A 72089-nucleotide genomic window follows, 5' to 3' on the forward strand; every position below is an offset into this window, starting at 1 on the left:
CTTTTTAAAAAAAAATAATTACTATATCATGATATATATCATTATCGTGATATAAAATTACTCATATCGTGATATAAGATTTTGGTCATATCGCCCACCCCTAAGATCCAGTAGCACTAATAAAGAGATACAACCACAATCAGATGATAAGAGCAGGCCATTTGTAACTCTAATGAGAGCAGACTCAGTACTATGATACAGTCTAAATCCTGACTGGAAATCCTCACAGATACCATGAACTGAACTGAGCTGGACAATGACATCACTGAATCAATGATGAACTGACTTTAACTGAAAATTTTATTGTTTGCTATTGTCCTTTTGTATTATCAACACTATTTTCCTATTTAATATTGTAAAGCTACTTTGACAATCTGTATTGTTAAAAGTGCTAGATAAAGGTGTCTTGACATCTATTAAGTGAACAGAGTTATTATTAAAGCAGCAAAATTAAATCTAGTTAATTGTGTTGTCTGATAAGAGTTTAGCTAAAACCATTTTGATGAGGTTTTTTAAAAAGTTTTTGACTCTTTAGTTTGACATTAAGACAGCAATACCTTAATGGCATCAAATTTTGAGAGCGAGAGGTCTTCTGGGTAATGCAGCACTATGCTGGTGTTGAAGGAGTCGTCGCCTGGGTTTGCCAGCGATACGAGGATGCTGAAATGAGCTTGATTCACCACCACTAACGTCCCAGTCAATATGTGAGATCACGAGATGATCACAGTGACATCACACCATTCTCATACGGTGATCCTCACAGTGTGAGTAATATGTGAGCTCATTGTGAACTCAAAATGTTGAGCAGGTTGAGAGGAGGCAGTTCAAATATCAGTCACCGGGGGGCATTCTACTTCCTGTTTCTCAACACTATCACAGAGATATCACAGTGCTCTCACATGATGAGCTCATGAGTGCACACCCAGCTAACAGATTTCTGTTATAAGAGCCTTCTCCAAACATACAACTGACTTCCAGACACAGCCTTCGATGAAATCAACTGAAATAAACGAATCACCACATTCACTCATTATTAACCAGACTGACTTTATTTCTGTCAGACATCTACAAAAGCGCTTATTGAGAATTAACAGAGATTTAGATGATGTTTTATTTAACGTTACCATCGTGGCGAGTAGTGTTTGCTTTAGTTGGGCTCTTGAACCTTGACTTCATAACATTATATTTTTTGGGGCTGCTGTAACTGTGTTTGTAAAGCACATTGGTTATGGCAAGGAAAACCGAAAAGATACTGCAACCAGGTGATATTGGTGTGTTGTTGATGATAACAACACAGTCATCACCTAGACTCAATATGTAGTCTTGGTGAGGTTTTATTAATCTAAAGTTTCTAAATATAAAAGCTCTGTGATTATACAGCATAGGATCCAGCATCATAATCAGTCATGAAGGATTATAAAAGCATAAGACACAAACATTATTAACTACCCTGTCATTCAAACACAAAGAGAGACATCAAGAATCAGTGTATGAATCTCAACAATGGTGACAATCAAAAGGTTCATGCTGCAATGCATGCTGGGCACATAGTCTCTGTACAGTGAGTGCACTTTGACCTCATATTAGTATGAGCACACAGTGAGGGCGCTGTGAGGTTACACTTTTAGCTCACGGTGACCTCACATTGTGACCTCATCACGAGTATCCTGTGAGATCATGGTGAGATCACTGTGAGATCGAATTGTTGACTGAGGTGTCGTTCCTGCAGAACAAACCCTAATTTCAATAGAAAAACAAAACCTGGTGAAGGTTGGCAGTATTCAGAAGCATTTACAATCATATTTCACATTAACATCATGTCTAATTTATTCATCAGTTGTTTCTCAGTTGTTGTTCAGCTTCAGATCGGCCACACAGCTGATGTTTGAATTAGTTCCTTTGAAATGGCACCTAGTTGTAAACAAAATAAAAACTTTTACTGAGCTTTTGAATGTCGCAGAAACTTTGTACAGTAAAGCTGAAGAATCTTAAGAGTTGACTGACACTGAATATCAGAGTAAAATCTTATATTTGTAGACTCACCTCGACATACTCCTCCGTCCTGCTGTGAACATCAAGAACAGCCGTAGAGTTTCCAGACAACATCTCAGTTTGTGAGAAATTCATTCGTATCTTCAGAGGAGAGACTGTGTCTGCAACACAGCGCTGAAAAAACACAACATTCCCTGTTAGAACGAAGCTCTGTGATTGGCTGGAGCTGTGATAGATGACACGTACCATCATGAAGATAGAGAAGTTAAAACAGGAGGACCCAGAATCCAGCAGAACAGACTGCTGCAGAGTCCTGGATGACGAATCCATCGGATCGAAGAATCCTCGACTCATTCGTCGTACCACGTCCACGTTCAGATTCAGAGAAACATTCAGCTTCTTCTCCAGAGATCCTGAGAGACACGAGAGGGTAAGACATGGAGGCCAGATTCTTCATGTGACAGAGAAACTTTATTTAAAGATTTATTTTCGGCATTTTCTCCTTTTATTACGATAGGACAGATCAGAACTGACAGGAAGCAAAGTGGGAGAGAGATAGGGGGATGCGATCAGGAAAGGTCCTTGAGTCAGGATTCAAACTCAGGATGCCCGTAGCACAACAGTGCTGTATGTCGGCACGCTGCCCACAAGGCTGTTGGCACCGACAGACTCTCTGAAAGTTTATTGACGTTACCTGTGCTGCTGGTGCGCTCGTTCACTGTGAAACATGACGTGAGATCAAATGCGCTAAATGTGTTGTCACTCGGACATTCAAAGTAGTTCAAGCTGATTTCCTTTGGACTGAAACTGAGCTGCGCAGATACAGACATCACAGGCCGAGCCCTGAGAAGAGAGAAAAGAGTCAATAGCTCACGATACCACACTGTAAACAATTCAATTAACAAATTATTGGAAGGGCAAAAATATCTAAGTTAAACTAATTTTCTCACTTGGGCTTAGTTGAGAAGACATATTATATTAAGTCTGCATAAAATATATTTTAAAAACACTGAATTAAGGGTTATTTTCAAATCCAGTCAACATTTAGAATGTTAATGTCAGACTTTGTCTCTGTGTCTTGTGTTTCTCCTCCTCTCGTGCCCTTATTTGGTTTTCCTGTTCTTGTCCTTGTTTGGTGTCATCATTAGTTTATTAGTCCCCAGCCTTGTGTCATTAATTATCTAGTTTCACCCAGTGTTTATAAGCCCTGTGTTTCCCTGCCTCAGGGTCCGGTCTTAATCGCCATTCTGTTTGTCTACCCATCGAGGTCCATGTTTCTGGTGTTGCCTTCAATAAAAGGATTATTGAATATTCTCCTCACTCCTTGCTCCAGCTGAACTGTGACAGTTAATGTTGACTAAACTAATAAAAACAAATCCAGCCAATGCTGAGATCATTCCACACGTGCACGAGCCTGAGAGATTTCACTGCGGGAGAAACGGCGCGCCATCTTGTCAAGTTCACGCATCAGGTAACTGCTACTAAATAAAGGTCTTTTTTTAGACTAAATTTATTGACAAAAAACGTACAGCATATCAGATGTTTTTGAGTGGATATTTAGAAGTGTTTTGTAAGTTATGTGTCAGAAGAAAAGTAAATATTTAAGTGAAGTGCATGTCACATTCACACGTCAGGTAAGTGGCACTGAATAGATATTTATATTTAACTTGGACTGAATTTATCAAAACGTATATATTAAAAAGGTGTAAATAAAACGTACAACATATATAAAACATCAAATAAGCGATGTATGAATAATAAATGTCTGAGGAAAATGAGCTGTTTAAGTTAAAGGAACGTGGTCTTCTTGTTTAGTCCATAAAACATTTAAATGTCAAAAGCTGTGTTACTATAATGAATTTTAGATATCATTTTGGAATGTTGCTCTTTTTCAAATGGGGCAGATTCTAAACGGTGTTTCTGGTCTTGTGAATGGCAAATTTATCAAATTTAATAACTAGTTCCACAGCAATTTCTTATGATGCCCAAACAATAAATCTTAGTTGAGGTAACACATAAAACACATGGAGTAAATAGTAACATTTTAACATTGGACTTGGACTTGTAACCCAAAGGTCGCGGGTTCTAGTCTCAGGTCCGGCAGGGATTGTAAGCGGGGGAAGTGAATGACCAGCGCTCTCTCCACCTTCAATTATGGGAAGCCAAACAACCCAAAAGTGGGAGGAAATAGCGCGGTATTAAACAACATTACCTTGGACGTTCCCTGGTCCTTAGAGACAAAAAAATCCCATATATGTGATCCCGGACCACAAAAAGCACAGGTATGTTTGCAGCAATAGCCAACAATACATTGTGTGGGTCAAAATTATCCACTTTTCACATTAGCACAAAACATGGTGAATGATGAAAACATTGACAGCCAATCGGAATCATTTCTGCTTTTAGTGACAGATGACACAACTGCATTGTATACTTACAATACACTAATATATAATATAGTTACAATTTCACATGTATTTTGTGTATTTTCAAAATACAAAATACTGTATTTGTATTTAAATACATTTTTCCACACAGTATTTTGTATTTTTATTTTAAATACATTTTGATGTATTTGTGCCCATCTCTGGCCACACGTCACTTCACTTTTTTTAATTGACATAACTTGCTGTAGTTTGCTGTGTTTGACCAATTAAAACATTGTAGCTGAATGGATTATAAAACTAGTTAAGTAAAGGTTGAGCCAACTAAAAAACTAATTCAGATAACACTTTGAAGAGAGAAATTGACTAAACATTATATTTCTGTGGAACTAGTTACTAAATAATAATTAGTTAAAGCAGCTTGAAATGTTTTACAGTGAGACTAATCGACTGGATCACTGACGTGGTAATGAGGTTGTTTGTTTGTTAATGTGATATTCTCCAAACTAAACCTGAGCAGCACGATCCCTCCTTGTGCTCCGATCACGATATCTGTCAGATTATCATCGTTCATGTCCATCTGACCGGACAGAGACACTCCGAACTGCTGCAGACCGGGCAGAACCGACCGCGCTGGGATCCGCTAAACACACACAAACAGATCTACTGTCACAGCGGCTCAGCATTGTGTCTGTCTGTTTATCTGGGAACATATTCTGGGTTAAATGTGGCCACAAACACAGCGTTTGGGTTTGAGGGAAGCACAGCAAACTCTCACCTGAGGAGCGTGTTCAGGGTTTATGCCATGCCTCCTGTGGCCCAGATAGATGTAGACGACTCCTCCATTCTCCAGCGGCGCCCCGACCGCCACATCTGACAGACTGTCTCCATTCAGGTCCTTTAGTGGAGCCACAGACGCAGCAAATCTGCCTGTGGTGGATTCACTCACATTGAGCGTCTTCTGAAAATACTACGAGAGAGAAAGTGAACAGAACATGACCAGCATCAGTGCAATTTCCACGACTTTCACATCATAGAAACCAATTACAGCAGCAATCCCAATGGAGTTACACAATGGTGATGACTAGCAGTCTTCCAGTTCCAGTTACCCAGAAGCTCGTTCATGAAGAACGCCATAATAACAGTGTTGAATCTGTGCGTACCTGCTCTGATAAAGCGTAGATGTACAGCCTCCCTTCAGCCCTCGGCTGAGACTGGTAAAATAATGGAGCTCCGACCAGAAGGAAATCTGAGTCTCCATCAGAGTCCACATCCAACAGACTCAGAGACGCTCCGAAATATGAGCCAATCTGAGGACAGAAATCAATCAAAAGAAGTGGAACTGCATTGTAACATATGCTTTTATAGCCTGATGTTCACAGATGAAATATGAAAACAACACGTTCTGCTTCACAAATTCAATGTCACACAACACTGGCTAGAAATCAATGAGGTTTTTGTAGACTTATTTTGCTCCTTTTCTCTGCTGGATATGTTATTGCAGAATCTATATTCTAAGTGGAATGCTTGGTTGTTTGTTTTTGGTGAAATACTGAATCTCATGAGAGTGTGTGTGTGGTTTGAAGGGTCTGCTGATCTTCTCAGTGGACTGCAGGTTTGGGAGCCCCTGGTCTCACTGATGAAGAGGGTTACTGACTTGTTCTCCGCTGATGTTCCTCGTCACTGTCCATGTGTTTTGGTTCTTGGTGAAGAGGGTCACCAGACCCGTGTGTTCGGCCCGCGGCGCTCCAGAGAACAGAAGAGAGACGCCGTTTCTCATTCCCAGCACAGTAGAGTAACCTGAACATCATCAGCCTCATTAAAACACACAAACTCTTCACATCACACAAGGAACAAACAAACTCTCCAACATACCCATGTACGAGTCTTTATTTACAGCTGGATTGATGATCTCTGTCTCTCTGAACTCAGATCCTGATCCCGTCACTTCATACAGAGCTCCACGCCAGTCATTCGATCCGACCGAACCCACGATCACAGAGTCCTGGAGCAAACACAGCAGCTTCAGTTTCACAGAGAACAGCCGTAGAGCATCAACCATCCATCTGCATTTTACAGTCTTTATTTAGCAGTCTTCTGAAAACAGCTGTTATAATATAATGGGCTGCTTTAATCAATTTCCAGGAGTCAGTGTGCGCATATTTACATTGATTCAGCTGTTTTTATGCGATACTGGTCTCTACAATGAGCACTGCTGAGAAAGAATCAGTCCCTGGATCTTGCAACATTTGAGTTTGGATTGTGATGTTTAGCAGCAAATAAACCACATCAGCTCTCGAATTGTTTTACTTCAGTATCAGATTTTACATCAAGTGGAGACCCAATATTGATTATTTTGGTTTCCCAACATTTCATACATGGATTCATGCTCCACAGTCAATAATTCACATTCGTTATTTTTGTTGTCTTTGCAACCAAAAAGTATTCTCGTAGCTTTGTAAAATTAATGTTGAACCCCTGATGTCACAAGAACTATTTTACCGATGAGCTTACTGCCTTTCTGGGCCTGAGAAAAGTTCAGTTGCATTGCTGTCTATGGAGGTTCAGAGAGCTCCCAGATTTCATCAAAAATATCTCAGTTTGTGTTCTGAAAATGAACTAAGGTCTTACGGGTTTGGAACGACATGAGGGTGAGTAATTAATGACAGAATTTTCAGTTTTGGGTGAACTATCCCTTTAAATTATTCACCCAAGAGATCACGTATAGTAAGGGAGGGAAGCACTGATGCATCGCAAGTGAGTGTTTAATTTCACCTTATAGGAGTTCCTGTGTGGCATGAATTATCCTCTATAGACTCAAGAGTGTTCAACACAAACACCATCCATCCATACCGTGAGTGTAACTGATCTTCAGAGCTTCAGTGGAGACCAGGACACCTACAGTGGGTACGGAAAGTATTCAGACCCCCTTAAATTTTTCACTCTTTGTTATATTGCAGCCATTTGCTAAAATCATTTAAGTTCATTTTTTTCCCTCATTAATGTACACACAGCACCCCATATTGACAGAAAAACACAGAATTGTTGACATTTTTGCAGATTTATTAAAAAAGAAAAACTGAAATATCACATGGTCCTAAGTATTCAGACCCTTTTCTGTGACACTCATATATTTAACTCAGGTGCTGTCCATTTCTTCTGATCATCCTTGAGATGGTTCTACACCTTCATTTGAGTCCAGCTGTGTTTGATTATACTGTTTGTACTTGATTAGGAAAGCCACACACCTGTCTATATAAGACCTTACAGCTCACAGTGCATGTCAGAGCAAATGAGAATCATGAGGTCAAAGGAACTGCCTGAAGAGCTCAGAGACAGAATTGTGGCAAGGCACAGATCTGGCCAAGGTTACAAAAAATTCTGCTGCACTTAAGGTTCCTAAAAGCACAGTGGCCTCCATAATCCTTAAATGGATGACGTTTGGGACGACCAGAACCCTTCCTAGAGCTGGCCGTCTGGCCAAACTGAGCTATCGGGGGAGAAGAGCCTTGGTGAGAGAGGTAAATAAGAACCCAAAGATCACTGTGGCTTTCCATTACTGCAGCCCTCCACCAGTTGGGGCTTTATGGCAGAGTGGCCTGACGGAAGCCTCTTCTCAGTGCAAGACACATGAAAGCCCGATTGGAGTTTGCTAAAAAACACCTGAAGGACTCCAAGATGGTGAGAAATAAGATTCTCCGGTCTGATGAGACCAAGATAGAACTTTTTGGCCTTAATTCTAAGCGGTATGTGTGGAGAAAACCAGGCACTGCTCATCACCTGTCCAATACAGTCCCAACAGTGAAGCATGGTGGTGGCAGCATCATGCTGTGGGGGTGTTTTTCAGCTGCAGGGACAGGACGACTGGTTGCAATCGAGGGAAAGATGAATGCGGCCAAGTACAGGGATATCCTGAACGAAAACCTTCTCCAGAGTGCTCAGGACCTCAGACTGGGCCGAAGGTTTACCTTCCAACAAGACAATGACCCTAAGCACACAGCTAAAATAACGAAGGAGTGGCTTCACAACAACTCCGTGACTGTTCTTGAATGGCCCAGCCAGAGCCCTGACTTAAACCCAATTGAGCATCTCTGGAGAGACCTAAAAATGGCTGTCCACCAACGTTTACCATCCAACCTGACAGAACTGGAGAAGATCTGCAACGAGGAATGGCAGAGGATCCCCAAATCCAGGTGTGAAAAACTTGCATCTTTCCCAAAAAGACTCATGGCTGTATTAGATCAAAAGGGTGCTTCTACTAAATACTGAGCAAAGGGTCTGAATACTTAGGACCATGTGATATTTCAGTTTTTCTTTTTTAATAAATCTGCAAAAATGTCAACAATTCTGTGTTTTTCTGTCAATATGGGGTGCTGTGTGTACATTAATGAGGGAAAAAAATGAACTTAAATGATTTTAGCAAATGGCTGCAATATAACAAAGAGTGAAAAATTTAAGGGGGTCTGAATACTTTCCGTACCCACTGTAGATGAGTCCCAGAGACAGATCCCCAGTGAAGACCTTGTCACCTATGGCACTTTTCCACTGCGTGGTAGTGATGGAAATTTTAATTCTTTCCAGGGATTTGTTCATTTTCAGTTCGTTCACCAAAATGATTCGTTCAGATTCGTTCACTGATTTGTTCAGTAACCATTTCTTCAAATTACATATGTATAATCACTATGTATAATCACTTTCTATTCTTAAATGTTTTAAATTATTTTTAAATCAATTTTTAAATCACTTTGTTTTTATTGTTGTGATTATTATTATTTTTAATTTCTTGTTATTATTATTATTATTTTTAATGACCATTTCACTTCCTTTTATGTAAAGCACTTTGAAGTACCACTGTGTATGAAATGTGCTATATAAATAAACTTGCCTTGCCTTACATACGCCAGCAGGGGGCGAAAAAGAGTGTCTTATGTGTCATGTCTAAAGTCAATGATTGTACTGCATTACTACTTGTCGCAAAAAACTGATTTGACTTTATTAAAATGTGTAATCTACTCATTAAATAAATCAAATGGGTTCAGATGACCAAAACATAAGGTTTTCTTGCATAATTAATTTTTTAATTGTTTGGTCGGACTTTTACACATTCATAAATCGTGGAGTTATGTTCTGTAGCCTATGTTAAATATGAATATATATAAACAAGCTTATGTGCACATTACCACAGTACCTGCTGCGCTTTGCATCCACTTTCTGCTGATTGCTGAACGAGACTGTCTTACATGCTAAAATGACCGACCTACCCGGTACACATTCATTCACGAACGACATGTCATGACTCATGTACCAGTTCGTTCAATTCGTTCATGAACGACATGCACCAGTTCATTCAACTCATTCACGAACGAGATCTCTCTCTCGTTCAGACTCAAAACAGCGACTCGGTCAGTAATGGGCGTATTCGTTCACTACATTCAACAAATCACATGCTCCGTCACATCTCATACTCAAAGGCTATTGGCTCGAGGTTTAGTCATTCTTTGACAGGGTTAAACAGTCCACCAGAGGTGGGTAGTAACGAGTTACATTTACTTCGTTACATTTACTTGAGTAAATGTTTTGGGTAACTAGTACTTTTACAGTATATTTAAAAATGGGTACTTTTACTCTTACTCAAGTACATTTTTAGTGAAAAAACGGTACTTTTACTTCGTTACTGTGGGCGACGCTCCTCTCGTTACTTTATCTTAATGCAGTACAAGTTAAAAATCCTTCAATTTATTCCAAGCGCGCCATCTACTTTTTTTTTCTGGGCAATGAGCGATGCCCGTTCGCGAATGATTCATTCTTTTGAGTCAATTCTGTTCGAAGGCTTGATCAAACCAGTTGGCAGACCAATGAATCGGTTCGTGAATCTGTTTGAATGATTCGTTCAGTTCCCTGCCGCACGCGCTGAGTCGTCTGAAGCGGCTCTCACTCAGAGTTGTAACATGGCTCTGGATCAACAGTCAGTTGAAAGTAGGGGTGTGCGATACTGCAAATTTTGGTATCGATCTGATACCAAGTAAATACAGGGCAAGTATCGCCGATACTGATACCGATACCGATACTTTTTCCTTTTTAATAACATGCATTTAAATGACCAATTACACTTTGAAAATTAACAATAACTTATGTTGATATGACTAAAATATTATATTCACCTTAAAGCTATGTGGATATTTGCCTTTCTGAAAGGAGTTTGCAAGCAGAGGAGCCCAGAATATGAAAGCAATGCGTAAAGTTTCCTGTTAAGCATTTTCCTCCCATAAAAAAAGAGTTATAAAGAAAAAAAAAAACTTAACATGGACTAATGCATTAAGAAAGTAATATTGAAAGGCCAACTCAGTATACTGATGATGCAAACTATATGCAGGCAAGCAGCCCAGCATATGAACGCAAAGTGCATGCATGTTAAGTGTTTTCCTCTGATAGAAAACTTTTATAAAGAAAAAAACAACAACGTGGCTTAATGGTTGAAGACTGTATAAAAGGCCAAATTCGGTAAATTTAATGGGTCTGGCTTCCAGTCTCATCCGCTTCCAGCGATTTTTAACTGTACAAAAGCTTGGTATTGCAAACTATTTTTGGTTTATTTTTCTCATGATTTCCCTACCGTGCCTAAGGAAGTGGAAGTCTTGTACATACAGTCTATGAAAAAAGCTTACTTTCACGTTGAAAAAGGTGAATAAATTTGGTGCTGTTGCCACAGTAGCGAATTTCTACCGTTCCATTCTCGCTGTAGCATAATATCCGCTTGCGCATGGAGCCCTGAGTCACGTAATGGCATAACAAAACACTAAAGCAGGGAGGAGCAGTAAGGTTTGCATACGAGACGTGAAAAGAGCGGTATATAAACACACAGATATGTCTATTCTTTGTTGAATGTATTAAGCAATATGTTAAGTGTAGAGGAGAGGAAATTAACCTAAAGTATCGATCTAATCAGGCTAGTATCGATCCGATACCAATACCAACGTTGGTATCGATACTATCGATATTAAGATCGATCCGCCCACCCCTAGTTGAAAGCAAATCTGCAAAGGCTATGGTTTACTAGATATGAAGATCTTTATTAGATGAACACCGCGTGTGCTGTCGGTTCCACATGTATAGATTTGATTACAGTACACGATACCACTATGACATTACCAGTTTGTTGTACATGTACCTTACACATTAAATACATTGTATAATTTATTCATTAAATAAGCCGTCACAGAGTATGAAATAAACACCCGCCAAACCCGCGTTAGTTCCAGGAGGAATGCCTTGCCTAGACACAATTAATATTGATATTTTCACAATATTTACGCTTGCAGAAATAAAGGCTACATTTGTTTACATTTTGCAGAACAGACGGAAGAAGATCCGTCAATGTGCATTTGTTTCGATATGTTCAGATGTTCTGTAGCAGTCATGCGAGGAGTTTTCACTCTTCTCCGTGTCAGAGGTTATATACATTTATAATACATAATTAAACTTTAAAATATAATTTAATTTAACTCAGTGATGCAAATCAGAATTTGTATCAGCTGTTACTCCAGTTGTCGGTGTAATATGATCCTTCAGAAATCATTCAAATATATTGTTTTATTACCAGTGTTGTTGAAAAAAAAAAAAAACAGCATATGCTGGTTAGGTATGTTTTGAAGCTGGGATGCTGGTTTGTGCTGGTCATGTGCTGGTCTTGAGCTGGTCGGACCAGCTTAGGACAAGCAAAGGACCAGCTTAAATCAGTTCAAACCAGCATCCCATGCTTCAAAACATACCATACCAGCATATGCTGTTTTTTTCAACAGGGAACAGTTTTGCTGCTTAATATTTTTTGGAACCTGTGACAGTTTGTTCAGGATTCTTTTATGAATAGAAAACTAAAAAAAGAACAGCACTGATAATAAATCAGGCTGATAAAAATTCTGATTTGCATCACTGAAATAAATTACATTAAAAAAAAATTAAAGGTATTTTGAAAAAATTTTCACAAACAGCAGAGGAGGCATCAACACAGGATGTTTGCGGGACATGTAGAACTGAATCAATAGTCTTAAACAAAATACGAGGCTTGTTACAGTTTGACAAAATTTCAGAGATATAATTTCTTTTAGCATCTTTCACAGTTTTCTGATAATGACGCCAGCAATCCCTTAGTATATGAAACGACACATACAATTTGTCCTTTTTCCATTTGCGCTCAGCCCTACGGCACTCACGTCTGACAGCACGAACCGTGTCATTCATCCATGGCTCAAATTTAGGTTTTGGCTGCCTGATTTTCAAAGGAGCCACAGTATTCATAAAAGTTTGCCAGGTAGAGTGCAACCATGAGCTAAGCGCCTCTGAACCATTGCACGTAGACTCCGGTATAGCATAGTTCTGACTGACAACTAATGCCAACTGAACAGCAGTGGAAGGGTTAATGATGCGACAGGGGCGAACAGCAGCGCGAGGTTCAACTGTATTACAGGCAAGAGCAATATCAAACAGTACAGGCATATGGTCAGAAAACACTGCGTCACATATCTCAAGGTTACGAACAGGCAAACCAAAAGATAAAACAAGATCGAGTGTGTGTCCGCGTTCATGTGTGGGGCCAGACACAGACTGCACCAAATTAAAAGAGTCAATGAGATATAAAAAATCCTTTGCCATTGGGTTTTCAGGACAACACACATGGACATTAAAATCCCCAACAATAAGGACATGATCGTATTTAGGCATAATATCAGCCAGAAAAGCAGAAAAGTCATTTATAAAGTCCTTATTGTATCTGGGAGGCCGATAGACCACTGCACACAGCATTTTGAAGGAACGACCCAGCTCAAATAAACTCAGTTCAAAGCTGCTAAACGAGGATGGTAGCAATAGTTGTTTACATTTGTAGGCATCCTTATAAACGATTGCTATTCCTCCTCCTCGCTCTGATGTCATGCTGACGTGTGCCAAAAAACTCTGGCGACGGCGAGGCGGCTGTGTCGGATTGAGCAGTCGCGCGCAGTTGCTCTCCACCGACTGCGCTGACCAAAAGCATGATGGGAAACGACTGACTGACGACACAGCTTAATGCTCATTGGTTCAGACAACCGTGATGCTGCGTTCTCTTCTAAAATGTTTTATTTTTTAAATCTGATTTCATGCCATTATGTATCTAAATTATGCCTGAAGTTTTCCAAACACTATGACAGTGCGATCTCTGTGTAAGATATGTGATTGTTGCCATATTTCAATAAAAATCTAAAATACATGTTTGTATTAAAGTAGAAATGGATGACAAATACTTCGTATGGAATTAAATAGCAAGCACTTTGAGTGTCTTGTTCATCATATTTATTTTCATATAAAAGCAACAGAACTGAAATGATATCATGTTTATCAGCAGCACAACACGAGTGAGAATAACGCGATATCTGCCTTTGATCTCGTTGGTATCTGTTCTACTTCGAGAGCTCAGAACTGTCCGTCTTGACTGCGCTTATTTCACTCCTCCCCTCACTGCAGCCGCCTACTCTCACCTACATTTCAGGTGAGGCGAGGAGCATCTCAAACAAGCCTATTGCTTTCTCCGGTTTACATTTGCAGGAACAATACACCTAGGCGGTTTTGAACTCCTTTTTATGTCGATATAAAGTGGTTGCTTGCTGTTAAAACTAATTGTGATATTGATATATTTGTTGGACTGTCGACTCTATAGATCAGTGGTAAGGGAAAGCAACTAAAATGCAGCGCGTTGCGTTCTTCTGACCTCATTTGCTTGCCTGTTACGCCCCATTCACACGTTGGCGTCAACGCCTCTCGTTTACTTTGAATGGAGTGATGTCAAGCGTTGCCGAACTGAATTGTGGGTCCGTCGCGTTGAGAGCAGTGAGGGATTTCCTCTGTCTTTTGTTGTTTGATTAACATTAATGACAGACGGCATAGCTTTATTAGGCTGCTGTCACAAGGCCTATTTCACGGATCCAATACTTAAACACATGTGTTTTCTTTCGCAACTGTTTACATTAACTTAAGACAAAACCAACAGTGTTTATGAGGATACTTGCCAGGACGACCATTTTGACGTCATTTTGTGTGTATTTGGCCACTTAAGTGCAACAAGATTTGCTTGTTTTGCAAACTCATTTTGGTAGCCTACTCGCAGCGCATGCTTTGGATGTGATGCACGAGTACCGAATGGCTTAGACACGAAAATAATGCATTTTTGTGATGATGCAACAATGACCGATTAGGCAATTGACAATTCTGTCAACTGTACCGAAACGCGAGCTAAAGTCTTGTATCGCAGCATGCAGCTCTAGATCTGCTTTGAGAAGGTCAAAGAGAGAGGACGCAGTACAGCTGAATCACTCGCACTGTTTTCAAATGAGTGATTTGATCTGATGGTTTGTGTGGATTTATTTACTCATCTAACCTATACGTTATATTGAATAAATGTTTTGCAGTAATTTCCCTTATTCCATCTGAAGGTTGAAAGCTGCGGGAATGAGCAATGCGATATATGTGCAATCCCGCACCCAAATTCAGGACCTAATTAAACATAATTCTATTAGACAGAGAATTGTGAAATGCATTTCCATGACCTTTCCAAAACTTTCTGGGTTTATTTATTTTTCATGACCATATGAACCCTGAATCTGACTATCGGGTGTGGTTATCTAAATCAGACAAAAATATAGGTGTGGGCAGTTGGCGGGTGGATAATTTATTTGAAGCTGCGGATTCGGGTGAAGTTTTAGCTCATCCGCGCATCACTATTGCCTGTATATAGTTTGCATAACCATCAGTAAAGTGTATTCTGAGATCTGAGGTCTTATATCACTGTATTTAGTTCACTGAGGCGCGTTGGGGAATCCTGGAGTGTGACGTATGAGGGGAACCCCAGTATTACAGAACAGCGTCATACAAGCCATGATACAAAGTAAAGGAAACTAAGCAACCAAAAGCAATATATGTCTTCCTCAGATGTAATGTTAGTTCTGTACTTCAGCGTTGGGTAAAAGAGCATTATAATCTCCTTTGTGGTAGAGAAAGCTGCTTACATGTAGGCTACGGGAAACAGCGAAGATGTTGAATTAAACATACACACAATCAGCGTTTCCACATGTTTATACTGGCCCCGATAATCAAAACTTGTAGTTAGCGCCTGCTCCATTTCTGCAAATCAGTTTTTGTGAATGAATGACTTGATGCACATATGGCCTTCATCAACAGCCACTTGCGCCACCTGCTGGTGAGCGGCTGACATCAGCTGGAGATCATGCATCGGTGCTCTACTGCTATTCTTGCGGTTCCCGGATGTGCAACGCTGAATTTTCTGCCAAATTTTAACCACTGAATTTGTGGCAGCGAATTTGGAAAGTGAAATAAAATGACTGAAATTTGCCTGTCAAATATTATACATTGTATTTTTAAACAGATTTAATATTTTGGAAGTGAATTCTGGAAGGTGTATATGAATTATTGAATTTTTTATTATGAAAATGTGTGTGAAATATTTTGAACTGAAATATTCACAGCTTAAATAAACAACTATGTTAAATTTCAGGACCTAAAAATGCAAGCCCTGGAAATACAAGGCATTAAAATGTAAGCACTGTTAATTGCAATGCATCTTTTTTTTTTTTTTCGATTTGTGGAATTCAGCATTCTTTATGTTTCAAAAACTATTGTCATTATTCTGCTTCCATACATTTTTCTTTGTTTTCCAGGTTAGTTGGCTGCACTGCATCCAGCCGAATGACTAAGCCTAGTGCTTCGGCCGTTTCACCACTCAGCACGTTTTCTTGTGAGATATCCACAATCTCAAACTCTGCTATTACAGTAGCACTCTTTTATTCTAAGATCAACTGCTGCTACTGGTTTCAGCTTCTGGTTAGAGTATGACTGCAGAACTCTATGTGAACGTTTAAAGGGTTAGTTCACCCAAAAATGAAAATTGTCATTAATTACTCACCCCCATGTCGTTCCAAACCTGTAAGACCTTCGTTCATCTTCAGAACACAAATTAAGATATTTTTGATGAAATCGGAGAGCTATCTGACCCTCCATAGACAGCAACGCAACTGAAATGTTCCCAGGTCCAGAAACATAGTAAATACACCTGTAAAACAGTCCATGTGACATCAGTGGCTCAACTTCAGTTTTGCGATGCTACGAGAATACTTTTTTTTTTTTTTTTTGTGCAAAGAAAACAAAAATAACAATTTACTCAACCATTCTTCTCCCCCGAATTACGTCTTCCACAATTTTGGAGATTACCCAAGAAGTATTTGATGCAATCAGCGTTGTTTACCTTCGGGGGGAAAGCGCGTGCATGAACGAAAGCTGCTTAATAAGTGTTGTTTACACTTAGGCGAAAGCGTGTGTATGCATTGTGATACTCTCTAAAGTGGCTGCTACTTACATCCTTTGTCTGTGTCAAATTAATGTTGAAAATTTCCTCCTCTGTCCTTTCTGATTCCTCCTCAACGCTTACTGTGTTGACGGATCTTTTATGACTTGGTTTGGCTTGTGACAGTAGGAACAGACAGAGCCTTTTGCTGGACATTTTCCTTGATTCCATTTATGCTGTGGGTCTTTGCCACAACTTGCACACTTTTTGGGCCGGTTTACATGCATTTCTTTCTTAACATATTTTGTTTGATTCTTTTGATAGGCTTTTTTGTTCACCACTTGATATTTTGTTTTCACATGTACTGCTCGCACTTGAGACTCTTCTTCCCTGACGATTTGAATCTGCTTCTGTGAATGTTCAAATTGCTGAGCGAAGTCTTCTCCTATGTCTAACAGTCTTTTTTGTACGCCCTTCTCTCTGACACCCGCGATTATTGCATCAATCAACATGTCATCTGGATCGGCATACTCGCAATCCATTAATATATGTCTCAAGTCCTTCACAAAGTGGTCAAAATTCTCAGCAGTCCCTTGCTTTCTTTGTTTAAAACGGTGTCTGGCTATCCTCTTATTCTTTCTCGGCCTTTCTCGGTGAGATTGCTTCCGGCTTCGCTACTGTTCGGCTGTTCTTGCTTACTGCTCTGCGCTTTGCTCCCTGTTTATGTACTTTTCTCAGATTTTTCTAGACTTTAACTTCAGCAGATCAGCACAGTGCTCAAATTACACAGTTTTGGCACAAACACCAAACTAAAGACTTTTTGGGACTGGAATACTCTTTACCTCCCACTGCCAGAAGCTTACATTCCAGAGACGAGAAAACACAGCTGCCGACATTTTAACATACGGGAAAGAAAATGCCTCTTGTGGAATCCACTTGCTGCATGAACTGCCACAGACTTCTACAAAGGATTGTGGTTCTTGAAACAAAGTTACTTGCTGGACATTCAAAACAGGCAGAAAACACACAAGATCGTCATCACGGACTCCCTCAGCATATAGTTGGTGAGTCCCCTGAATCTAGTGAATCTCAACAGTTTATACCAAGTGTAGAGGAACAAGTGGAAACTGATCGACAGACTAATCGATGGCACAAACAGGGAGCGAGACCCAAAGGCACTCAAGACATCAGATTGTCACGAGTATCTCGTATTGCTGCTGTAGCATCCTCTACCCCAGATACGGCTATGACAAGGCTTGCAAACACTGGTATTCTACCACCCCTATACATCTTGGAAACACATTTGAAGCATTAATGAATGTGGGTGAGGAATCCCCAAATGTGATTGAACATAGATCGTATCAGCCAGCAGCTAACATCGCTACTAACAGGCGCTCGAGGTCAAGCAGACAGCGGCATTCAGCTCAGAGCGCAGCCGAGCCCAGGACTCTGATAGTGGGCGACTCTATTATCAGAAACATCAGTAGCAGGACTACAACTACATGCTGCTTTCCTCAAGCAACCGTCTCTGATGTGAACAAGCAACTTCGGAACATTCTGATGAAGCACAAGACTGCAAATCGAATCATCATCCATGGGGAAGAACGATATTCAGAAAGAGCAGTCAGAACTAGCCTGGTAATACCAAACTCTGCTACTTCGCTTTGCTTCGTAGACAGAGTCTGGAAGGGCATAATTGACAAGCGTTTACTTTCTCGTGGGCTGGCGCTTGTCTGAAGTTTAAAATCATTGGTGTCCCCGTAAGCCAATCACATAACCTTTGGTTATGATGTATGTTATGTGCCTGCTCAGCCGCCTCGAACTTTCGCTGTAAACACAAGTATGCGGCGAAAACAAAACCATCGAGCGAAATACCGGCATGAAGATGGCAGTGAACGACTTTTGCAGATTATGTGAAGTAAATCTACGCATCCACAATTATCACCTTGCCGGACTTTGGCCTCCCCAGTTTCTCGCTGACTATCGGTAACAGCTGATAAATTAAACTTTTCCCAAAACCTGTCGGGAGTAGGGCCACAACATCACCTCCATTCAAAATGTGAACCAAACACTCTTCTTGTTCGGGCTTCAGTTGGCAAATGCCAGGAATATTCTCTACAACAGAACGAATAGCATCCCATGTCTCCATGTCCGCTGTCGTTTTAGATTTCCCTCACCTAAACCTAAACTACAATCTTAAATTCGCCGCATAGCGTCTACGTCACGGCTCTCAGCCCGCCCTCTGTTCGTTGGTTGGCCCGGCTGCTGTGGAGCCGGAGATAATCTGGGAGATGGTTTGCTATATCAGACTGAGTACAGAAGCGAACTGAAATTGAGCGGAAGTACAAAGTCTGACATAGTCAGGCTAAGTCAGAACTCCTTAAGAAGGATTTCGGTGAACTCTTTGAAACACTTCAAAGACTTGAAGTTCAGTCGTTCATCAGTGGACCACTCCCAGCAAGAGGAACTAACATGTTTTCACGGCTGCTTGGGCTGAATACATGGCTACAAAGAACCCGCAGTACAAAAGGAGTCAACTTCATCGACAACTTCAATCTTGTCTGGGGCCATAGACAACTGTTTAAACTGGATGGCCTCCACTCAAACAAACTTGGTGCAAGAGTGCTAAAGGACAATATCTATTTCTCCCCAAGTCATCCTTCAGTAGTGTGTGCCAATCCACTCGGCCTGGATGGCACACACACACCTGGACAGAGTATAAGTGGCCACAGGATTTCATATCATCGTCTGAGTTATCATGTGGTTGAAGAATCCCACGAGGACACTGAAAGCGCCACACAGCCACAACTTGCACTTCTCATGGAAACTATCCCGGCTGAGCCCTGCCCATAGACCTCATCACAGACAGACTGTGACGTACTCCAAGACTCAGCACCCAAGGACGACATTCTGGAAAACAGCCAAGGAAGCCAGGACAACATTTCACAGCCACCAGAAACACCAGAGCCAGAGACCATCTCACCAGACACATTATCCCTCTCTCCAGCATCTCCACTTCTAAGCTTCTCACAGAAAATGGAGGAACTGGTGTATGCTGGGACCAAACTCTCCCGCTCTTTCGTTGCAAGCCCCCAGATATCAACTAAAAAACGGCGGGCCCCACAACCACCAAAGACAGCAGGCCCAGCTCTCCCTCCTCCTCCTGTGAGAGCTCTCCGACCGCTGCCACAACGCCAGGGCCCAAACCCTCCTCCATCGGCTGTAGGTGAACCAAAAACAACTGATAACAGCTCTCAGTGATATGTGTCGGGTCCCCGCTATATTAGCAGCAACATTCACAAATGTTCACAGAACAAGCGGGAACCCAGTGTGCCTGTAGCTTTCTATATCTCTGTTTTATCACGTGATAGAAAATCTAAGGCCTTCTCAAGCCGTACGGCTGACCCATCTAATCTGTGGCCTGTAATGCGTCAATCTGAGATTGCTGTAGAGACAAAATGTAATTCCATCAAGTTAGCTTTTTTAAACATTTGTTTACTAAAAAATAAATCATTTTTGATCAATGATTTAATAACCACAAACAACCTGGATTTTATGTTTCTAAATGAAACATGGCTTGAAGACAGCTGCAGTGCAACAGTCCTCAATGAAACAGCTCCTCCTAACTTTAACTTTACAAATGTCTGCAGGACTGTTAGGAGAGGTGGAGGTGTAGCTGCTCTATTCAAAGATGTTTATCAATGCAAGCAAGTGTCATTTGCTCAGTATTTGTCTTTTGAATATCTAGGTATTGTGCTGAAAGGTGCTCCACGCATTCTGTTTATCATTATGTACAGGCCTCCAAAAATACTCTCCAGCCTTTGTTGAAGAGTTCACAGAACTGTTATCAATGATTTCCTCAGAGTTTGACTGTTTTACTATTGCAGGGGATTTTAATATTCACATAGATAATGCAGAAATCAAAACTGCAAAAGAAATTATAACTGTTTTAAACACTTTTGACCTGATTCCGCATGTGCATGGACCCACACACAATCGTGGACACACTCTAGATTTACTCATCAGTAGAGGTCTAAACATTTCATCCATTCCCAGTCAACAATTTGATCTCACAGTGATGTCACTATGATCTCACAGGATACTCGTGATGAGGTCACAATGTGAGGTAACAGTGAGCTAAAAGTGTAACCTCACAGCGTCCTCACTGTGTGCTCATACTAATGTGAGGTCAAAGTGCACTCACTGCACAGAGACTAGGTACCCAGCATGCATTGCAGCATGAAGCTTTTGATTGTCACCATTGTTGAGATGCATACACTCTCACTTAAACACAAATAGAAACATCAAGAATCGGCGTAGTTAATACTTTTTGTGTCTTTTGCTTTTATTATTCTTTCATAATTCTTTGATTATGAAAGTGACGTGACTTGGAATTTGTGCTCTGCAATTAACCCATCCAGTGCAGTGGGCAGCCATTTATGCTGTGGCGCCCAGGGAGCAGTTGGGGGTTCGGTGCCTTGCTCAAGGGCACCTCAGTCGTGGTATTGAGGGTGGAGAGAGCACTAGACATTCACTACCCCACCTACAATGCCTGCCGCCCGATACTCGAACCCACAACCTTTGGATTATGAGTCTGACGCCCAACCATTAGGCCACGACTTCCCAAAACCAAGACCGCATATTGAATCTAGGTGATGACGGTGGTGTTGTTATCATCAGTAACAAACCAATATCACCTGTTTGCAGTCTCTTTTGGTTTTCCTTGCCATAACAAACGTGCTTTACAAACACAGCTACAGCAGCCCCAAAATGTATAATGTAATAAAGTCAAGGGTCAAGAGCCCAACTAAAGCAAACACTACCGCCACGATGGTAACGTCAAACAAAACAATAAAACATCATCTAAAGCTCTGTTCATTCTCCATAAGCGCTTTTGTAGATGTCTGACAGAAATAAAGTCAGTCTGGTTAATAATGAGTGAAGCTCGTGATTTGTTTATTTCAGTTGATTTCATCTAAGTCTGTGTCTGGAAGTCAGTTGTATATTTGGAGAAGGTTCTTATAACAGAAATCTGTTAGCTGGGCGTGCACTCGTGACCTCATCATGTGAGAGCACTGTGATATCTCTGTGATAGTGTTGAGAAACAGGAAGTAGACTGTACCCCGGTGACTGATATTTGAACTGCCTCCTCTCAACCTGCTCAAAATTTTGAATTCACAATGAGTTCACATATTACTCACACTGTGAGTATCACCGTATGAGAATGGTGTGATGTCACTGTGATCACCGCGTGACCTCACGTGTTGACTGGGTTGTTATTAAGGATGTAGCATTATCTGATCACTTCTGAATTTTCTTTGATATATTGATCTCTGTTACCACTGAATCTAGATCTGTCTCTGTCAGAAAGAGATGCATTAACGAGCAAAATAAAACTGTCTGAATCCAAACACGCTGTTGTCTCTTCACTCCGCAGCTGATCACGGCCACTTTCTGAGCATTTTCAAGTCTGTGCTGAGAACTAACCACTGCTGATTTACTAATGTTTTTGGGACCCTAAGATTTTATGTTAGCCTATTAACAACATTTATTAACAATCATTTATTAACATCAATTTAAAAACAAATTCACGTCCACAGTTCTCTGTTTAATGGTTAATGGTCATGCCATGCAGGTGCATTAATAAATTATTCAGTCTTATTCTTTAAAAGTATTTATCTAAATGTACATTTTATGATTTTATGATTTATTAGCTTTTCATCAACTCATAAACCCCCTGCACAGTAAAACCCCCAGTGTTAAATCAACACTCCCAGTGTATATATAATCCACACTCAGAGTGTTAAAAAAGTAACACTGAAGCAGTGTTAAAGTTAATGAGATAATTAGTTTAGTAATTGAGTGATGATTGAGCATTAATGAAGAACACCTGCTGTTAACAAACTGAATCACTGAAAGAAAGGAAACAAGAACAGAAAAAAGAGACAAGATGAGCAGAAAAACAAGAACTACAACTGACTTTAGCCACAGCCTTAGATGAAATCAACACAAGATAAAAGAAGACATTAAATCTCTCAAGATCTCAGCAGAGGATGATTAAACAACTCAACAAACAGTATCACCAGCTTCACACGTTACTAACCAGACTGACTTTAGATGTTGATGTTTTAGTTTTGTTTGAATTACCATTATCGAGGTCAGTGTTTGCTTTAGTTGGGCTCTTGACCCTTGACTTAAAATATTACAATTCCTTTGGCTGCCATAATTGCGTGTTTGTTTAGACATGTTAGTTATGGCGCTAGGGTATTGATGGTTAGACTTCTATAAAGAAATCACCAGCATTTAGTGATTTCCATAACTGATTTCGTTCAGAGCATTGCCATTGATTGATTTTTTTTTTTTATTCACATAAAATATAAAGGTTGATCCATCAGTTTTAAGATTAATCTGAAAGGCTTTTAAAAGTAAATTGGCACAAAAAGATTAAAACTGCATTATCATACAGACATCAAGACTCAGCGTATGAATCTCAACAATGGTGACAATCAACTTATTCAGATAAACAGATCCTCTGTGAACATTACAAAACACGCTACTAAAAGCCACAACAAAATAGCAAAACAAAAGGAAATGGTAAGAATAAAAGAAAATACTAAGACAGCTGCATAATTTATTCATGTCGCATTGCATGCTGGGAGTCATGGATTAGTTTTGATTGGTGCTCCCAGAATGCACTGCGAAATGGAGCTTTATGTTGATTGTCACCATTGTTGAGATTCATACGCTGAGTCTTGAAGTCTGTTTGATGAAGAAAATTGCTCTTTTAACACAAAAAGTTTCAAAAGTCTCTCAGATTAAACTTGTCTGTATGTGTATAATCTCAAAAACAAAATGAACTAATAAATCTACCAGTGACTACACTCCAAATTAATTCAATTACTCAAGCCACTGTGCACTGATTACATCTTTATTAACGTAACCAGCTCATGATCACACTTTCTCTTGGCTTTTTTTAATTTCGCCCTAACTAACATGTCTAAACAAACACGCAGTTATGGCAGCCAAAGTAACTGTAAAGTTTTAAGTCCAGGGACAAGAGCCCAACTAAAGCAAACACTGACCTCGATAATGGTAATTCAAACAAAACTAAAACATCAACATCTAAAGTCAGTCTGGTTAGTAACGTGTGAAGCTGGTGATGCTGTTTGTGGAGTTGTTTAATCATCCTCTGCTGAGATCTTGAGAGATTTAATGTCTTCTTTTATCTTGTGTTGATTTCATCTAAGGCTGTGACTGAAGTCAGTTGTAGTTCTTGTATTTCTGCTCGTCTCGTCTCTTTTTTTCTGTTCTTCTTTCTCTTTCTTTCAGTGATTCAGTTTGTTAACAGCAGGTGTTCTTCATTAATGCTCAATCATCACTCAATTACTACACTAATTATCTCATTAACTTTAACACTGCTTCAGTGTTACTTTTTTAACACTCTGAGTGTGGATTATATATACACTGGGAGTGTTGATTTAACACTGGGGGTTTTACTGTGTGCAGCTCCCTCAAGAGCCCCCAGAGGCTCACAAACACTAGCTTTGGAAACCTTGCCTTAACAGAAATCACACAAAGTGAAATATATATATACTTCATATCTCTTACCTCATAGTAGACGACACTGAATCCACTCTGTGATAACTCTCTGTCTCTGCTGTGTGCCTCCTTTGAACCTGAAACATAGAAGAAACACTTTTACAATCGCCAGTACATTCTTCATTAGTTGGTTCTATTCAATAACTTCCATTTTCCTTACATTTGCATTTTACCTTCAGTGTTGTAGATCTTTTTTTGCAGGTTGTCAAGAAGTCCTTCGAGTCCTCTGTAGTTTTGAATGTAGAAGGTGTTGTTGTGTTTTGGTTCTGATGCCAGCTGAACGAGTTTAGTTAAATCGAGGTTTCCCACCTGAACAACAGTGAAGTGTGTCATTTCTGTATGTCTAGCAACACCCAATCACCAAACTATCTGAACATACAATGTAAATGACATGCCAGAGCTTTAAGGAAACTCACCCCGATGATGTAACGGAGGGTATTCTGCTTATCACATCTGTTGAGGACATTATTATCATCGTTATCACTGGGGTCTCCATCTGTGATGATCACCAGAGCTTTCTGAGCGTTGAGATCAGCTCCAGACGACACGTTATTCAGCAGATTCTTTCTGATGATATGATATATCATAAATCATAACATATGAACAGCTTTCAGCCTCCATGTCAATGTGCTTCTGTAGTTTCTAGACCAGTATGTTTTTAACGTCTAATTTATAGAAAAATAAAAGTCCAAATTTGGCAACAGTGTGTTTGAAATTCCAGAAAAACTACAGCGTGAACCATATTTAATTTTCATCCATGTTCATTTCTAGTCTTTTCTCTCTGAAAGTATAAATTCAGTAATCATTCATATTCATGTGAAGGTTTCACTCACAGAACGTAGTTGATTGCTTTGTGTGTGTTTGTGAGAGATTGCATGTGTTTCTCTTTCATGAGTTTCTGTTCAGCGAAGCCGTTCTGATAATCATTGAAGTCAAACACAGTTCGTACATTTTTTGAAAACTGGACAGCAGCAAACTGACAAACAGAAAGATGACAAACAACAACATTATCATCATTAGACATCATGTCCACACCTCAATACACACTACATTATTTGTACTGTACACTTTTACACACTCATTTTCACATGTTCACTATTTACACATTTAAACAGATGTATTGTTTTACCTTTATGGATGAGTTTGAAAGTTTTTTCATGACATCTTTAATGAAGTATTTGTTCAGTTCAAACTCAGATGTTCTCATACTGCTGGATCCATCAAAGAGAAACACCAGATTGACTTCTCTCTTGGTGCATTCTGCAGAAACATCAAACCAAATACATATTTTTCACATAAGTATATAACATAACATCATGTCCTTAATCTTTAATTGTTTTGTTGATACATATACCTACAAATGAAACGAAACCAAGCAACACATGGTTTACAGTGTTGAAGTCTGAGATTGTTAAACTCAAGTCTTGGTTTAAGACTCGTCAGTATGTATCTAGATCTCTTATGGTTGTCGGAATAGTGTTCCATTCTCGTGCAGCTTTAACAGAAAATGCGGATTGACTAAACTTACTCCGTCTAAGTGGTATAACACAGTCTCCTCTCAATGCACCTCTTGTAGAACGATAAACAGTTGTTCTAACATTGACTAACTGATTAAGAGGGGGAGAAGTTAAACCATAAATGATCTTATACATCAAGCATGCATTTGCATACTTAATCATGTTTTCCCAACTCAGCAGATTATACTTTTTCAATATTGAACAATGATGAAAATGTACTGGTTTCTTGTCAAGAACTTTAAGGTACGTTTATATAATGGTTCTGAAGTCATTAAACTCACCTGAGACCAAGTCGTTAAACAGTAAGTCATGTGAGGAATAACCATAGAATGTACATCTTAGCTGCATATAATCTTGTATAAACCTAAAATTATAGAGATTGAATTTAACCTGCTTACAAACCTTTTTAACCTGAGCTTTAAATGTAAGTTTAGAATCAATCAGTATTCCAAGGTATTTATATTGGGACACTACCTGCAGCCTCAGCCCTGACACATAAACATCCGGCTCTTTAGTCAAACTATTTGACTTCGAAAAAAACATACATACTGTTTTGGAAACATTTAGTTGCAAGCAATTCTAATTTGTAAGGTAATTTGCAACTTGTGTGAAACTATTACCATGTAAATAGATTACAGTATCATCCGCATACATTTGTATATTAATACCAGGACATGCCAAATGAAGATCATTTATATATAGAGCAAAGAACAGTGGACCCAAAATAGATCTTTGAGGAACACCAGTAGAAGTACCTATATCAGTTGATTGGTGATTTTGTACTCTAACACACTGAAGTCGATCTGACAGATATGATTCTATCCAATTGAGTGTATGCAAAGAGAAATTGAAACTAGATAACTTAGACATAAAAATTATATGATTAACATTGTCAAAGGCTTTCTTCAGATCAAGGAACACGACTCCAACTACACCACCTTTGTCTAAAAGAGTTTTAATATTTTCTATTAAAAAAAAAACAATTTGCCGTCTCTGTTGATTACTTTGCTCTAAAACCAAACTGCATTTGATGCAAAGAAAAATAACTATTATTCAAATGATGACTAATTTGCTCTGCAACTAATTTCTCCATAACCTTAGAAATGGTGGGTAAGATATTGATTGGCCTATACTTATCAACAGAAAAGGGATCTCCATCTTTAAATACTGGAACAACAACAGCCGACTTCAAACACTTGGAAATTTACCCTGAGAAACTGAAAGGTTAATAATTCCAGTAATAGGTTTGATTAGTGTCGAGCTAGACTCTTTGAGCATAATAACATCCATACCATTTTTGTCTTTTACTCTAGATGGTTTAAGAGATGTAATTGTTCTCATAACATCCAAATCACTAACAGGTCTTATACTAAAAACAGGCTCCACTGTTGTAACTGGACAGACATTAGTATACGCAGGCACAAAGCAACGTGTAATGGTATCTACAGAGTCAATAAAATGATGATTAAAAATTTCTGCTACTTCAGCTGGATTGTTTAATGACTTTACCTTAAGTTCTAGAATTTTCCTGTCTTCATTATGTTGTCCTGTTAGTTTTTTTAACTGGTTACAAATAATTCTAGGATTGCCTCTTGTTTTATCTATTATGGTAAGGAAGGAGTCTGCTTTAGTTTTTCTTAATTTCTTTACCACACAATTCCTTAACATAGTAAATCCATGTCTATCATGACTTAGTTTACTTTTTAGTGAGATTCTTAAAGCATGATCCCTTTCTTTCATAAAATTTATAATATCTACATTTATCCATGGTACCATGTTTTTTTTTTCTTTATATAACTAAATTTGTAAGTATATTCTTTAACCCCTTAACTGTCACCCACAGTTTTGAACAGAGACATTATAGTGCACTATCGAAACTTAATTTTTATAATTCATGAATGAAAATATTTTGTAACATGATTTTAATGTACCATTTACATGGTAATGCAATGTCTGATTTTAAAATGGGTTTCAAAGGATGAATTTTGAAATTTTAAGTTTTCTACTGATAAATAATTTCTTATGATTTCTAATTCGTGATAGAGAAAAAGGCAACTAAGAAGACTTTCTGTGACAAAGGTCAGAATTCATGTCATGATGTAGATTTTTTTCAGGTGCACTCTTGTCATAAACAGAGGTGTCAAATCCAGGGTCAGAAAGTAAAAGTCCTGCCATGTGTTTATTCCACCCATGAACTCAGCAGCTGATTTCACCAGAGGAGGAACCAACTCATTCCTTTCAAGTCACAAGCAAGTTTCGAGTCAAATCCCAAGACCTCAACGAGTTGAGGTAATTAAGAGATAATTGAGAGACTAATTAAATGATGATTGTGCATTAGTGATGAACACCTGCTGTTACTGTGAATCACAGAGGATCAGATGTTGATGTTTTATTGGTTAAAATGATACCACCATCATGTAGATCAGTGTTTGCTTTAGTTGGGCTCTTGACCCTTGACTCCTGTGTTAGGTCTCTATGTAGCAATGCATGTGCTGTTGTAAAGCGGAGAGATCAGTGCTGTGCAGTGAGCAACTGTTAGTTGTTTTCATATGATGAGGTAATCATCAGGTGCTTACCTGTTTGCATCCACATTGCTTTTGAATAAACAACTGTGTGAAACCACAATACGCAATGAATTTGCTGCTGTAGTAGTTATAGAGAAAAAAGTTGAAATCTAATGCATTTAAATATTTAAACTCCAGTCCTACTCAGACACACACAGACATCAAGAACCAGCGTATGAATCTCAACAATGGTGACAATCAACAAAATGCTTCATGCTGCAATGCATGCTGGGTAACACCACAGTATGAATAATTATTGTCACCACTGTTGAGGATCGTATGATAAGTGTTCATGTCTAAAAGCCTGAGCAAAATAATTCTTAATTTTTTCCAATATTTAATATTACGATGGCATTTATTTAATAGTAAATTCCTGCAGTTCTGTAACAGCTGAACATCACTAAATAAACCAAAGAGAGACACCTTCATAATGTTCATTCAAGTGACATAAAAGCCAAAAGTGTAAGCTCATCTGCTTTCTCAAGCTTTTAACTCAGCAATGTGCAAATGTTTGTTGTGAAGCAATATTGCAATTGCTTAAAAGCAATCCATTCTCAGTTACTAAAAGGGTCAAGAGCGCAACTAAAGCAAACACTGATCTCCATGATGGTGGCATCATTTTAACCAATAAAACATCAACATCTGATCCTCTGTAATTCTCAATAACAGCAGGTGTTCATCACTAATGCACAATCAACATTTAATTAGTCTCTCAATTATCTCTTAATTACCTCAACTCGTTGAGGTCTTGGGATTTGACTCGAAACTTGCTTGTGACTTGAAAGGAATGGCTTGGTTCCTCCTCTGGTGAAATCAGCTGCTGAGTTCATGGGTGGAATAAACACATGGCAGGACTTTTACTTTCTGACCCTGGATTTGACACCTCTGGTCATAAATTAATCTATTTTCCTACATTATTTTTTAACAGAAAAAGTGTTAAAATACCTATTTAGGAGTCTTAGACCTTTCCAACGATATATAGTTTGTCATGATTAGATTAGGATTTAATTGTAAAATAGTGAAGTAAAGGTAGGCGTCCCACAGGGTGGACGGTGACAGTTAAGAGGTTAATAATATTTTCTAGTCTTTTTGTTCAAATTTGACTATCTTCCTCATAATCAGTACCCAATAGCAGATTATCCCATTCTATCTGTTGAATAGCGCATTTAAAATTCTCCTGGTTATTCTTTGGTATCCCAGAAGATTCACATTTCTTAGCAAATGAGCTAAACCTCTTCTTAGTTAATTTCCTAGTCATCAAGATCATATTATGGTCAGACAGGCCAGTTAACATATTAAAAGATTTCACAATTATCTCAGGCCTATTACTAAATATTAAGTCAATTTGACTTTTAGTAGAATTACTTATTGAAGTCTGAGATTGTTAAACTTATGTTTGGGTTTGTGTGAGAGACTTGTCAGAACTATTGAAGTCTGAGATTGTTAAACTTAAGTCTTGGTTTGTGTGAGAGACTCGTCAGACCTTGGTAAGCAGCGGTGAAGTTGGAGACGGCCTGTAAGCTGCTGTTGAACTGGTAGCAAATGCCGTTCAGATAGGAGTTTCCATCACACTCATGAGGAACATACGGACTGCAGCTCTGAGAAACACACACACGTCATTAGCATGTCATGAAGGAGTTTGGCGATCAGAGACAGTGAACTTACAGTCAGAGCAGCAGACGACGCAGCAGCAGACATGCCGAAGAAGCGGACGCTCTCTGAACCTGTCAAAGGCCAGCAGAACATCATCAGCTCAGTATTAAAGCAGAGAAAGTCCACAGCAGTCACTGAGAGATGATACCTGGACGCTGCAGACGTTTGCAGGACTGCAGATCTGCAGAGCAGCTGTACATCTCCCCTGTTGAGTTCCCTTGTAATGGAGCTCCAACAATGATCCTGAGAAACACACACACACACACACACACACACCGCACAATCAATCAGACACAGCAGACCACACCAGTGTGTGTGTGTGTGTGTGTGTGTGTGAGACTCACTGCTTCCTGCTTCCAAACTCCGTCTGATAAACGCTGTAACCAAAGAAATCTTCCGCGTGCCGTTAAATCTCAGTGGATGTTCAGTGTCGATGTTGAAGGCTTCTGAAAGAGACGCTGGAGAAGCCAGAGACACAGTTTATTAATAATAAAATTAGTAAAAGATTGAGTCATAAGCCATTTAATGTGTATTTCACATTTAATATATAGCCTTAAACTTTGAATATATGGATTGTTGTTTTGTTTTTTGTTTTTTTACTTCATTTTGTACCTTTCAAGTGCTTGACTTTGTAAAGATGTTGAGATCTCTTCTAAAGCTTTAAAGGAGACCATTGTGAGAGTTTTAGAGTTTTTGTGTCTGGAGACAAGTGTGAGACTCAAGCAAAAATCTCCATTTGATGTTCATGTAAGCTCATTTTTATCTAGGAGAAATATTTGAGATGTTAAAGAGATCTCACTTTTGATTTTTCTTTCCTCTGGGGCAATAAAAGCGTTACCAGTAAGTTAGGTTTTGCAGATAGTGTTGACTGCACACAGTGAGGAGAATGTGAGGGCATTTAACTGTTCATGAGGTTGATGGTCGGAGGAAAGAAACTCTTGTTTTTGGCTGTTCTCAGTGCCGCAGCAGCGGTTCAAAGAGGAAAAGCCCTGGATGTGAGGGATTTTCTTAGCCTTCTTCTTAATCTGGGTGTGCTCAGTTCCTGAAGGGTGGCCAGAGGAGCAACAATACTCGGAAACACAAATTCACTATAAACGTGTTCAGTGTTCCCTGATCTAAAGTGGGTTACACTTTATTTTAAGGTGTCCATGTTCCAGTGTAATTATACATTTAAGTACCAAGTAATATTAATTAACTACTATACGGTTTGGGTTAGCATTAGGGTTTGGTTTAGGGTTACTTTCCTGTAATTATGCATAATTTATTGTTATTATAATAGTAATTGCATGTAACACGTGTAACACAGACACCTTAAAATAAAGTGCTATCCTAAGTGTTAGCTAATACTTTTCTTAGCAGTCTGGACTGTATTTTGTAGTTTTCTGATATCAGATTTGATTCCTGAGCCGATCCAGCCTAGAAATTCATTCTTGTTCCACAAAATCAGTCAGTCAGTCTAACTCTAACCCATTATTAACAACACAATCACAACCATCAACATGCTGCAACATGCTATACTGCTGCAACATGCTATGCTATACTGGCTATACTGATATCAGCAAGGCTGCGGGTCCCGACAACATACCTGGCCGTGTACTGAAAGACTGCGCTGCACAGCTGACAGATGTCCTAACAGATATCTTCAACACCTCGCTGAGCCAGGCAGTCGTCCCCACATGTCTCAAATCCACAACAATCATACCGGTACCAAAGAAATCACCTGTGTCCTGTCTAAATGACTACCGTCCCATAGCACTGACTCCAATCATGATGAAGTGCTTTGAGAGGTTAGTCATGCACAACATCAAAACCAGCCTCCCCAACACACTCGATCCGCTCCAGTTTGCATACCGTCCGAACCGCTCTACGGACGATGCAATTTCCTCCACTCTCCACCTAGCTCTTACCCACCTAGAAAATAAAGACTCCTACGTTAGAATGCTGTTCATTGACTTCAGCTCAGCATTCAACACAATAATCCCACAACAGCTCATAAATAAACTCAACCTGCTGGGCCTTAACAATTCCCTCTGCAATTGGATCCTGGACTTTCTAACCGGAAGACCTCAGTCAGTCCGTGTCGGCCACAACACCTCGAGCACTACCACACTGAACACAGGTGCCCCACAAGGCTGTGTGCTCAGCCCACTGCTCTTCACGCTGCTGACCCACGACTGCACTGCCAAGTCCAGCTCCAACCACATCATCAAGTTCGCTGATGACACAACAGTGGTAGGCCTCATCAGCAACAACGATGAAACGCACTACAGAGAGGAAGTGGCACAGCTGGCTTTATGGTGTGGCACTAACAACCTGTCCCTCAATGTGAGTAAGACAAAGGAGGTTGTGATGGACTTCAGGAGAAACTCCGTGATCACCCCCACTGACCATCGACAGCTCGCCTGTGGAGAGAGTCAGCAGCACTAAATTCCTGGGGTGCACATCACAGAGGATCTCACCTGGTCCACCAACACCATGTCACTCTCCAAGAAGGCACAACAGCGCCTACACTTTCTCCGCCGGCTGAAAAGAGCAAGTCTCCCTCCACCCATCCTCACCACTTTCTACAGGGGCACCATTGAGAGTGTGCTGACCAGCTGCATCACTGTCTGGTACGGAACTGTACCGCAGCAGACCGCAAGACCCTACAACGGACAGTGAACACCGCTGCAAGGATCATCGGTGCCCCTCTCCCTCCATCCTGGATATTTTCCTCACACGATGCTCCAGCAAAGCCAATAGTATCGTGAAGGACTCCACACACCCTCCCACAGTCTCTTCCAGCTCCTACCATCAGGAAGACGGTACGAGCATCAGAGCCCGCTCTGCCAGACTGCTCAACAGCTTTTTCCCCAGGCTGTGAGAGCCCTGAACTCAAATCACCCCGCCTCTCTGAACCCCCATACAAACCCCTACCTCCTGTAACATGTAACGTGCAATTCAAGTGTGCTACACACAGGTGAGTGGGCCTGTACAAACCACCTGTAGTAGCACACTCTCCTCCTCTATGCGCACTAGTCACTTTTCACACACACTGCTGTGTGTACACAAATCCCACAAAAAGAACTCAGTAATATATGTATGTTTACATGCTCATGCACTACAAATCATCCTGCACTGTTCCCCAGCCAGCTGCTTGAACTCAATGTTTCTCCTTGCACATGTACAGTACTTATCTGAATCATTCGTATAGTTTGTATAGTTTGTATTTTTTGTTTGTATAGGTACTTTTTTTATAGATAGTATATTTATATTTATACACTGTAAAACCTAACAGTTAGGGTAACTCAAACCGATTGAGTAAACCGATTGCCTTAAAAACCTGACAAGTTAAGTTAACTCAAACCGTTTGATGAAACTTATTGTCTTAAAATATTTAAGTTTTTTAAAACTAATAGTTATGAGTACTCTGAACTTATTTCAGTTGAGTTCACTAAATAAGATATATGCCCAACAAGTGACGGTAACTCAAACCGTTTGAGTAAACCAATTGCCTTAAAAACCCAAGTTAGGATAACTCAAACCATTTGATGAAACTTATTGTCTTAAAACTTTTAAGTTTTTAAATCTAACAATTATGAGTGCGCTGAACTTATTTCAGTTGAGTTCAGTAAAATAAGATATACATTGCAGTTAAGTAATTAAGTGATTAATTAAGTGCTGATTGAGCATTAGTGATGAACACCTGCTGTTAACAAACAGAATCACTGACAGAAAGAGAAACACAAGAACTACAACTGACTTTAGACACAGCCTTAGATGAAATCAACTGAAATAAAATGCATTAACTCTCAAAATCTGATTAAACAACCCCACAAACAGCATCACCAGCTCCACTTATTAATAACACGACTGACATCTACAGAAGATCTTATTGAGAATTAACTAAGGTTTAGATGTTGATTTATTGTTTCAACTGAAGTAACCATGTTAGAGATCAGTGTCTGATTTACTTGGGCTCTTGACCATTGACTTCTGTGTTAGTAGTTCTGTTTCTTTTTTCTCTCTGGTTGTTGTAACTATGTGTTCTTTAAACATGTTTGTTATAACTCAAAAGCCCAGAGGAAATGATCAGTAGTTGGTTGTTATGTATTTATAATGACAATCATCTATTAGTGAGCTGATGTCATAGAGATTTAACATAGACTCATCGTGTCTGATTGAATGAACATATTGATTATAGTAAAAGTGATTCTAAGAGCCACTGGTTCTGTCACAGTCAGTTAATATAAAGGACTTTACAAACAGTTTGTCCACAAAAAGTTTTAATCTATGGTAGAAATTAGACTCACACAGTCATCAAGAACCAGCTTGTGAACCTCAACAATGGTGACCATTAAAAAATAAATTAAAAAAAAATAATGCAGCAATGCATGCTGGGAGCCATGGATGAGTTTTGTACTATGCTAGTACCCAGCATGCATTGCAAAATTATTATTATTATATTTTTTTAATGGTCACCATTGTTGAGGTTCACAAGCTGATTGCTGATGTCTGTGTGAGTCTAATTACTTCCATAGATTACAACTTTTTGTGGACAAACTGTTTAGAAAGTCTTTTATATTAACTGACTGTCACAGAACCAGTGGCTTTTAGAATCGCTTTTACTATAATCAATACATTAATTTAATCAGAGGTTAGACACAGATGTGTTCATTCTCAATGAGATCAGCTCACTAATAGATGATTGTCATTATAAACATATAACAACCAACTACTGACCACTTCCTCTGCGCTTTTGAGTTGTAACAAATATGTTTGAAAAACACATGGTTATAACAGCCAGAGAAAAGAGGAAAAAAAAAAAACACTACTAACACAGAAGTCAAGGGTCAAGAGCCCAACTAAAGCAGACACTGATCTCTAACATGGTTACTTCAATTGAAACAAATCAACATCTAAACCTTAGTTAATTCTCAATAAGATCTTCTGTAGATGTCTGACAGTAATAAAGTCAGTCTGGTTATTAATAAGTGGAGCTGGTGATGCTGTTTGTGGGGTTGTTTAATCAGATCTTGAGATTTAATGTATTTTAATTCAGTTGATTTCATCTTAGCATGTGTCTAAAGTCAGTTGTAGTTCTTGTGTTTCTTTTTCTGTCAGTGATTCTGTTTGTTAACAGCAGGTGTCCATCACTAATGCTCAATCAGCACTTAATTAATCATTTAATTACTTAACTGCAATGTATATCTTGTTTTAGTGAACTCAACTGAAATAAGTTCAGAGTACTCATCACTATTAGTTTAAAAAAACTTAAATGTTTTAAGGCAATCAGTTTCCTCAAACTTTTGAGTTACCCTAACTTGTTGGGTTTTACAGTGTAGTCAAAATCTATCAGTAGGATATTTGTGTATAGGTTTATATTGTCTTACTCCATTGTTGTATGCCTGTATTTATGTAGCACCGTGGTCCTGTGAGGCACGACATTTCGTTCCACTGTATGCCCCCGCATGTAGCGGAATGACAATAAAGCTCAACTTGACTTGACTTGACTTGACTGTGTAACGCAGCTTCAGTGAGCAATGTAAACATATGTCGCTAAACATGTCTAAATATATAAAGCTGCGCGTGCTGGAGAGAGAGAGAGCCAGCTTGAGAATAAACGGTTTAAGTTTCGATATCTGTCAGAACAGAAGAGTTGCTTCAGTAGTATGAACGCTAGAATCACTCGCAGTACTGTGAACAGAGTAATAACAGAAGAGCCGCTCTACATGCAGTGTTTGTTTTACTCTGTTTACAGTCACAACACACAGCAGCGGTCAGTTCTCCAGTCTGTGGAAACACGCAGAACGGGCTCTGGCTCCAGAACAGAGACTTACTGACACATAACTTACAGCTCCGGCGCTTTCACTTCATGAAAATGTAAGAAAATATTCTTCACACACAAACACTACCAGAGGTGGACAGTAACGAAGTAAATTTACTTGAGTATTGTACTTAAGTAGGGGAGAGTGGGGACGGTTGCAACACTTTTTGTATTTCCTTCAGTTTCTCAGAGACAGTTTTTTGTGGAAAGCCAAAATCTTTATATATTAAACCCACATCTGTCAGATACCCACCCACAGTGCTGTTACATGCATACATATGATAATATATGTACAATTTAAACTTGAACAGACAAAGTGAAATGTTGCAACTGACCCCTAGCAGGGGACGGTTGCAACAGTCCACAGGGACAGTTGCAACACTTATTAAAATGTAATAATAAAGAAACATTATATAACATTATATTGCAATTTCTTTATTTTATTTGTGAACATACAAAATGTATATTGGTTAAATTGTTGAATTTGTTAAATTGGCCATAAAAATACAAAGACTAGTAAAAGAACAAGTAACAATCATGTTTTGGTTAATTATTAGGCCTAAAAAAAATTGACCAACAAAATATTTTTAATGAAAATCTAGACTGAAAATTTACTGAACTACTTCTGTGAACTCCTGAAATGAACTGTGTCTGTCTGTGTGTGTGCGTGTGTGTGTGTGCGTGTGTGTGTGTGTGAGTGAGTGTGTGTGTGTGTGTGTGTGTGTGTGTGTGTGTCTGTGTGTAAGATAGTGTATGCGTGTATAACAGAGAGAGGTTTAGAGAGAAATAAATGAGTTCATCCTTCACTATATTTGCTGCTGACTTCAGAACAGGTAGAGGGACACCCCTATCTGTTGTGCGTTTCCTCTCTCGTGGCTCGTGGCATACTGTAAACAAAGAAAAATTACAGACTACACTGTGGCCTAGTTTGAGAGTATGTACTTAAAAAAAGGAGGGATACCTGGGTATTGAATGGGTTATTTATTAATCCAAGAAATTATAATTGTATTATGTTAATATGACAAGCTTTTACATCAATGTTGTGATAAGCATGCTGTTGCAACTGTCCCCACTCTGTCAGCCATGATGAAACTTACTATACTAGCTAGATACAATAGCTTTAACACTTGATAGCTATGCCTATTAGAAGCTAAAAAAAACACTGATTTAAATTATATGAATGAATAATGCTTCACAAAAACAGTTTAGACAGTATGAGAAATATTCTGAACATTAAAAAAAAATACTTTTTTACCTCAAAATTAGCTTTTCCCTGAAGGAATGGTCACAAATGGCTGATTTCTTTCAGATCGGGGGAGGGGCTAACTAAGCATGTGCAGTATGAGTATCATCACTCTACCTCATTCCTGATCGGAGGAATAAGTCATGTTGTAACTGTCCCCTGTTGCAACCGTCCCCGCCTCCTCTACACTTTTGAGTATCTGTACTTTACTTGAGTATTATTTTTCTGGAAACTTGCGACTTTAACTTCACTACATTTGAAAGACAAATATCATACTTTTACTCAACTACATTTATATCAAGGTCCCCAAGTAGAAAGTTGTTATATGTAGCAGTTTTTACAGTGTGTGCATTTTCAGATTCACTGAACCCTTTTTTCTGTCAAAATCGCTGCCCTCACTTTACTTATATATATATATACTGTATAAACTTAGGCCTTCTGGTAAATTGTTGCTTAAAACTGGTCGGGAAATATATAAATCTGAACATTATTTTACTGTCAAAACACTGCACATAAATACATTATATATATATATATATATATATATATATATATATATATATATATATATATATATATATATATATATATAATTTTTATAATAATTATTTTGCAAACAAATTATCAAAAAGTCGGCTAAATGAAAACTTTGGAATCTAAACTGGCAATCAATAAGAATTGAAATCAATAAGAAGAATCAGAATCGGAATGGATCAAATTCACAGATTACCCAACCGTAGCCACATGTTGTGAAGTTCATTGATTTCTGAGCATTTTATGAACACTGATCAGTTGATGGCAAAATTCAAAAAGACGGTTCTTTGGTGCAACCTGCACACCCATGAACATACTGAGAGAGCACGATCCCGCTTTCTGAAGAGTCTAAAGGTTTGTTTTCTTTTCAATGTTTGCTTTGTTTGCCTAAAATGAACCATATCATAGACTTCAATATCTATTTGAAAAGGAAATTTGTAACTTTTAAACAAGTATTAAAATGAGTTCAATGTAGTTGTAGGAGTATTAAATAAAAAAAATAAATATGATTATCTTCATTCAGTTGTTCCATTTCTATAGGTTTGCTAACATAAAAGCTCTTAATTCCAAAGATAACACAAGCTAATCAGTGTATTCAGTAGGTTGCATTAGTGGCATAAGGTATTGTAAGTATACAACAATGCGACAATAAAACAGTGCATTTACTTTTTACTTTTGATACTTAAGTACTTTTAAAAACATGTACTTCCGTACTTTTACTTAAGTAAAAATCTGTCTTTACAACTTTCACTTGTAGTGGAGTAGTATTTGACCAGCAGTATCTGTACTTTCACTCAAGTAATGAAGGTGTGTACTTTGTCTGCCTCTGAACACTACAAGAAAGTAGAAACACTTCTGGATGGATGATTTGTGTCTTGTGAAGAAATCTCTCACCCCACATGAAGAGAGTCCAGATGTGCGTCTCCATTCTGCTGTTTCTGTTTCTGGTCTGGATGTGCTGAACTCACTTCAGATCAGTGCCAGAACTCCTCCGCTCTGGGGCCTGAAGGGAGTTTTTATTTTACTTTTTTAAACAAAACAGAATAGAGCCTATGCTTGCTTCAAGCAATCTCTTTTATCAACACTTGAATGGCAAATGGGAGTTTAACATGCTCTGAGGGCAGAAAGGAAAATGATTGGTTCACAGATTCAACCAATGAAATTAAAGCAGAGGGGGGTCAGGAAATTTGGACGTGTGTGTGTGGAAGGAATACTTCAGACAGATACATTACTGATGCTTCGTGGGAGGCATTTATTGCAAGGTGAGTGAATTTACCATGTATTTTAATTAAACAAACAACAACAACAAAAAAAAACATCTCTAACATTTAGTGAGGTAATTAGCGAACCAAGATGCACAGAACAAATAATCATCAACTAAATATAACATATAGTATATATTATATATAAAAGCATTTTCATTACTGCTTCATCAGTCGATCTAATGCTAATGAGGTAACTGGAGTAAAACATGCTTTTCCAATGCTACCCCGCTGTCTGTGAAACCGATGAGAGCGACAACAGAACTCTTTCAAATCTCCGTGACATTTCATCAGTCAGTTAGCGTTAGCATTAGCGTTAGTACTGCTCTTGGGGCAGGAGAACTCAATGTTCATATTATTGTTATTTTCTCTGAACTATGCGCTGCTCTCGGGGCAGGAGTACTCAATATTAGCATTACTGTTATTTTTAGTATACTATGTGCTATCCTCTATGACCTAACCGTTGTTCATTCTTTTAAATAACACATTATATCAATCATGAAGAACATTCAGTAAACATGGCTGTCAGCTCCCTGGGCATTCTTGACTGTTGTAAAACTGAAGCAAGTTGTCCCATAATATACAGTGTATTCTACACAGCGTAGATTATATATATATATATATTTTTTTTTTTTTCATTTGTTCTATGTAGTTGATATTTCGGCATAACTTTCCTGTTTATTTTTACTAGCTTTAGTCTAGTAAATTTATGCATATTTTTTTAAGGCTATCCAATTATTTTTATTTATTTATATTTTTAAGTCATTACACTTATAAATCAGTAGACAATCACTGTATTATTGATTGATCTTTTATTTTATTCTTCAGTTACCTGGAGGAGCTGGCAGAAACTGGGCAAATCAAAGGAGCTAACACTGAAGAGGCATCTGATGCGGCCGAGTCCAAAATGGTGCAAAAATAGAGATGTATGAAAAATGGTGTATGTTTGAATCCACGTCTCTAAGAAATTGATTCAAAACTAACTGTTTAAATCCTTTTTGACCACCGTTTAACATGATATACTAACTGTTGTAATTTGCATGCATATTAATTACTGAAAAAAATAATGAAATGCTAGAAAGTATTTCATAACTGCTCCACCACAACAACTGAGTGTTGTTAAGAACAAAAAGACCAGAAAGCATGTAAACATTTGAAATGGGTCATTATTATGGCAGTAACAGGTATGCAATGCAACTTTAAAATATGTATAGGCCTACAGTTACATACATAAAAACATAAACCAAGCAGCTTTGTTTATGTAATGGGGCAAACAAGACGTGAGACGTGCGGATCCATTTGCAGGCTTTTATTAGACAGAGACATGGTCCTAACAGGCATAGTTCAAACAGTGGCAAGCAGATATGTTGAGGACAAGACACAAGAGAATTCCGAGTGCATGCGTCGTAGATCGGCGAACAATATCCAAAGGGTTTAGACAAGAGGGGTAATCCGAAAACACAAGCAATAGTCCAAGCAGAGGCAAACAGAGTCCAAACGGAAAGATGAAGGGTTAATCCAATATACACAGGCAGGAGTCAGGGAACAGGAAAACAAGACAACACAAGAAGACAAGACTAACATGAAATGGAGACTAGACTCAGTAAAGCAGCTATCACTAGGTGAGTGATAAATGCAGAACAATACTGGAGTATGAACAGAAACACGGTAAAGCAGCTAACACTAGAAGAGAGCTATACGCAGACCAACACTCGGCAACTAGATCAGGATCTGAGAGTGCTTTATGTAGTGTATGTAATAGCTCTTAGGTGAGCGTGTGATTGGTGACAGCTGTGTGATCAGAGCATTCAGCTGTGTGTGTGCAATCAGTGTAATCTATTTGTCATCAGTGCAATGGATGATGGGAAATGCAGTCCAGTGTGATGTGAGAGTCAATGTGATGCGTGAGTGACCTCTGGTGGTGAGTGAACAGAAGTTCATAGACCGGATTCGTGACAGTTTACCTCATGTAAATAAGAGGTTGCCTTAACTTATTTCTGCTAATCTCCACATTTTTAATGACACCCATCATTTTCAACTATAGTGGGTCTATTTTCCTATTTTTAAACCAAAGATTTAAATAAATAATGAATAGTATATTATTACATTTAAATTGATTTATTATTCCAAGCATATGACATTTTATTTACAGTATAGCAGACAACCATGCGCCTGGCCATGTCAGCAGTGCATTCCTAGGTTCATATGATCACACATCTTGCTTCTCCACTGTGAATGAAGCATCAAATCCATGAGTAAATACATTTTTACATATGTTCACATGAGAAACAATTACCATCTGATAGGTCCTCTGTCACAGAGTTGACTTGGTGATACATAAATGTGATTGCAAAAGATCCCAGTGTCAATCTACAGTATGTGCAACCACTTAATGTTCTCATAGTCTATTGCAGTTGCACTTGTAATGTAAAAAACCAAAATGGTTAGTTTTTTCTTCTTCTCCATGCTGTTAATGTTTCATTCAGTGTCTGTTGTACGGATTGTTTGTGTAAGAACAAAATTAAAGAAATGTTGATAGAAAATAATCAGTTTACAGGTCCAATATTACAATAAAATAATCAAGTATAATTATGACTAGAGGTCGACCGATATCTGCACAGAGTGGGAAACTTCAAACGCGCATTTAAATACAGAGCGCCATTCACACAGTTTTCCATTAAATAACATTATATTTGTCCCAAATCATTGTTAATTTACATAATGACTTCACCCTAGGCTATAAATTATGTATTGTGCATTTGTCTTTCTGTGGCTCTAATACAGTCTGTATGCTTCATAGAGAGCTCAGCTGTAATACAGATCTCTTTTAAAGTTTTTTTTAAACACCAAACTTGAAACTCATTTATGCCACATAGTTCATTCTTGAAGCGAACTTGTGTCCGTTTGGTGATTAAATAAACAGTTTTAGACCGCTGCTTGAATTGAACGTGGCGCGTCTGTTGTGTGTGACACCTGGGACTTCTCCAAGACGCAGCGCTGCGCTTTTGCACAGTGTGTCACTTGCATATATATATATATATATATTGATTAGATAATCATGCAGTGTTCTAAAATAGCAGCAAATAAAATGTGAGAGTACACATACAATATCAATAACTTGTGCATGTAATTTTAATATGGCCTCATCACTTGTGTAGGTATCTTTAAACAATACTGCATTTTTATTCATTTACAAAGTATGGTTCAGTACTGTTGCTGCTTTTAAAAAAATAGTAAAGCTCTATTAGTTTTCATTCAGTATCCATTTTCCAACCATCGGTTGATTAATCGGTATCGGCCGGTGTGGTCCACCCTAGCTATCGTATCAGTAAAATCCACTATCGGTCGACCTCTAATTATGACTTCTTTCCTTTTTATACAATTACAAACAAATCCAGAGCATTAAATGCATGTATAATACACAGGAACATTTCACAACAAAAAGGTATAGCAGGTGTATCATTAAACTGCTGCAGTTTGAACGTGCTCCCTTTAAACCAGGCCATAGGTCGCCTTGCCAGATATCTTCTCAAAGTCAGTTTCTCAAAGTCTCCAGACGTGTTTGCAATGTTTTCCTGCATTTGAAATGCATAAAGAATCTGGTTTCAATTTACACTGATAGTCATGAAAAAATAAGTTTAAAAAAATTAAAACAAATGAATTTTACCTGAAGGGTTTAGTTTTGGACATTGACTACATTGAAACTTGCATACCAGGAACATTACATTACTGACCAGCTCGCTGCACAGCATCTGAAATGTAGCAATGTAAACAATCATAATTACTAGTAAAATCATAAGATCACAGATAAAAATCACATTTTCACCTGCCTCAAGTCTGACAATTTCTTAAATGACACGTAATACATCCTTAAACCCTGCCATTCCTAGAGCCTACTGTACTCTGTTTGGCCTCAGCTATTACTACAGTGATTGAGGGCAGATCAGAGGAACGTTTGAGGGACAGCCGATGAAGTCCATACGCTGGCATTATGCAGACAAACCTAACAGGTAATTGCTGACAGGAAGTGAGACTGGAGTTTCTGACACATGCCCTGCGTCCCAATGTGCCTACTTGTACTACATCCTAAAAGTATGTACTTTTTTCGCGAAGAAAAAGTAGATACTTTTGAGCGTGTAGCAGAAAAGTATGGACATTTTTGGAAAACACTACTACGTCATAAAATTGCGTCTGGTGACATAATTGCGTTCATTTTACATCTGCTGTCAATTATTCAGATAGAAAACATTCTTACATGACATTTTTGCCATTGCATAAAAAATACACATCGACATTTCTTTTCCATTACTCACAAGTTTATTTATCCTTACCGTGCCCTACACTGCTCATTATTTGTTCTACAAATGCTTACCAGTTTATTCACGAGACAAGAAAGAGCGCATTAAAGGTGCTGATGTTTTTCCACAATGCTGTATGCAATACATCACAAACAGCTGCATTACGCTTATCCATTTTCATATTAAAATGTTACATTGAACATGCTTAAAATTCATTTATATGTTATATTAAATGTTTTCTAAATAATTTGTAATAATATTTAAGGAATTATTATTGTTTGTTGTTAATATCCTTGAAAGAACTGAAAAAAACAAAACAAAACAAAAAGCTTGTTGGCTTTAAGTTTAAATATTTAACCATTTTAATTAAATATTATACACCAAGAAATAAAGACAGGCCACTTGCATGATAATATATTCTTTATTGATCGTTTCTAGAGTGGAAACCCCACATCATACTGTCAAATAAATGACACAGTTCCCATCCTGAGGCTGTATTTTGATGGGGAGTCTGACCTGCGCCCTGATCTGCGCCTCAGCCGAGCATCCATACTGCACCTGATAAACGCAGTCCCTTACGAGGTTCAACAGGGATGGTCAAAAGAAATAGAAGTGCTAGTGTTCGTCTACTGGCTGGCCCATGCAGCATCCTATAGAGTGGCTGCTTCAGCCTTTGATATCCCTCGGTCTACAGTCCATAGGCTTGTGCACAGGGTCAGCGAGGGCTTCCTCGAGGTGAAGAGTTAGAGGACGTGGGTGCAGGATTTGCCAGGCTTGCAGGCTCTCCTGTTTTCAGTGTGGCAGTTGGAGCCATTGACGGCTGCCATGTTCGTATAAAGCCTCCATCAGTCAATGCTGCCTGTTACTTCAACAGGAAACTGTTCTTTTCAGTTCAGTTCCAGGCTCTGTGTGATCACCAAGGAAAATTCCTGGATGTCTGTGTAGGCTTTCCTGGTTCTGTGCACGATGCAAGGGTCCTGAAACAGCACAATTTACCACAAAAAATGCCTAGGAGATGGGGGGTATCCCTGCCTAACAGCCCCTATATGCATTATGACCCCCTGTCGTGAACCTGTTGCTACCCCTGTTGAAACTCGCTACAACAGGCATGACTCCAGGGCAAGGTGTGTTGTTGAGCGGGCTTTTGGCATGCTAAAGGCACGCTGGAGGTCAATTTTTTTTAAAGCTCTGGAGGTAAACCCCAACTTCGTTCCCACTGTTGTGACATGCTGTGTCATCCTTCACAACATGTGCTTTGCCAATGGTGACATAATCGAAGCTGAAGATGTGATCACTGATGATGATGATGATGATGATGATGATGATGATGATGATGATGATGATGATGATGATGTCGATGTCGTCGCCAACCATGAAGAGAATGCAGAACGTTAAGAGGTGATTTGTGGTGATGTCATGAGGAGCCGTCTGGCAGCAGCAGTTTCTGCACCCGATATCCATGTCCCTGCCCTCATGGAACATGATTATGTTTAAGATAAATATTTTTTATTTTTGTGATTTGTTTATTTCAACTTCTCCTTGTCCTATAAACATCACATGTAAAAATAACTAATTATTAATTCATCAACAAGTTCTGTTTGTATTAAAGACATACTGAAAACACTATTTGTTTTGTGTGACATTCTGTCAGTCTAAGTAAACATTAAGAGCAGGTTACAGATCATGGCGGATGACAAGACAAAAAGGTAATGGGACCATTAGTCAACTATTAACACGCACTAATTACTTAAATATATACTGGGGGTGTTTGGTGGGGTGGGTTGTGGTTATATATTACCCTGTTCTTTCTTCTATATATATATATATATATATATATATGAGAAGAGTTCTGCAAAAGCCTCTAAAAGCCATCTTGGTCAAAAATGAGATAACGATACTGAGTGAATGCTCTCCACACATAGTATATGTTAATCAAGTACTTTTACTTCAAATGCGCTAAATCCCAGCCTCAACCCAGTCAGAAGTACCAGTACTTACATAGAAACCTATACATAGTAGCCAGAAAGAAATGCTAATTTTAAAGAACAATGTCAGATGTATTTAGAGACTTTTGCATCTGAACTCTACATATACATATACATATACACATACTGGGGGTGGGCAACTAAACCATAATGAGCTCTGGGGCAGTTTCATTTTAATATAGAGAATGATTAACAAACCTTTTACAATCATATTGTACACTGTAAAAAAAAATCTGTTAAATTTACGGAAAAATACCGGCAGCTGTAGTTGCCAGAATTTTACCGTGAAAAATACGGTAGCAACATTTTAGGATTTACAGAACTGTTTAAATTTACAGTGAAAAACCGTATCTCATTAACTGATACAATGTTAATACACAAACCTTTCAGTTAACTCATCTTATTTGCAGAAACCGACTACGCTTAAATTATCCAACTGCCATTTGTTTATAAACTAATATTTATAATGTTTATGTAATATGAGCACAAGAGTATTGAGAACTATTTAGTTTAAATCCGTGTAGAAAATCTTACTGATTTATGTAAAGTCATCAATCCAACCCAAATCTCTTGCAAATAACAGCAGCATACATGCATGTGCGCTTAAAACTAACAGCTACATAGTTATTGCCTTTAAATAAAGCAACATGCAGCATAACATCAGTGTCTCTCTGTCCGTCCTTGACTTAAGCACAGGCTCTACTCTCCAGCACAATGGTGACCCACAAAACACAACAGGAAGTTGACTGTTAGGTTTAACAGTATTTTGCTGTTTGTTTGTCTTGATTTTACGGTTAAATACCGGCAGCTGTGGTTGCCAGTAATCTACTGTTTTTTACAGTTTGCTTCCGTAAATTAAATTTACGGTATATTTCTGTTAAAATTACATTTCACAGAATGTTTTGTCATCTCACAAATTTAACCCCTTTAATCCCACAGCAAAATCCTCAGTTTTAAAGAGCACTTCTATGTGTCCACACTACAGAGTGTTGAAGTAACACTGAAGCAGTGATGAATTAATGAGAGAATTAAGTGACTAATTAAATTAGGATTGTGCTTTATTGATGAACACCTGCTGTTAACAAGTAGAATCATTGAAGGAACGAGAAACAAGAAAAGATAAATAAAACTTACAGCTAAAGCCAAGATGAAATCAACTGAAATAAAACACATGAAATCTCTCAAGATTTCAGAAGAGGGTGATTAAACAACTCCACACCAGCATCTTATTACTAACCACTTTTACTTTATGTCATATGTGTACAAAAGCTCTTATTGAGATTTTAGTTGTTGTACTTTCATTTGAAGTCACCATATTGGCGATCAGTGGGTGCTTTAGTTGGGATCTTGAATCGTGACTCTTTAACATTGGTTTTGTTTGGTTGTTTTAATTAGCTGTGTTTATTAAGCATAGTTTTAAAGCAAAAGAAGCCAAAATAATCTTTAATCATCTGAGACTGATGTTTGTGATATCAAAACCAACATGATCTAGTTTAATTCACTGATTATGCCATGTTAAGTCTCTTATTAAACATGTGATATGTTAATTGCACCATTGATTACTACAATCGAATATTGTGAAACAGCTCTAACCAGAATATGCACAAATAAATGTTTTGAACTACGGCAGAACTGAAACACACACAGACATCAACAATCAGCGTATGAATCTCAAAATTGGTGACAATCAAAAACGATATAAAAAAAAACAAAAAAAAACGGTTCAACTCTGAACATCACAAAACAGTCTACTGAAAAGTAACAACAAAAACAACACCTAAATAAAAGCAAATAAAGAAAATATTAAGAACATTCAGCTGCATAATTTATTCATGCTGCAGTGCATGCTGGGAGTTTTGTACTGGCACCCAGCATGCTTTGATGCATTTTTTAATTTTATTTTTATTATTAGTAGTCACCATTGTTGAGGTTCATGTGCTGATTCCTGATGTCTGTGTGTCTAAATGGTGTTGTAACTCTTATGGTTTTGTGCATAAAAGGCTTTTAAATTCTTTCATAATGGTTTGTCAGCTTAACTTGTAGAGTAATATTACTACCATATACAATATGAAATTAATTACGAATCACCCATATTGTTTGACACTAACTGAAATAAATCAGTGATGATGATCACCAATAACAGTTAACCAAAAATATTTAACTACAAGCTCTCTTAGCTTTTCTTGTCATAACAAATGTGCTTTACAAACACAGTTACAACAACCAAAAAAAAACTAACCTTAAAGAGTCAAGGGTCAAGAGCATAACTAAAGCAAACACCGATCACCAAGATGGTGAGGTCAAACAAAATATTTGAAATAAAATATAAACCTCTGTTAATTCGTCGATATATGACAGAAATGAAGTCAAACTGGTTAGTAATAAGTGGAGCTGGTGATGCTGTTTGTGGAGTTGTTTAATCATCCTCTGCTGTTTTATTTCAGTTGATTTCGTTTAAGGCTGTATGTCAGTTGTAGTTTTGTTTCTTGTTCTTTCCTTCAGTGATTGTGTTTGTTAACAGCAGGTGTTCATCAGTGTCTGAATTCACTCATATGTTCTCAATCACTCTGTCTAGTGGACTATATAGTGAAGTAATGTAGGACTAGTGAATGAGGGTGTAGGGAGTGGTTTCAGACACAGTCTATGAGTGTCGACTCTGAGGCTACTTTCTCGAAAACAAAGGTTAGATCTATTACAGTTATTCACTGTATGTAGTAAGGAAACTTACTCTTAATCATTTAACAGGTTATTACTGTGGTATTTTACAGTTTTTTACTGTTAAAATCACAATCATTTTTTACAGTGTAGATACAGTTGTCAGGCTTAGTGCTAATTCAGTTTATGTTGTTGTAATGTAATTACCCTTTCATTTGACTAATTTAATGTACCTCTTTCTTTTTGTCACACTAACATATTCCCTTGTTGTCAGCCAGTTAACAGTCTTAGCCGTACCTGTCTGATTTGGTTGATGCTCAGTGGTCATCACTCTCTGAGCCTGCTTTTGCCTAATCTTCAACGAAAGTATAAGTATTACACATTTAATTTAATATTATACATCATAAATCTATATTATATAGCCTACTAATAAACAACTCATTTAGAACATATTTCCACTATTTATAGGCCTACTATTAATATGGTTTTCATAAAATGTTATAAATATGATGTGTTATATAGATTACTAGTATCAACTAAGACAAGTGATTATAATGGGAAATATATATTCTATATGATGATTTACCTGCTGGTTTGCTGGATCTTTGAATATGTTTGCCCTTTCTCTCCATCTATGTCTTATCTGTTTGTGAAGGCTTTTTTAAAAAAAAAAAAATTGTCTACAAAGTGTGCCAACAGCAAACTTGTTTTTTTGTTTGTTTTTTTAAAAATCTATATTAGATCTCATCGGGTACAATAATTTGATTAGACATTATAATTCTAAGAACGTGGATATTTTGTTGTTAGCATTTTTAGAAGACCGAGAGCAAATCATTACCGACAGAAATAGTAAAACAAACTAGCCTACCAAAATGACTAATTCAGCAGATCAACCACTGACTGTAATGTGAAATGTAATTCATCTACCTGTCAATGCAACGACCTTCGCGAACTGTCGTCTCCACTCCTCTCTCCAGAGAGCTGGCACAGTCAAGTCAAGTCAAGTCAAGTTGAGCTTTATTGTCATTCCGCTACATGCGGGGGCATACAGTGGAACGAAATGTCGTGCCTCACAGGACCACGGTGCTACATAAATACAGGCATACAGCAGTGAAGTAAAACAATATAAACCTATACACAACTATCCTACTGATAGATTTGACTATAAATATGCTATATATAAAATAATTTTTTTACCTATACATAAACTAAAAAATACAAACACCGTCTTCCGGTTAGAAAGTCCAGAATCCAATTACAGAGGGAGTTGTTAAGGCCCAGCAGGTTTAGTTTATTTATGAGCTGTTGTGGAATTATTGTGTTGAATGCTGAGCTGAAGTCAATGAACAGCATTCTAACATAACAGTCTTTGTTTTCTAGGTGGGTAAGAGCCAGGTGGAGGGTGGAGGAGATTGCATCGTCCGTAGAGCGGTTTGGACGGTATGCAAACTGGAGCGGGTCGAGTGTGTTGGGGAGGCTGGTTTTGATGTTGTGCATGACTAACCTCTCAAAGCACTTCATCATGATTGGAGTCAGTGCTATGGGACGGTAGTCATTTAGACAGGACACAGGTGATTTCTTTGGTACCGGTATGATTGTTGTGGATTTGAGACATGTGGGGACGACTGCCTGGCTCAGCGAGGTGTTGAAGATATCTGTTAGGACATCTGTCAGCTGTTCAGCACAGTCTTTCAGTACACGGCCAGGTATGTTGTCGGGACCCGCAGCCTTGCGTGGGTTGATCCTAGATAGGGTCTTCCTTACGTCAGCTGGAGACAGACAGAGCGTCTGGTCGTTGGGAGGTGTGGGCAGTTTTTGTGCAGGTGTGTAGCATTTTCTGGCCATACCGTGATCTGTTTTTGAACCGGTTTGGCAAGTTTGAGAAGTGGTCTGTATGCTGGGATTAGCATAACAGAGATGTGGTCGGAGTACCCGAGGTGGGGGCGGGGTTCAGCTTTGTATGCATTTTTCTCTATTGTATAAACAAAGTCCAGTGTGTTATTTCCCCTTGTTGCAAAGTTCACATGTTGGTAGAACTTTGGCAAAACTGTCTTTAAGTTTGCGTGGTTGAAGTCACCGGCTATGATGAAAAAGCCGTCGGGGTTATTTGTTTGTTGTTCGCTGATGGCGCTGTACAGTTCGTGAAGCGCGTCCTTAGCGTTTGCACACGGGGGAATGTAAACCGCGACAATAACAGTGGCCGTGAACTCCCGCGGCAGATAGAACGGTTGACACTTCACAACCATAAACTCCACCAGCGATGAACAGTGTTTTGATACTAACGCAGCATTGTTACACCATTCTTTGTTGATATACACACATAAGCCACCACCGCGAGTCTTACCAGACAGTGATGAATCTCTGTCCGCTCGGTAGCAGGTTAGCCCGTGCAGCTGAATGGCGGAGTCCGGGATGTTGTCGTTTAGCCATGTTTCAGTGAAAACAGACACACAACAATCCCTTGTCTCATGCTGTGTAGACCGACTGAGTTGAATTAAGTCCAGTTTGTTTTCCAGAGAGCGAACGTTTGAGAGCATGAGTGTTGGAAGAGCCGGTCTTGTGGGGTTAGCTCTTAGCCTGGCTCGTATACCTCCGCACTTACCGCGCTTCCGTCCTCTCTCACACCGCTTGCGACGCCGCCTTGTGCGGGTAGCGTCAGTAGGCGAGGCCGCGGTCTCGAGATCCAGCTCCAGCAGTAAACAAAGGCCTCGTAGCTTCTCAGTAGCCGCCGGCGAGAGTTTGTGTTTGTATGTGTTGTCGATATCCAAAAGGCTTTGGCGATCATAGATGTATCCCGGAGTGATCTCCCGATGAATTAGCGGTACATTGACATTGTTTGGAGACGAACAGATGACATTAAAAGACATAAAAGCACCGTCTTTGGAACCCGGAGAAGCCGCTGCGTCTGAGCGCGCCGCCATCTTGGATTATCAGTGTGAGTGATGCTGCGGAGCGGGCGGGAGAGGGTCAGCGGAATCAGTCGAACGCTTTGAGCTGGGGTAATGGGGTGATGGCAGAGGCGTCATGCCCATTCAAAGTGAGGGGCACGTGCCCCCTCAGATTTTCAAAGGTTTGGATTGATGTAGCCTCAAAGACCAGCCCTTTACAATCCGTCACGGACGCGGACAGTTTCTTTCTTTTTTCCTTTTTTCTTTGTATTCCTGCAACTAACCTAATAATAAAATGTTGGTCGACTAATGGTTCTAAAGACAACTTTAAATCACACCACAGACAGCCGCAAACGTATAACTGTTAATTCATTTATTTTCAGTCAAATTAATAAATCTCGAGATATCTCAGATATTTCTTTGTGTGCAATATCAGCATCAAAACTCAAAATTTCAAAAACAAGGAGTCTACAAACAATGAAAAAACTAAAATAAAATGATATGCAATGTATAAAAACAAAGCAAATCAAAGAATAATGAAAAAAAAAAGTTATTTTTTTGAAAGTGATTTGGCAAACACCTCCATTAAACTGAGGAACATCTCCTCTCTTGCTGCAGCCTCTCTCCTAATCTCCACATCCCTCCGTCTCATCTCTTCATCCCTCATGTCCTCTCTCCTCTGCATTCTCTCCCTGAACTCTTCCTCTCTACGCCTGGCTTCTTCCTCTCTCTTTTTAATCTCTTCATATCGTCTTGTGTCTCTCTCTTCCAACTCTCTTGCTCTTCTTTCCTCTCTCTGTTGGGCTTCTTCCTCTCTTTTTGCCTCTCTTTCTTCCATCTCCTTGAGATATGTCAAAAGGTCCCCTTCTTCTCTTCTTCTCTTTCTTGGTGCAGATGGGCCAGCAACAGAGAGTGAGGAATGATCAGCAACATCCTTGCTGCCAGACTGTATGAGCAGCGGTGGGGTGATGGATGGCTTAGAGCCTAATACAGCATCCATCACTCCATACCACTTCCAGGATGCTGCTGTCTGTTCCCCATCCTCTGTGCTGACCCCTGACTGTGGACACTTAAGATCCTGTAACAAGCAAACAAGCAAAATAAATATATGAACAGCATTAAAAGAAAGATAAAAAATAAGTACAAATTACTTAGAAAATAAATTAAAAAAAATAAATAAATAAATAAAAAACTTACTTTGTACTTCTGCTTGAGGTTTTCCCATTTCTTTTTGACCCAAGCAGCAGACACTTTGCCCTGCAGATTGCTTTGCTCTATAAAAGTTCTTAAACACACACAAAAGCAATGACTAACACCATAGATTGTGGCTGCACAATATTGGAAAGAAACTGACATTGCAATACTTTATTTATTTTTCTGCTATATGTATCACAATATGATATAGATATATATATATAGAGAGAGAGAGAGATTGTTTTATCAATCTGCATTGTAAATAAAAAATATAGTGGCACTAAGCCAGATATGCAACCGCCTTTCGCTTTTAAACGTCCCTGGTTTTGTTTTAATGTCAAATTTGTTTGGGAAAGTTTTAAAGATAATGCGAATGTTTAATAAAAAAAAAAGTGTATTTCATGCGTTTTTGTTTGTTTTTTTATAGCCTATATAAAACAAATAAATGGATTAAAGAGAGGTTAACTCGCAAGTTTGCAGGTTTAGGCTATTTATATTTCAAAGTGTTATACTGTAAGAGGATTACAAATAGGCTAATCAAAATTTTTATTTTTTAGCAAAAAATAAAATTAAAAAAACAATATATTGTATTCAACCAAATGAAATAATCAAATCGAAGTCATAAAAACATTAATTTGACAAGCCGTTTTTTTCAACAGGATCAAAGAAAAGAAGATTGAAATAATATTGAGCTAGACTCCATAATGCCTGTTCACTTTTGCCCAGGCCCTATTCTGTAGGCCTATATAGGCTATACATTTTTGCCTCGTGCTACTGGCGGGCGCTGCAAGTAGAATTCAGGATTCCGTGAACTGCACACGGAAATATTTATTCCGTAAATAAACACAGCTGGCTTGCACTGAAGGGGCATATTTATTTAACGTAATCACAACCTTCGCAATTTGACTCGTGTTAAGCAATATCGCAATGTCGATTTTCCACATAATTATTTATTTTAAATAAAATAATGGCTATTTTATTTTATTGACAAAATATTTTAGTTTGTCTTGTATATTTTTTCATAATAACATTTTAGGGTGTCATATGGTCATGTTTCAACGTGCCCCTCAGCTGTTACAATGTACCCCACCTATGGGGCATGTTGTCACATTTCACTTCCAATTTTTGAGGGTAAATAAAGAAAAACATATACACTGTATTTATGAAACAAAGCGACATATTTGTACTAGACAAGTGTGAAATTACTGTGGATAAAAAAAAGTATACTCTGAACATGAAGTGGATTTACACAATTTGAGAAAGTCAAAAAGTGTTAGTTTGTGCCCCGCTCTCCCCTATCCTGCAGCCTTACAGATCCACATAAGGAAACAATCAATCGTACTCACTCAAATCCTTTTATAGCAGCGTTTCTCTTGCCCGTGAATACGGCTTCATTGGCAGCTCGCCAAGTAATTAGCTTTTCAGTGTGTTCATCTGACCCGGCAAAATAAGAACTTTAACTACTAGGTCTACAGTTAATACACAAAAAAGAAAAATTCAAAATAAATGCTTTGCTTTATAATGTATAAACTTTTCACATTTAAATGCTGATGATGACAGTGATATCAGGGTTGTCCGTCATGTTTGTTTAGCGAATTCACCTTACTGATCTTAACTCCTCCTCCCACGTGCAAAGAATTATGTGAAACTCAAGCCATTAGAGTGTGCACGGATCCACACTTCACAAATCGACCTGAAATAGTAGACCATCCGGGGACTTTTAGCATACTCTGTTCAACATACTATGCTTTGGGACACACTTATTCTAATCTCACATACTATTTAGGATGGATAGTATGAACATTGGGACGCAGGCTCACTTTAGCACAGCAGTTCTTTTAGGAGACAAAACTTTATTTGTCATGAAATTTTATCTTTAAACCTTTGCAGACCTTTTACATTCACAAACAGCTAATTTACAATGCATGAAAAGTAATATTTGGGGGAAAAAATAATATGGGAAAATATCAATAAGATTCTCAACTAAATCTAGTCCAGAGATTCTCTTACTCCACGTACAGACCAGTGATGGCTTCTGCTTTTTCAAGAATGTTATTCTGCAAAGAGAAGAAAAACTACATGAAACAGTCACAGCCAATGACAGGTTTGTTGTCATTATAAGCATGTGAAAAGGTAAATAAATTAAAAAAATGTACAGTGCATTTGTGAGTTCTCCAGGACTATAGACAGAAACAATTATGAATAATATACAGACAACAGATACCTTATCCGTGTGTAGTTACCAGTGCATATTGAATAAGATAACAAATATACAGTACATTTTAGTTTTTGGTAAACCATCTGCACTTCATTGCAATAGAACTACCACACTACTCTCTATACATCTAAGAAATACTACTAGAAAACATAAAACTTATAACATGGAAAAAGGACCCTGGCAAAAGTCAATAAAGTTGTACAATTTTGTACAACTACTGTATTTTCAGCTGCATACAGTTTAAACCAGGAGCCCGGTCCTGTTCCTGGAGCTCTACCTTCCTGCAGAGTTCAGCTCCAATCCTGATCAAACACACCTGTCTGTAAAGTGCTCCTGAAGATCTTAATTAGCTGGTTCTTGTTTGTTTGATTAAAGCCTGAAACACACTGCACGCAGACGAAAGACCGCCTTTGTGAAGCAATCGTGGCGATTTCTGATTGGCCACGATTGTTTCACGATGCCAATCTTTCGTCTGGGAAAGCCGATGGATATGTCCAATCCACCTCCAGCGTCTTTGAAGGATGTCATCTTCCACTGGTTGCTCTTTATGCCGAGTTCACACTGCACGATTTTCAAACTCGTCGGATCGCTGTTGTTTTCACACTGCGTGACTATCTGGGGTAGCATTCAGTCGCTGCTGTGTTCACATTGCACGATGGATCGGCGACAGGGGCTTTCACATTGCACGATTTCACAATAGGAAGAATCGCCGACAACGCTGTCTGATCCGCAAACTATGTTTCACAACAAAACACACGCGAGAAGTGATAAGAAAATAACGCGAGAACCTGCGTGCATCAGCCTGTTGTTCTCGAGCGAGACTGGAAGTATTAAAAAATATAGCCAGCAAATTGTCTGTGCGCTGATTTCCAGCTGCAAAAAGAAAGACAGATTATGCAGGAGGGAGATGCAGGGATTGTGTTCTGCAAAGAGTGGTAAATAATAATTTGCAGTAACTGTTATGCTGATGTTGCGGCTGGTCAAGCGTTTGTGCTCGTTTTTGTATGATATAATTGTACATATTAAAATACTGATATGGTCTATAACTCCTCACTGAACTTCCCTCTGCCCTGTATCTTTGTCTCTCAATGGCTGAAGGTCATCCTGATGTAGTTTTCAGTCAGAAATCATTGCACACAGCGTGATTGTGAATCGCCGACAGCTCCAGATATTTAGCATGTCAAATATTTCACAGGCGTCGGCGACATGTCGGCGATTCTCTCAGATCGCGTCTGTGATAATTCACACTGCGCGATTGTCACTCGCGTGAACGAGCTCCGATTTGCCTCCGATGTCGGCCATTTGTCGGCGATTTATCAAAACATGTCGGCGAGTGAAAAATCGGGCTAAAATCGTGCAGTGTGAACTCGGCATTAGTTCGTTGCCACAGTTTCTCGTCACTGATCTTGTTTGGCCAATGGATTTTGAAGATCCTTTTGAGGCAGGTGTTAATAAAAACCTGGTTCTTCTTTATGGTAGAATCAGAATCAGAATTACCTTTATTGCCAGGTATGTTTGTACGTACGAGGAATTTGTTTTGGTGACAGAAGATTCCATCATTATCTGTATGGTCAACGGTTTACCCTGATCACAGACCATCAGCCCGTGGTCTCGATCTTCAACGATCAGAAAGGTGTCTCAGAGATGGTCTCAGCACAGCTGCAGCGTTGGTCACTCTTCTTAAGTGCTCACCAATATGATATTGGGTACAAAGGCACCAAACTACTCACATCACTTCCACACCATACCATCCTGCCACTAATTAGAGCCCTTCACAGGCCTAAATTATAAGCCCTAGCCCGAGCCCGGCCCGTGTCCGACAGCTTATCAGAATTCTCGGCCCAAGTCCAACCCGAGCCCGTCTTTTTCCCCCTTCTCCCAAAACAGCTTATCTACTACTGTTTCAGCTATTAAAATACTTCAGTTTTGTATGAAGTGGCAAAGTGATTGTATTTCATTTCGTTATTTTAAGTTAATTTAGAAAAACGTTTGGAGCATTTTTTTATTCATTAAATGTAACTCATTTACTCATTAAAGTTTTTGTTTTTTTAAAGTAACGACCAAGCGGCCAGCGGCAGACAGAGTTGATCATAGCCTATGTTTGATCAATTTAACCTTCTCAAATCATCACAACTTGTCTAAAATTAAATCTATAGTTATAAAACAGCTCCGCAATGTTAGTTTAAACGCTTATCCTATATAAATGTGCACTGACACAAAAGCTGGAAGGTGCTTTACAGCGCCAGAGCGATCACTTTGAAACTGGAAACATTTCAAAATATGCCACCATTTTTGCTCATAAAGGTAAGAGTAATAGGCTACATTGTTTGTAACTGTAAAGGGTCTACTTTTATTTGTGTGCACTCAAAATATAATAATTTGAATCGAAAACAAAAACTCTTTCATTATAATATCCCTAAAGATGCATCCAATTAGGAGACGGTGAGTCACGATCATCATCAAATGCATGGATGATCCAAAATGCAGCTTTTCCCGAAGCATTGGGAACTTTTTGTAACTCCCCACGCTCCAACTTCTCCCTGATGCTCTGCATGGTCACCTGTCACCTGTGTGCTAATGCGTGCGAATATGCATTGCGTAGGCGATGTGTAATATTTGTCAGTATTTATTATCTTTAGCAATAGTATTGCTAATAGTATGCTAAATTCAGTATTTAAATATTTAGTAATATTTAATAATAATAATACCCGTTGGGACCCGTCGGGCTTGCAGACCTCTACTACTAATAGCAGAAAGGTTTGTCTCGCTCCAACAAAAAACAGACAACTTCCTTTACATGTACAGAAATGCCACGCACTCCATGACTGCTCAAACACCAGCGATGATGTTCCTCAAGAGAAATTTAAGATCTCATTTGAATCTCATCAAACCTGATTTTCGACGTGATGTGGAAAACAAACAATTTGTGCTCGTGAAGGACAGACCAACAAGAAACTTCCAAGTAGGACAAGAAGTCTTAGCTTGTAATTACAGACTGGAAAAGTGGCACCAGAGCTGGACCCTTGATGTACACAGTAAAGGTTGGAGATAACACATGGAGACACCATGCAGATCAGCTGGTGGATCTTCAGACAAAACCCTCACCGTTATCTGTTCCTGATTCACCTGACAATGTCCCTAAAATTTCAAACATTTCAAACAAACAGAAACACCTCTTCCAGCAGCAACCTAGTTTTCCCAGGAGTCTCCCATCCAGGTACTAACCAGCTCAACCCTACTTAGCTTCAGTGGGTGACCAGTCTTGGGCTACAGGGTGATATGGCTGTGGTCACTCTTTGCCTCTTACACTGTAAAAAATAATATGATGAATAAGTCATGACAACTTATGTTTTAAAGTTACTTTAACTCATAAAAATAATTTAAGCAATTTCAACTTTTTTTTGTAAGTTATGCTAGATTCAACTTGATTTTTTAAGTCAGTTTAATGTTATTGAAATTCAAGGAGACCAATTTAATTCAGTGAACTTAAGTTAACTTAAGTTCTAACTTACTGGTACACTGTAAAAAAAAAAAAAGAAGTTGAGCCAACTTAAAAGTTTGCTTGACTTATTTTTGTGCACTGTAAAACCCGACAAGTTAGGTTAACTCAAACTGTTTGAGTAAACTTATTGCCTTAAACCATTTAAGTTTTTAAAACTAACAATTATGAGTGCTCTGAACTTATTTCAGTTGAGTTCACTAAAATAAGATATACATTGCAATTAAGTGATTAATTGAGTAATAATTGAGCATTAGTGATGAACACTTGCTGTTAACAAACATAATCACTGAAGAAAAAGAAACACAAGAACAACTGACTTCAGCCACAGCCTTAGATGAAATCAACTGAAATAAAATACATTAAATCTCTCAAGATCTGATTAAACAACCCCACAAACAGCATCACCAGCTCCACTTATTAATAACCAGACTGACTTTATTACTGTCAGACATCTACAGAAGATCTTATTGAGAATTAACTAAGGTTTAGATGTTGATTTATTGTTTCATTTGAAGTAACCATGTTAGAGATCAGTGTCTGCTTTAGTTGGGCTCTTGACCCTTGACTTCTGTTTTAGTTTATTTTCTCCTTCTCTTTTTCTCTGGCTGTTGTAACCGTGTGTTTTTTAAACATATTTGTTATAACTCAAAAACCCAGAAAAAAAGAACAGTAGTTGGTTGTTATATGTTTATAATGACAATCATCTGTTAGCGAATTGATCTCTTTGTGTGTCTAATTTCTGGTTAAATGAATGTATTGATTATAGTAGGAGTGATTCTAAGAGCCACTGGTTCTGTGACCGTCAGGTAACAGAAAGAACTTTCCAAACAGTTTGTCCACAAAAGGTTTTAATCTATGGTAGCAACTAGCCTCACACAGACATCAAGAATCAGCTTGTGAACCTCAACAATGGTGACCATTATAAAACAAGAAAAAAAAGAAAATTCATGCTGCAATGCATGCTGGGTACTAGCATAGTACAAAACTCATCCATGGATCCCAGCATGCATTGCTGCATGATTGTTTTTTTTTTATTTTTTTATATATGGTCACCATTGTTGAGGTTCACAAGTGATTACTTTTTTTTTTAACTTGACATGATTAGTTGAAACAACTAATACTGAAAAGTCCAATCAACTTACAGAGAGTAGTTCAGTGCTAGTCAGGATTTTACAAAGTGAGTTGAAATGACTTGTATTTGTAATTTGTTTATACTTAAAAATTTAAGACAGCTACAAAACTTAAGTTTTTAAGTTGAAATAGGTGAAAATTTTTTACAGTGTAGTTGCCCATTTGTCTTTACTGTGTGTGTGTGTGTGTGTTTATGAGAGAGAGCAGAAGAAAGAAAGTGTGCTTTCTGTAGATAATAAGTAATAATAGATCATATTTAATAACAGCAGATAATAATGGAGTTGTGGTTCTTTTACTGTTGTGGGTACCCATAGTAGCCTATAATATATATATATATATTTCTCTTCATTGTCATTGGGTCCCCTGGATGTGTGAGCAAAGGCATGGGTCTAGAATGCGTATACATAAATTTTGCTCTGAGTGTAGATACAGTGCATCTCAGATCCACACTTCAGCTTTAACGATAACGGGTAGATTTGTAAAATAAAACAATGTAAAACAATTACAGATTTGTAATGAGAATATTTAATTTTCATTAAATTAGTTTTTGTTGATTTTTCGTTAATGTCTTGTGACAGTGGCATAAAAAATATCATTCTAACAATAAACAAAAACACAGTATCTCATTTAATTAATTAATTAATTCATACTTATAGTGAAGGTTATTTACAGAACACTTTCTTTGAGATTAAAAAGATAGATGAAGATGAAAAAAATAAATCTAATTGTACTTGAAATTAATAAAAAAAACTATAATAACGCAATATTTTTTATAGAAAAAGCCCCATAAAAGTAAATATCAGAATGAAACTGGGTTATTATAAATAAGCTACAACTTAAGTCACTGGAAACAAGACATAGCTGCATATCACTGAATTAAACATACTGAACCTTAAATCATATATTCATACAACTAGACCATTAAAAGATCATTTTCAGCTCCATCAAACATCGTTTGTTGCGTTGGAATAAAGTGAGGTTTATTCGTCAGTGTTTGGAGGGTCAGGACTGGGGCTGGCCTCTCCATTCTCTTTCTCTGTGCTGTTGTTCTCACCGACTCCGTTTTCTTTAGTATTCACATTCATGAGAGGAGAGTCTTCAACAGAACTTACATATTCATCCTCTTGAACAAACTCTTCAGGGCGATTTCGTTTGAAAAACCCACACTACACACACAGACACACACAGACAGATTGGATTGAGAATTTGAGAGGTGACTGATGAGATCAACTGTAAGGTGACATGATTGGTTCTTACCTTCAGCAGAAGGAACAATATGATAATGAGCAAGATGAACCCGCCCACTACACCAGTGCCTACGATCAGCAGTCGACTGGGAGGAACCACAAACTCCGCCTCCACTGTAGTCTGAGAAAAATCAGCACAACCACTGGCACAGGTAAGGATTTCATACTTTCATACATAAACACGTATGAAATATATAGTGTATAAATAAAACATCTAGAGATACAGTGATAGAAATATATTATTTAAGATGTTAAGTAGCACAGAAATAAAAACAAATGTTCACTTATCAAAACACCTCCACTAGTTCAGAGATATTTTAATAGTTCAGAGATATTTTAATAGTTCAGAGATATTTTAATAGTTCAGAGATATTTTAATAGTACAGAGATATTTTAATAGTACAGAGATATTTTAATAGTTCAGAGATATTTTAATAGTTCAGAGATATTTTAATAGTTCAGAGATATTTTAATAGTACAGAGATATTTTAATAGTTCAGAGATATTTTAATAGTTCAGAGATATTTTAATAGTTCAGAGATATTTTAATAGTTCAGAGATATTTTAATAGTTCAGAGATATTTTAATAGTACAGATATATTTTACTCTTACCTCCACTAGTACAGAGATATTTTACTCTTACCTCCACTAGTACAGAGATATTTTACTCTTACCTCCACTAGTACAGAGATATTTTACTCTTACCTCCACTAGTACAGAGATATTTTACTCTTACCTCCACTAGTACAGAGACAGTTCAAATTTACACTGAAGATGCTGATCATCTATAAATGATGAATGAATTACTGAAGAAGTAGGAAGGCAGGTACCTGGTATCTGTGGGGATTGTCCTGTAGAATGAAGAAGAAATATTTTCTAGTTAAAAATATGTGATAGAGCAGTCTGCCTCTCTAATACTGAAACACTGATGTCAGACGAGTTCATGAGCTGGAGGTCTGTGGTGTGAATTCAGTTTGACACTGATAATAACACAGTCTGTGCTGAAGCTGCTCGTCTCTAGAGGGCAGCACAAACACAACATGAATTATAGCTACATATTTCATTATGTTCTAGTAGACGCTTCATCAGTGTCTGATTCACTTTAAAGGCTCTGAAACTGTGAAATGGACTGCAGGTTATGTCTGTGACCTCCAGGTATTGTACACCTGTTGATCTCAGATCCGTCTGGTGCTAATTCATCATAAAACAGCAGCTAATCATGGGTTCATGTCTGATGTGGATTCACCTTCAGGCCGGTTGAAGTCTGGTTGTAGCGGCTCGTGTTGTAGTGGAGCTCAGCGCTGATGTTGAACTCATAATCACTCCTGAACTCATAGAAGGAATATTTCTACAGCAGAACAAACAGTTTGGGATCAGTGTCAGCTTTTGAAGTCAATAACTGTTAAACACCCTCCTTTTGTCAGCTGAATGACAGCATGTGTGTGTGTGTCTGTGATTGTGGTGTGTGTTCTTCACTCACGCTCTCGTATTCCTTCACGTTGTGGAGTTTTGCGTCTGCGATCAGGTTGAAGTGAACGGCTGAAAATTTCTGCAGATGAAACGGAGGACACTCAAACCTCCCGCAGTGACCGTCCTGAAACAATAGAATCGAGGAGGCAGAAGTGCAGAATGAGATGTGTTTAGACATGTTTACTGTGACTGCATGTGATCTGATATTAAAGGGATCATTCCCCTTAAAACTTTCTGTCTTCAGAAAATATAGAAGATATTTTAAGAGATATCTTGTTGTGTTTTAGTCAGTGGTTCGGAGCAGCATGAGGAGGAGATAAACGATGACAGAAACATTAGTGTTAGGTGAACGATCTTTTTAATACCAGTTATAAAAGGGCTCTATGATCTCTTACCCGTCGATCTGACTTGCTGCACTGCACTGAAGAGTTCTGGAGAGAAGAACAGAAGACGTTTATTCAACAAGCACATGATGGTTTGATGGTATGAGCTGATGAATGAGTGATGCACCTCCTGCATGCTGAAGTTGTGAGGTGTTAAAATCACATGTGTAGTTTGACAGGGCAGAGTGAGCGAGACCGACACCGGCAGACCTTTAACACCCAGATTCTCCACCTGAAGATACACAAACATACCGATACACAGAGACATAGCAGTACGATCCCTCTGAATCACCTCGTGTCACATCTGTACTCTAGTTCACTGATTGATTATTGTAATGTAACATGAAGTAAATGCTGGACTTGAGGGAAACTGCAGATGTTTGTTTGACTCTCTGACCTTGTAGATGATGTTGAGAGGTTTTGGACCTCTGTCCTCCAGAGAGAAGTTCAGATACGTCACAGAGTCTTCAGCCGCTCTGACAAACAGTAACAGATGGTTTAGTAATAGATTTTGTTTTTTTATTATATTATTGTCTTAGATTGATCATACTGTAGCTGTAACTTCTGATAAAACTAATGCAGTGCTGTTTTTTGTCATCAATAAAGCCATTAAAATAGAAACTGCAAGAGAGTTAGTTAGTTAGTTAGTTAGTGAAAGGATGAACATAGCTAGACATTTACACCAGGTGTGTCCATGAGGGTGTCTACACTGATCGCATCCAACACGCTACTCGCATCAGGTGTAGACATGGTGTTAGGTTTTAGTTTCAATCATTCAGAGGTGAAGAGCAGATCAAACTGAAACAGAAGAACAGAAGAGTTTGAGAAATGACTCACAGACTGATCGCCAGATCAACGGCGAACTGCACCGGGACGCTGCTCCTCACCACCGTATCACTCATGTTTCCATTGTTATCACTGTGAACAAACATGCAGAATTTACTCACAAATTAACATGAAGTGCAGTAAAGTCATTCATCTTAACCTTCACAACATGGATCGTAAACCCAGATCTCTGATTATTAGGGGTTCTAGCGTGAAGCACCGAAACCCTGCTGTAATTGTAAGGATTATTATTATTATTATTATTCTGCTGTAAAACAGATCGTACAGACAAATCCGTAAGGCCTAGAGACTTGAAATTTGGCCAGATGGTAGGTCTCAATTTGAGGAGAGATTGGCAAAGACTCCCCCAGTCAGCCAGTAGGGGGCACTACAGTGATTGAACATCTGAAAGTGCTCATAACGTTTGTTGCAGACTCAAGTGTATCACTGGAATCACTGGCTCAAGATGAACAAAATGGCTATCCGATTTCATTTATGTCATGAAAATCTTTCCACCATTTTGAATTTTTACACAAAACAGACTTTTGTGAACTAGTCCTACGTTTTTCACCCAATCGGAACCAAAACAGGGCAGAAACGTTCTCTGGAGTCTTATTAGCAAAAGTTGTCAAAACTGAGTTGAAGTTCCGTTGTTGGTCAGAACAGGACACAAAAACACTCAAAAGTGGGTCAGGCCCTTTTACTGAAATGGCTTAATGGTGTGTTCACACCAGACTCGAAGCGAATACGTGCATCGCATCACTCACTCTAGATTACTCACGGGATGTTTTTCGTGTCACTCGTGCAAATAAAAACATAGCGCGATCAACCATGGTGGAGATAGCTACAATCGCTGTTTTGTACCTGTTGTGAAAGTCCCAAATACGATGGAAAGCCAAACGCCGACGTGGAGACATATGATAGATCTCCTCAACTTTGCCTCTAGAACCACTGCTGCCAATTAAACCATTCATTAAATATTTGATATCATGTAAAAAAGCTACCTTTTCAAACTTGGCCTAGATGGTTTGTCCGATTTTCACCAAATTTACAAAACAAAAAGTTATCAAAAGCATTTTGATAGTCCTAACCATTCTCAAATAACACACGTATGAATTTGACAACGAGCTCGCCAAAGTGGACATGAGGCTATATCTCTTTAAAGCTTTATCGTATTCAGGCCAAACTTGCAATTTGTTAGGACAATCATGTCCTGAGGTTACCTGCACAATTTCAGCGCAGTGCCACCTAGTGGTCAGGAGATATGAAAAAAGGCTGTTTCTCTGCAATTCACTGGCATGTTGGCACCAAACTACATGTGCGTCATCATCACCCCTAGTTAACCACACCACATTAATTTGGAAGGAGCGCCACCTATTGGTCAAAAGTGATACATTTAAATAATATTTCTAGTGATTTTATTTATTATGTTTTAGCCTTTTTGGGTAAAATCATCTTAAAATGTCTATAATTGCTCAAAGGTCTTAAAACGCTTGAACCCTGGTAATTACTGCCTGCAGCTATTTGTTACTGTCATTGCTCAAATGAAAACAAATGAATCCGTCACACTTTCAGCCTTATTCACCTGTTGGCAGTGATCATCATCTCCATCCGGTCAGACCAGTCATGATCCCATTTCGTCACACGGAAAGTTCCCAGAAACTGAGTCTAGAAAACAACAGAGTCCATAGAAAGTAGAAATAGTAGAAAGATGTTGGTAGCAATGACAGAGGAATAATTGAACTGACAGAATGAAAACCTTGAATTCTAAATGAAGAACCTGACTTTGTGCGTCGAATACTGTCTTGTGAAGAACAGAATGATTCATGGCTTTAACTCACATGTCTATAGCCTGTTTATCAATTGTTCAAATAAAAGTACATTTGATACCTTGATAAAATATGAAGTAACTACAAAAAAGGAGGAAACAAAGTTTGTCTGTATGTCTGTGTGTGTGTGTGTGTGTGTGTGTGTGTGTGTGTGTGTGTGTGTGTGTGTGTGTATGTGTGTGTCTGTGTGTGTACTGCTATATATGGTTTACGAGGACACAAATGTGTATAATGACATGGGTACTACAAATTAAACATGGTTTATGAGGACACTTCCTGTGTCCCCGTAAAACAAAAGTCTTAAAAAACATACAAAACTGTTTTATGACATTCAAAAATTGCCAGTAGTCTCCTGTAAGGGGTAGGTTTAGGTGTAGGGTTGGTGTAGGACAATAGCACATACAGTAAGTACGGTATAAAAACCATTACCCCTATGGGATGTCCCCACTTTTCACAAAAACAAACGTGTGTGTGTGTGTCTGTCTGTCTGTCTGTGTCTGTTTGTCCATCTGTTTGTTTGTGTGTCATTGTGTCTGTCATTCTGTCTTACTGTGGTGCCGCTGCGGTACACCGGTAGATTGATGCTGCAGGTTGTTCTGTTCGTAGCACCGCTGTCTCGATCACCACAGCTGCTTCGAGTCCGACTCGGCTGATTGTTCAACACACACACAGAGAGAGAGAGAGAGAAACTTAGAATTGAAGAATTGTCTCCCTTTCAGTTCATAGCCATGCCCCACAGGAAGATGAATCAGAATGACAGGAATAGGAATTTTAATGAAAGAAATTCAGCATGATGCATTCTGAGAAATGAATTGCTCTTCTACTCTGGTCCACCGGTTAGTAAATATGATGAAATATATAAACTATACAGTTTTCTACATTTGAAGCAAACCTATCCATCCATCTATTTTGAACTTTAAAAAAAAATTCAAAACTTAAAAAAAAAACAAAAAAAAAACCCATTTAATCCAACATTACCTTTCTAGTTAACATAGTCATTAATTTATTTTCATTTTAGTTCATTTTAATTTAACTTCCTTACATTAAAATTTGAATTGCAATTCTGCATTTCTGCAAATCTCATGTTTGATGCCAAAACTCAAATTCAGAGACTGAATTGGAATTTAAAAGGCATGCTCAGTTCAATTCTAAATGACACACAGCTCTGTTTAATAGTGTTTTACTGGAAATAAAATGAAAACCCTTTTTTGTAGTGGATAGAAGTTGTAATTCACACATACATTTCTGAAGATGGAAGAACTATAATCGCTCAAGTACTGAGGAGCTAAACCATTCAAGGCTTTATAAGTCAAGTCAAGTCACCTTTATTTATATAGCGCTTTTAACAATACAGATTGTGTCAAAGCACTTAACAGTATCAAATTGGAGGATAGAGTGTCAGTAATGTATAATGATAAGATTAAACACTCAATTTTCAGTTAAAGGCATTTCATTATTGAATTCAGAGATGTCATTGTCTAGCTCAGTTTAGTTTAAATAGTATCTGTGCAATCAAATCGGCGATAATCGCTAGAAATGAAGTGTCCCCAACTGAGCAAGCCAGAGGCGACAGCGGCAAGGAACCAAAACTCCCTCTGAGACAGAATGGAGAAAAAAACCTTGGGAGAAACCAGGCTCAGTCGGGGGGCCAGTTCTCCTCTGACCAGACGAAACCCGCAGTTCAAAAGTTTATATTTCTATTTTAATTTTGTTGCAATTTCTAACAATAGTAGTATTATGTAGTTAGGTATTTTATTTTATTTTAGTTATTTAGTTATTTTTGGTTGATATATCTGGGGATATATCTCTGGGGGTCATCTGGGTATAAGTAATTAACAAGATTTTAAAATCTATCCGATGTTTGATAGGGAGCCAGTGCAGTGTTGACAGAACCGGGCTAATATGGTCATATTTCCTGGTTCTAGTAAGGACTCTAGCTGCTGCATTTTGGACCATCTGGAGTTTGTTTATTAAGCGTGCAGAACAACCACCCAATAAAGCATTACAATAGTCTAATCTTGATGTCATGAACGCATGAATTAACATTTCTGCATTTGACGTTGAGAGCATAGGTCTCAATTTAGATATATTTTTGAGATGGAAAAATGCAGTTTTACAAATGCTAGAAAGTTGGCTGTCAAAGGGAATATTGCTATCAAATAGCACACCTAGGTTCCTAACTGATGACAAAGAATTTACCGAGCAGCCATCAAGTATTAGACAGTGTTTTAGGTTATTACATTACTAAAAACATTAGTTTTGCAAATTGGAATGCTTTGTTAGGCCGTGAAGAAATGTAGAGCTGCATAACAGCATGAAGTGACAAGCAGTGAAAACTCGTCACCTAGACAGCCATCGGGACAAGACCACGGGAATCAGATAAGCCCTTTACACAATCTGACATGGCTGTGGTTGGAATTGAACTGCGGGTCTGGCCAGAGGAGAACTGATCCCCGACTGAGCCTGGTTTCTCCCAAGGTTTTTTTCTTCATTCTGTTTTGGTTCCTTGCCGATGTCGCCTCTGGCTTGCTCAGTTGGGGACACTTAATTTCCAGCGATATTGTCAACTTGATTGCACAGATACTATTTAAACTGAACTGAGCTGGATGATGACATAATTTAATTCAATAATGAATTGCCTTTAACTGAAAATTGAGTGTTTAATCTTGTCATTTTACATTATTGACACTATTTTCCTATTTTGATATTGGAAAGTTGCTTTGACACAGTCTGTATTGTTAAAAGCGCTATATAAATAAAGGTGACTTGACTTGACTGAACTGTCTATCTGCCCTGGAGGTATTCCTCATGTCCCTGTCCTGCACCAGCTTCCAGGGCGCAATCCCTCGTCTCCTCGTTCTTCGTTCTGCCACAGTAGGCAACCGTGACACTAACACCGTGTTTCCTGATTATATCTTCCAAGAATAACATGTAAAGCATGAAAACCAACGGTCCTAGTACTGAGCCTTGAGGTACTCCATACTGCACTTGTAATTGATATGATACCTCTTCATTCACTGCTAAGAAATTGATGGTGGTTAGATGAGTACGATTTGAACCATGCTAAAGCACTTCCACTATGTGAATGTTGTGGTCGATAGTGTCAAACACGGCACTAAGATCCAGTAGCTATAATAAAGAGATACAACCACGATCAGATGATAAGAGCAGGTCATTTGTAACTCTAATGAGAGCAGTCTCAGTACTATGATACGGTCTAAATCCTGACTGGAATTCCTCACAGATACCATGAACTGAACTGAGCTGGACAATGACATCACTGAATCAATGATGAACTGACTTTAACTGAAAATTGTATTGTTTGCTATTGTCCTTTTGCCTTATAAACACACTATTTTCCTATTTAATATTGTAAAGCTGCTTTGACAATCTGTATTGTTAACAGTACTATATAAATAAAGGTGTCTTGACATCTATTAAGTGAACAGAGTTATTATTAAAGCAGTAAAATTAAATCTACTTAATTGTGTTGTCTGATAAGAGTTTAGCTAAAACCATTTTGATGAGGTTTTTTAAAAGGTTTTTGACACTCTTTAGTTTGACATAAAGACAGCAATACCTTAACAGCCTCAAATTTTGAGAGCGAGAGGCCTTCTGGGTAATGCAGCACTATGCTGGTGTTGAAGGAGTCGTCGCCTGGGTTTGCCAGTAATACGAGGATGCTGAAATGAGCTTGATTCACCACCACTAACGTGTTGTTCCTGCAGAACAAACCATAATTTCAATAGAAAAACAAAACCTGGTGAAGGTTGGCAATATTCAGAAGCATTTACAATCATATTTCACATTAACATCATGTCTAATTTATTCATCAGTTGTTTCTCACGTAAAACTGAAGTTCAGCTTCAGATCGGCCACACAGCTGTTGTTTGAATTACAGTTCCTTTGAAACGGCACCTAGTTGCAAACAAAAGAAAAACTTTTACTGAGCTTTTGAATGTCGCAGAAACTTTGTACAGTAAAACTGAAGAATCTTAAGAGTTGACTGACACTGAATATCAGAGTAAAATCTTATATTTGTAGACTCACCTCGACATACTCCTCCGTCCTGCTGTGAACATCAAGAACAGCCGTAGAGTTTCCAGACAACATCTCAGTTTGTGAGAAATTCATTCGTATCTTCAGAGGAGAGACTGTGTCTGCAACACAGCGCTGAAAAAACACAACATTCCCTGTTAGAACGAAGCTCTGTGATTGGCTGGAGCTGTGATAGACGACACGTACCATCATGAAGATAGAGAAGTTAAAACAGGAGGACCCAGAATCCAGCAGGACGGACTGCTGCAGAGTCCTGGATGACGAATCCATCGGATCGAAGAATCCTCGACTCATTCGTCGTACCACGTCCACGTTCAGATTCAGAGAAACATTCAGCTTCTTCTCCAGAGATCCTGAGAGACACGAGAGGGTAAGACATGGAGGCCAGATTCTTCATGTGACAGAGAAACTTTATTTAAAGATTTATATTTGGCATTTTCGCCTTTTATTATGATAGGACAGATCAGAACTGACAGGAAGCAAAGTGGGAGAGAGATAGGGGGATGCGATCAGGAAAGGTCCTTGAGTCAGGATTCAAACTCAGGATGCCCGTAGCACAACAGTGCTGTATGTCGGCACGCTGCCCACAAGGCTGTTGGCACCGACAGACTCTCTGAAAGTTTATTGACGTTACCTGTGCTGCTGGTGCGCTCGTTCACTGTGAAACATGACGTGAGATCAAATGCGCTAAATGTGTTGTCACTCGGACATTCAAAGTAGTTCAAGCTGATTTCCTTTGGACTGAAACTGAGCTGCGCAGATACAGACATCACAGACCGAGCCCTGAGAAGAGAGAAAAGAGTCAATAGCTCTCAATACTGGACAATGAGAGTAATCAGCTAGATCACTGATGTGGTAAAGAGGTTGCTTTTTAATAATGTGATAAATTCGGCAGTTTGGCACCTAATACATTTTATTCTCCAAACTAAAGAATGACGTACTTGAGCAGCACGATCCCTCCTTGTGCTCCGATCACGATATCTGTCAGATTATCATCGTTCATGTCCATCTGACCGGACAGAGACACTCCGAACTGCTGCAGACCGGGCAGAACCGACCGCGCTGGGATCCGCTAAACACACACAAACAGATCTACTGTCACAGCGGCTCAGCATTGTGTCTGTCTGTTTATCTGGGAACATATTCTGGGTTAAATGTGGCCACAAACACAGCGTTTGGGTTTGAGGGAAGCACAGCAAACTCTCACCTGAGGAGCGTGTTCAGGGTTTATGCCATGCCTCCTGTGGCCCAGATAGATGTAGACGACTCCTCCATTCTCCAGCGGCGCCCCGACCGCCACATCTGACAGACTGTCTCCATTCAGGTCCTTTAGTGGAGCCACAGACGCAGCAAATCTGCCTGTGGTGGATTCGCTCACATTGAGCGTCTTCTGAAAATACTATGGAGAGAGAAAGTGAACAGAACATGACCAGCATCAGTGCAATTTCCACGACTTTCACATCATAGAAACCAATTACAGCAGCAGTCCCAATGGAGTTACACAATGGTGATGACTAGCAGTCTTCCAGTTCCAGTTACCCAGAAGCTCGTTCATGAAGAACGTCATAATAACAGTGTTGAATCTGTGCGTACCTGCTCTAATAAAGCGTAGATGTACAGCCTCCCTTCAGCCCTCGGCTGAGACTGGTAAAACAATGGAGCTCCGACCAGAAGGAAATCTGAGTCTCCATCAGAGTCCACATCCAACAGACTCAGAGACGCTCCGAAATATGAGCCAATCTGAGGACAGAAATCAATCAAAAGAAGTGGAACTGCATTGTAACATATGCTTTTATAGCCTGATGTTCACAGATGAAATATGAAAACAACACGTTCTGCTTCACAAATTCAATGTCACACAACACTGGCTAGAAATCAATGAGGTTTTTGTAGACTTATTTTGCTCCTTTTCTCTGCTGGATATGTTATTGCAGAATCTATATTCTAAGTGGAATGCTTGGTTGTTTGTTTTTGGTGAAATACTGAATCTCATGAGAGTGTGTGTGTGATTTGAAGGGTCTGCTGATCTTCTCAGTGGACTGCAGGTTTGGGAGCCCCTGGTCTCACTGATGAAGAGGGTTACTGACTTGTTCTCCGCTGATGTTCCTCGTCACTGTCCATGTGTTTTGGTTCTTGGTGAAGAGGGTCACCAGACCCGTGTGTTCGGCCCGCGGCGCTCCAGAGAACAGAAGAGAGATGCCGTTTCTCATTCCCAGCACAGTAGAGTAACCTGAACATCATCAGCCTCATTAAAACACACAAACTCTTCACATCACACAAGGAACAAACAAACTCTCCAACATACCCATGTACGAGTCTTTATTTACAGCTGGATCGATGATCTCTGTCTCTCTGAACTCTGATCCCGTCACTTCATACAGAGCTCCACGCCAGTCATTCGATCCGACCGAACCCACGATCACAGAGTCCTGGAGCAAACACAGCAGCTTCAGCATTGGTTTATTACACACAATAAAACACTGCCCTGCTGATCAGCTGAGAAACACTGACATTGAATCTTTGAAAGATGTTCAGAGTTTTTGATGTTTAGCAGCAAATAAACCAGATCAGTGGTGCTCTGGTTTTACTTCAGGAACCAGATTTTACATCAAGTGGTGACACAGCATTGATTATTAGATTGTATCATAAACAATATGTTCTTCATTAAACATTTAAATTCATTCATGTTACTATGAACTGTATCATCAGCAGCAATGGGATTTTGAGAGGGAAATATTTATAATAATAATATGACTTTAGAAGACTTGAAATATAGTGCACAAATCACATAATCTGCTTTTATGGAATTACATGAACCTATTCCTTAATGTAAATAATAATTGATTACTTTATATGTGACATTTCTCTCACCTCCTGGTAGATGACACTGAATCCACTCTGTGATAACTCTCTCTGTCTGTCTCTACCGAGCGCTTCCTTTGACCCTGAAACACAGAAGTAAAAAACTTTGTCAGTGAATTCCTCATTAGCTGCTTTTATTCCATTTTCCTCATGTTTGCATTTTACCTTCAATGTTGTAGATCTTTTTTTGCAGGTTGTCAAGAAGTCCTTCGAGTCCTCTGTAGTTTTGAATGTAGAAGGTGTTGTTGTGTTTTGGTTCTGATGCCAGCTGAACGAGTTTAGTTAAATCGAGGTTTCCCACCTGAACAACAGTGAAGTGTGTCATTTCTGTATGTCTAGCAACACCCAATCACCAAACTATCTGAACATACAATGTAAATGACATGCCAGAGCTTTAAGGAAACTCACCCCGATGATGTAACGGAGGATATTCTGCTTATCACATCTGCTGAGGACATTATTATCATCATTATCACTGGGGTCTCCATCTGTGATGATCACCAGAGCTTTCGTAGCGTTGAGATCAGCTCCAGACGACACGTTATTCAGGAGATTACTTCTGATGATATAATAGATCATAAATCATGACATATGAACAGCTTTCAGCCTCAATGTCAATGTGCTTCTATAGTTTCTAGACCAATGTGTTTTTAACGTCTAATTT

General features: G+C 38.7%; 3 protein-coding genes across 5 annotated transcripts in view; all 3 read right to left on the reverse strand.

Annotated features, from left to right (window-relative positions):
* Positions 1–1027: 1027 nt before the first annotated feature.
* LOC131536069 (integrin alpha-L-like) lies at positions 1028–38846 on the reverse strand. Its single transcript, XM_058768728.1, is given in 22 exon segments — positions 1028–1899; positions 1901–1911; positions 2044–2166; positions 2239–2405; positions 2687–2835; positions 4889–5019; positions 5155–5346; positions 5540–5686; positions 6034–6176; positions 6252–6381; positions 24310–24377; positions 24474–24609; positions 24717–24867; positions 25134–25276; positions 25430–25560; positions 29865–29979; positions 30047–30105; positions 30183–30277; positions 30379–30433; positions 30436–30492; positions 38512–38566; positions 38832–38846. Coding segments are annotated over 22 exon segments (2328 nt in total). The 3' UTR covers positions 1028–1844.
* Positions 38847–51255: 12409 nt separating this feature from the next.
* On the reverse strand, positions 51256–53334 carry LOC131536078 (uncharacterized). The gene is made up of 3 exons (XM_058768756.1): positions 53246–53334; positions 51903–51990; positions 51256–51783 (listed from the first exon to the last, which is right to left on the reverse strand). Exon 3 carries the CDS (start codon positions 51703–51705, stop codon positions 51256–51258), a length of 450 nt encoding a protein of 149 aa, XP_058624739.1. The 5' UTR covers positions 51706–51783; positions 51903–51990; positions 53246–53334.
* Positions 53335–59371: 6037 nt separating this feature from the next.
* The window catches only part of LOC131548848 (integrin alpha-M-like), a 19235-nt gene continuing 6517 nt past the window's right edge, over positions 59372–72089 (reverse strand). Inside the window, exons 8-31 of one of the 3 annotated variants that reach the window (XM_058790437.1) lie at positions 71834–71981; positions 71591–71726; positions 71435–71508; positions 70869–70992; positions 70651–70793; positions 70157–70303; positions 69771–69962; positions 69505–69635; positions 69198–69346; positions 68750–68916; positions 68555–68677; positions 68352–68422; positions 68085–68226; positions 65055–65153; positions 64261–64343; positions 62688–62768; positions 62248–62326; positions 61978–62082; positions 61863–61898; positions 61478–61591; positions 61244–61345; positions 60828–60848; positions 60008–60118; positions 59372–59916 (exon numbers count right to left, since the gene is read on the reverse strand). In XM_058790437.1, the coding sequence (XP_058646420.1) occupies positions 59731–59916; positions 60008–60118; positions 60828–60848; positions 61244–61345; positions 61478–61591; positions 61863–61898; positions 61978–62082; positions 62248–62326; positions 62688–62768; positions 64261–64343; positions 65055–65153; positions 68085–68226; positions 68352–68422; positions 68555–68677; positions 68750–68916; positions 69198–69346; positions 69505–69635; positions 69771–69962; positions 70157–70303; positions 70651–70793; positions 70869–70992; positions 71435–71508; positions 71591–71726; positions 71834–71981 (2764 nt within the window). In that variant the 3' untranslated portion in view covers positions 59372–59730. Of the gene's footprint in view, positions 59917–60007; positions 60119–60827; positions 60849–61243; positions 61346–61477; positions 61592–61862; positions 61899–61977; positions 62083–62247; positions 62327–62687; positions 62769–64260; positions 64344–65054; positions 65154–68084; positions 68227–68351; positions 68423–68554; positions 68917–69197; positions 69347–69504; positions 69636–69770; positions 69963–70156; positions 70304–70650; positions 70794–70868; positions 70993–71434; positions 71509–71590; positions 71727–71833; positions 71985–72089 lie in introns of all 3 variants that reach the window. The other 2 variants (XM_058790435.1, XM_058790434.1) reach the window with 2 other exon arrangements.

Source organism: Onychostoma macrolepis, chromosome 01 (genome assembly GCF_012432095.1).
Source record: "Onychostoma macrolepis isolate SWU-2019 chromosome 01, ASM1243209v1, whole genome shotgun sequence".
Lineage (NCBI taxonomy): Eukaryota > Metazoa > Chordata > Actinopteri > Cypriniformes > Cyprinidae > Onychostoma > Onychostoma macrolepis.

Bases quoted from the DNA above. Each gene is read 5' to 3' on its own strand.
- LOC131536078 (XM_058768756.1), bottom strand. From the start codon at position 51,705: ATGGATGCTGTATTAGGCTCTAAGCCATCCATCACCCCACCGCTGCTC.